Source organism: Tetrao urogallus, assembly GCF_951394365.1.
Source record: "Tetrao urogallus genome assembly, chromosome: 4".
NCBI classification, from domain to species: domain Eukaryota; kingdom Metazoa; phylum Chordata; class Aves; order Galliformes; family Phasianidae; genus Tetrao; species Tetrao urogallus.
Window position 1 is genome coordinate 56517678 of NC_136817.1, and position 72089 is coordinate 56589766.

General features: G+C 38.4%; 1 protein-coding gene across 1 annotated transcript; it reads left to right on the forward strand.

The window, feature by feature from the left end:
- Nucleotides 1-16276: 16276 nt before the first annotated feature.
- On the forward strand, nucleotides 16277-51626 carry TAPT1 (transmembrane anterior posterior transformation 1; the record flags this gene model as incomplete). Its single annotated transcript, XM_079534376.1, has 14 exons — nucleotides 16277-16514; nucleotides 21053-21183; nucleotides 23811-23929; nucleotides 34350-34512; nucleotides 38329-38464; nucleotides 39297-39394; nucleotides 39549-39618; nucleotides 40781-40861; nucleotides 41371-41480; nucleotides 42999-43058; nucleotides 44089-44157; nucleotides 45849-45925; nucleotides 48709-48869; nucleotides 51397-51626. The coding sequence occupies 14 exons, from the start codon at nucleotides 16277-16279 to the stop codon at nucleotides 51624-51626; spliced, it is 1743 nt and encodes a 580-aa protein (XP_079390502.1).
- Nucleotides 51627-72089: the final 20463 nt, after the last annotated feature.

The window sequence follows — 72089 nt, forward strand, 5'->3', positions numbered from 1 at the left end:
TATTTGCAATTCTAAATTAGAGTCAACAGCTGATAACACAGCTGTTATTTAAAGTGTAGCTGTGCACTGATAAATTCTGCCCATGTTTAGTACACCAGGAGTTAGATATAATACACAGCTGTAGTGTGGGTTGTGAGAGTCACTTGTGACCACATGGAGAGATCACTTACAGTGGGTGATGCTCACTTACAGTGGGTGATGCAAAACATACCATGCTTGTCTTTTTTAACTTGATGACATTGTTAGCAGAATAGCTGTAACACTGCTTGGAAGTGATTTATGGAAACATTGCTGCATCATCTCTGATCTACCTATGCTGCATTCAGGCAACATAATCTGTACTAGGTAAGAACAGTTACGCTGAGTTGATGAAAACATGATTGTACAGTACTACTATGTCAACTGTACTGTGCTTAATATATCAAACACTTAGTCATTTTCTCACCAGAAAAAAGTTCTTGGTCTTCACTCATGTTTATGCGTTCTGCTTCTTAATCTTAAAGTTGAGGGTATTACTTCTTTTGTTTTAATTTAAAGCTGAACAAAAGATGGGAATCTCACAAAAAGTATTTATTTGCTGACTTCCCTGAATCTGGGCAGAAGAGATAGTGTGTGATGGATTGTATGGAGTAAAAAAAATAACATCATTTGCCTCTTTCAAACTGATATGGCAAAGAGAACATAAATGCAGCAGCATTAAGGCAGCAAAGGAGAAAGGAAAGTGATAACTGACTGTAGAAATATATAGACTGGCTGTTCTTATAAAAAGTGGATGCAAGCTCTGAGCTATGAAGGAGGGAGCTGGAATGAAAAGTAAGAGAAGACTTCAGGTAAGCTTCAGGTTATCAAAGGAAGTAAGTTTTATGGAAAGGCAAATGCAAGCAGAAATGGAAACTTTCACCAGTCTTAACTCAGGAGAAGTATAAAAAGCAGCAGCCTCTTACGTTAGTGAGCCATTGGTCTGAATTGCAAGCACTGCCAACTTTCAGAACAGTTAAGAGAAAAGATAACTTTAACAAACATGTTGTGAAGTCAAGAGAATGAGAGCAGTGGGACAGAAAATACTATTTGGAAGCCAATCACAGTTCTGATTGAATTCTTTTTTCTCTTTCCAAAATGTTGTTTGTCTTAACAAAGAGTATTTCACTATTAAACATTATCACTAATGTCTGTGGTCTATAAAAACTAGAATAAGCTTAGCAACTCAGATTAACAATAGATTAGTCTGTTTTCTAACACATTAAAAATACATTACGAAAGTCTCACTTTAGATGCAACTTCATGGCTGATAATTACAGGTATGTTACTTAGCAAACAGTCCTATTTTGGTGCCCAAACTAGCTGCAAAGTCAGAGAGGCTAGGAATCAGCTCTGTGTGCTTTTACTCACTTTTGTAAAGCCAGCAGTTGACACTGAACAAGTCAAACACAGTCCAGCCTTTCCCACTCAAGCTCCAATGAAAGCACCAGAGGTAGAAGTTCCCCAGTTCTTCCGCCCAGTTCTTCCAAGATGTAGCGCATCCAGGAGCAGCCCAGCTGTGTTTTGCCAAAAATGCTGAGATTCCCAGATGCTGATGTAAAGAAATTAGAATTCTGGAGATGGCTTCAAGTTGCACATCACTCATTAGTGTAAGAGGACTCTTGAGGTATCTATTAGGTACAGACCGAAGGAGGACTGAAGAGCTCCCTGGGGAACAATACTAAAAGAAGGAGAGATTTTAAGGCCATGAGACAGGGTCTTAAAACATTAAAAGGTACTCAACCTAGCTTCCTTACCACATAGTTTTGGATTCTAATCATCAAGTACATTAAGAAATTTGGAATGCAGATGGTGTATGGGCTGTGTATTGCACCATTACTCCTCTGATAGATAGAAAAAGCAGTTATTGCAAGTAGCATTTGTCAGAGCAAACCTCGAAAAAAACAGGACCGACGATTACTATATATTCAGATTCAAGAGACTTATTTCCTATCTTTGACACAAGTCCTAAATCTCTACTCTGCTGTTTCTTTCTAAGCACCTGTAAATGGTAATGTATTTATTTTTACTTGCTACATACAGCTCAATAATTTCAAAATACCTGTTTTTGTCTGGCTTCTTTTAAGACTTTCCTCAACACTCCTTCTCTAATGCAGCCTCTATCTTCTGTGTCACTCGCTTAACTGACCTCTTTAAGCTGTCTGAAACACTTTCAAACACAAGGACATTCACTCTACAAGTGCACGCTATGTAAACAGCATGGCAGCTCTCAGATACATCATTAAATATATCATTGTATCCGCTTAGATTTATCAGATATATGCATGATGAAATAGAGATGTTACATGCATCATCTGCATACATAAACCGTGCATTCTATTCTGCAGAATGCGACACAAAAGCACTGCGTGTACTAAACAAATAGCTCCACCTAGTTTCTAAGCAATGTTATTTCTTAGATCACAGCAGTGATGTACAATTCAAATGAAGCTCAAAGGGAACAAAAATTAATATAGGAAATACTTAAAGTAATTCAATAACACAGGGATGCTTCAACAAGCCTTCTCACTTTTCCCTACACAAACTTTCAGACTAGATCTACTATGACAAATTCTTTCCGTGAGCAGTGCTTTCCTGCTGCAGGTACACTTTCCTGGGAAAGAACAAATCTGCCAGGCTTCATCAGTGTTAGAGAGAAATTTAGACACACTGAGGTGCAATGGTCCTAAGCTAACATTTGAATCTGGAGTTTCAACTCAGCAGGGATTAAGAAGAGGTCTTTGTTTTCCACTCAGATCGTCCACTTCTCTTCCATTTCCTTTCCTGATAGGAAATGAATTCCTTTCTGTGCATGAGCCCCTACATCCTCCATGCTCTCCCCCATTTCAATTCAGGCTACATCTAAGTCTCACAAGGTGTTATTTACATTACTTTGCTAAGATACTTCACTATCCATGTGTTTATGTAACTAAAACTTTTCTGAGCTTACAGAATCTGTTGTGTCTTTAACTTCAGCAAATGCTGGACTAGACTGGACACAATCTCCCAAATTCTAGCCAGCAATCTGTCTGAAAAATTCTTCTTACACTTAAACAAGTTTTCCCCTACTGCTCATCAGGTTTCCTTTGCTCTGGAGCTTGATGATCCCTGAGGTCCCTTCCAATCCAAGCCATTCTATGATTCTATGATAACCATTTCAGATTGTCATTGATTAGTGGTTTGAAACTCATCTCTAAATTCTAGGTTAATTCATTCTTGGACAGTTTATACCCCTTTGCTCTGTTGGATGATACCTGCTTAACAACTTGGTAGTTCCACTCCCAGGTGGTCAAGAATGCCTGGTAAGCAGTAGTCCTCCAGCATCCTCCAGCTTTGAAAGTTGTTTTGGTACTCCAGAAGCATTAGAAATTAATATGTACTCTATCATCTAACCATTACCATACAGGCAGCATGCCTTGGTGTGCAAAACTTCATCCTAGAAGAACCACTAAAAATGGAGGCCTTTCGGATTGGTTTTACTTTGTACTAGCAGTGCAATGCATGGTATTGCATATCTTGCTGTGCGTTCAGCAGCTACCAGCCACTCTTGCTACTAGTTCTCTCATTTACTCTTGGCTTTGAGGCTCCCCATCACCAACCTGCTGTACAAAACATAATATTCTATAACATTCACTTATATGACCTTGAATTTCACCCCCAAACTAAATGCATTTTCCCTTTGTTAAAGTGAGGAGAAGGAACTCATAGGTTGGTTATTATTTAATTTGCTTCCCGTTATTGAAAGAGAGCTAAGTCTCTTCTGTATTGATCTTTGAAGAAGGGCTACCTACCTGGTGTATCTGTTTACCCACAGGTATAAACTGATTTAATGGATCTTTACAGAAGTTTTATTCTCAGAAACTTCATGAACAATAACTTCACTGCTTTTAGTGAAGTAGACCATATCTATAAAGGCCAAACACTTCACAAATGACTGTATACATAGAAATACTGCCAAATATTTTCTCTGTTCTTTCCATTTCCCTGCTATTGACTCAGAATGTAGTAACTATGTAAGAACTGAAGGAGTTTTTCCAGAACGTCCTCACTGAACTATACGAGTCATATTTAAGCAGCTTATTCACCCTATTATGTGCCAGCAGGTCATATTTGTAGCCACAAGGTGGCAGCATAGAATAAAAAATTACTGATGCACTGGAGTTGCTGCTAATGCATGTTAGTTTAATTTCACTTTGATTCTATACCATGCATGGTGATTTTAGCGAGTGCCAAAAACATTTTACCCTTTGTGGTAAATTTATTCAGGATTTTCCAGAAGCGTACTCATCTTTTTATTCCATATTTTCCTATAGAACTTCAGGCTTTTCTTTAAAAATCTGCTTACCTTTGAACATACTTCATAGCCAATCTTTCAAAGAGAAACAGTACTTGGAAGCCAATAAGAAAAACAATTTATATTCACACTGGTATTATAGCACAAACTGCAATAATTCAGCTGCTGGCAAGGACTCTTCTCTGGCAATTATTTAGATCCAACAGAAGTCTACATTAAAAATGAAATTTATATTGAATTGAAAGACGCTTCTTAAAAATCACAAGATTATGTATAAATATTGGCTTGGGCACATCTGCACCATTGTGTAGTGAACAGGGTTCTGATCTGAAAGTCCTTGGGGCTGAAAGGACAGCTAAGAAATGTCATAATTAAAAAAGAAATGCACCATAGACATTTTAAGGCCACTGCAGCTTTGTTCAGTTCCTGCAGTATAGTGGCCTAATGTAAATGTCTGCCATAACTCATCCTGTCTGCTCACTGCTCCCCAAACGTGCAGGAGTCTTAATCTCTAATGTCAACACAGAATGCCAATTTGATATCATTATTAAAGACGTGGATTCAGTAGACCATGTCACAGAGTTTCCAAAAGACCCACATAGAGAACATATACTTGCACTTAGAGGCATTCCCTCGCCACAGAAGCCATCAGTCCCTGCATCATTCTCCTCCTTCAGAGCCCACAGAGCAAGAAGAGATGAGGGGCTGGGTGAGAGCCCCACAGCCAAACTTCACTTCCTGACAGCTGCTGCATGGAAAGCTGCCAAGGGTACATTGAATATACAAGTTCAAGCGTGACCTAACCAAACTTACCTAACTCTAACAATCCTCCACTAAATCATGTCCCTGAGCACCACATCCAAACAGGTTTTAAACAAATGCAGGGATAGTGACTCAACCACCTCCCTGGGGAGCCTATTCCAGGGCTTAACCATCTCTTTTGTAAAGAAGTGTTTCCTGATATCCAACCTAAACTCACCCTGGCACAACTTAAGACCATTTTCCCTCATCCTGTCACCTATCACCAGTGAGAAGAGACTAACTCTGCTCTCACTGTAAGCACCTTTCAGATATTGGAAGCGAGCAGTAAGGTCTCCCCTCAGCCTCCTTTTCCCCAAACTAAATAGCCCCAGTTCCTTCAGTCTCTCCTTGCAGGGCACATTCTCCAAGCCCTTCACAGGGCAACAAGGCACCAGCACCTCAATGTCCTTTCTGTATCAAGGTGCCCAAAAGTGAACACAGTACTTGCACAGCTTTGTTGGGGATCCTTTTGTGCTTAAGTGGAATACTCTTCCGGTATTTCCTTGATTAGTGGTAACCATCACTGTATGGTCCTTTAAGGATTTGTCATAGTGTAATGTAAAAAATCCATCCATGTTTTGGATAAATAGACAAGCAGCGCAACGTCTGATGAGATCACTATTTGCTGAGGCAATATTCCATCTCTAGCATCTTACCTTCAACCCCACTGATTTCTGAGGAGCAAAGAACAAGAAACCCTGCAACAGACCAGGCTGAAATAAAAAGTGTTCCCATCAGCATATTTTCCTAATGTCATCAGTTGAAATTTGATTTATGTCCAAAAGAATGGAGATTACCCTTGTCACAAAACTGAATCTTTATCAATGCAATTCAGAATATTAGATCTTCATTTTCCATTTGAAGCTATTGTGTAGCATAGTTGTATGTTGTTAAAAGAGCTTTTCTCTCTCGACTGAATATCAGTGGTGAAGATAGTCTCTGCTTTTCAGCAGGGTTTCTATTATTTTAATATTGTTACTTCTGGCAGGCATGATTACACAATTTCCAGAGGTCAAAGTGAACCATCACTAGCTTGTATCTGAGTGCTTATACAACACTGACATGAATGATCTTAGATACCACCATGCAGTTTAATTAAAATAGGAATACATGATTCTTGACAATAAATATTATGCTAGTTATCTAAATTATACAAAGAAAAATAACAAATATGATTTTCATTTTTGGTCATAGATTTTAAATCCAAGCTTTTGTTGGTAAAATGAGTATATAGTCTTCAAGAATGTAATTTTCAAGAACTGAAAATCATTGTGTTGTGGACACTAAAGGTAATCCTGCGTCTGCCTGTTGTATCAGCAACATTCACATTCATTTTGTATAGTGAGGAAGAATGCCTTGTCCTAGTAAAAGGCACCTTGCCCTTTTGGCTACTTGGGTGGACTGATAAAATACGTACGTAACAGAAACTGTTTTGTTACCTCTCACTATATTCCTATACTCCTTACTGCTTTTCTATCTACTTATTTGTCATTGTTATAACTTGATTTATTACTGCTGTAATCTCCAGCATAGACAGGAAAATTCTTTGAGCAATATCCTCTGCTTTATTTGTATGGGAGATACGATGAATTTATATGACAGTGCATCAACAACGGTTAACAATCAAGCAAATGAAATCCAGATATAAAAGTTATGATATTTGCTGCCGTTTTAGAATTTCAGAGATATTAACAGATGTTTCTGAATTAGGCTTCACAGTTCTGAAAAGATGCCATAAGTAATAAGTATCCTCATTTTATATATAGGAAAAATGTATTCTGGAAATAATTATTCTACTTTCCACAGAAGGAGCTTGTTGACTCCCCATGTTTGCATAATAAACTTTCCTACTCTCTTCATATTTTAAATGATCATTCGTAAGTCTTCCAATGCAGAAAAACTCCTTACTTAGCCCTCTGGTTGAGAAGCAGATATACTTTCCATTTGTTCCAAACAGACGACGTGGCTTTTGCTAAAATAGTTTACATTTTGTTCTGTGCATTTCATTTCTAGTTGGATTCAAATGTCAACAAATTGATCCTTGGCAAACAAAGCTTTCCACTATGTAATGATATTTCCTCATTAAACTAATTACTTCACTGTATCTGTTGAAATATTGCTTTTAAAGTAATTGGAGACTTACATATCCATGTTCTTTATGCAAATTAAAATGCATAGCTATACTTAGTAAATGGGAAAACTGCCTAAGAGTTAGACTTGTTCCCAACCTGGAAATCCATTTCCACAAGAGAAATTCAGTGGTTAAGCCGCTCCTGAATTTAAATTAAAATATTTAAGCCTGTGTGGCTAAAATTACACTCATCAACCAGGATCAAAATTTCTGAATACAAGTGACTTCATTGTAAAACAGCTTGTCATCTACAATTGCCTCTAACCCAGTAAGATTTGTCATTGCTCTCACTTTCTCAGAGCTGAATTATTTGCTCAATTAATTCCTTGAAGGTTTATAGAAATCAGACTTTGTTGCACATAACTACTGTGGTGCAGTAGTTCAGTCTATTTCATAACTTCAAAAGGCAGGAGGCTTCTGGCATCACAGCGATAGAATGGTCACTGCAAACAAATGGTAGTGTGTAACTCTCTCCCAGGAGTTCAGTTATTTTCTGGAGTTAAACATTCAACTCCTGGCTATCCCTTCAGGAGCATGATGTGGCCAATCCTGTGGCCTGCTCAACAGGGTGTATACCAGCTCACACAGGGCAGCCTAGAGGTCTGAAGGGTCAAAGCGACTATTCAGACAAAGTTTTAAAAATGTGGCTACTGAGAACATGAACCAAACACAGCCAAGAAGGTGACAACAAGATCTTCCATTGAAATACACTGTAGAAATGAAAGGTGAATTAGCACCATAAGAAAATCTTAACTCACACAGCAGCAGAAGTCAGGAACATGTTGTGACTAGGAAAGAGTTAACCAAAAGACATACTTGTTCTGTGAACATTATTCTCCTTTCTTGTTAATTCTCAGGTTTTAATTAAACAATACCTACTCTTGCTTGTATACATCATGGTTTCCAAATTAAATGTATATCGTGCTCTAAAAGTAAGGACATACTCTCTTACTGGAACTGTGAAATATTAGTACGAAACAAGGTGTGCATAGAGGGCTAAAGTATATTGCCACAAAGTGAAGTGTGCAGCATGCAGTTAAGACAACAGCTCTGCATTCGTCCAAGGGACAAAGCTCAAACATTGTGTTTTTGTTTAAAATATTAATTCTCAAGTTTCATTTTTAATAATTTCACTTACGGAAAGGGGAGAACAACTGCTATGAATTGTGAAATATAGGAGTACTAAGAGAGAACTGAATGTGCCAGCTGGGGATACACAAAGGAGAGAATGAGTCATATAACTTCTGGGTATTGCCAGTCATTTGGAAAGGGGTCGTCCTGACTGGGCAGGACTGCAATTATTAAAATTGATGTAACAAGCATTTATTCCTGGGTTGAAAGAACGAATGATCTGCTAGCAGATCATAATGATCATAAATGATCTGCCAGCAATGCTGTGTTAAAGGTTCTGTCAGCAATTATATTATAGGGATTTATAACAGAATGAAAATAGTGCATCCTGATCACTAAAATAACTCCAGAGCCAGAGTTTGTATCAAGTTATCATAACTAAGCAGCTGACTAATGCCCACAAAAATATCTGTATGCATGGGAGTCATCTTTGTGCACGTCAGTTGGATGATTGCTTGTGTAGGGTGGGTTTCTGCTTCTAAACATCTCGGTACAGTGTATAGACACCTGAGTATGAGAAAAAGCATTTCAGTGTTCAGGTACTCTAAACAAATATATGAACACCAGTGCACACCTGTGCATGTTTTTTAGGCCAAAGCAAGCCGTTAGACTGTAAAAGACTGTAAAGAAATTAATATGGTTGAGTAAGAAGTTAATCTAGCACTTCACAGTAAATCCCTGTAACAGAAATGCTGACGGTACTTTAAATGTAATAGTGTTAAGAGAAATCATTTACAAGGACATTTTCTTAGTCAGTTGCTAGCGATTCAAAATGTGCTTTTGTAAGATTTTCCAAAAATGAATATATTTCACTTGGTTAGATTAAAATTTTGGATTCTTTGACCAGTTTATGGTTTCACCAAGGCCTATGCACTGGTATCTTCAGTGTGATCTAAGTGGATGACAGACAGATTTTCAGGTTTTACTCATCGTGTCCTTCTCTGTGTTCTGTCAACTATTAAGCCAGCTTAATATAGGTGCATATCATTTTTTGTAAATTAAAAAATCTCACAAAAATAATAATTTTAAAATGGAAGGGAAAAACATGTTTAGTTAATGTTTTGCTTGTTGATGCAAAGGTAGGGCAGGTAGGGTTACTTTGCAGGAATATCAATCATTTTCAGTATGACTGCCTACATTTATTATCTGCCAGGGCTGAGAGAGCAATCCCAAACACATTCCAGTGCATCTTGTTACTCATCAAGGTAGAGCAATACTCCTGGAGTTTCAAGTGGTGATTGGATTTGTACAGAGCTTGCCAAATTAAAATTGCCTACTTTAAAATAATAATAAAAAAAAAACCTTGAAAAAAAAGGGACAGAAAATTTAGAGTTCCAATTGACAGTGTACTCTTATCTCACCACGCTATCACAGAGGGTCTTGGAGAAAATAAGTGACAAAAGAAATCACTCCCTCAATGCCGTGACTCTAATATTGATAGACACAATTTCATATATTGCTAGATATCGATATAAATATAGATATAATGGTTTGTGAATACATCAAAAACCCATGGCTGAACACAAATATAGAAAAGATCATACAAACTATGCTGGCATTAGTGGAATGAATTCAGAGTTGAACCTGATCCAAACACCGCTGTCACATTTGAAAACTGAATTGTAGGAGTTAATAACTAAAGTGATAACTAAAGCAAATACCAGTCTCAAGGGAAGGCAATTATTCAAAAGCGTAGCACTGAACACTTGCCTGAATGAGACTGGCTAAGTGTTAAAACAACACTTAGATCCTGAACTTGATTCTGATTTCAGTATTCTGTTGCCATACATGTAAATATATGTGTTTATATCTATTAAAACATTATCTGCCTGTGTGAAGAGCAGTTCTGAATAAGGTTCTTTACCTTCGCAGTTTTGTTCACATTGGAATAGATAATCTGCATGTGTTATAGCACCACTGATTCAATTAAACAAAAAAAATTTTTTCTTTCAGACATCAAATAATTCAAAACCAGTCCCAAACTCATGACAATTGTATGAGTCCACTTGTAAAGCATGACTTAATTTTGACTTACAATTGCTAAAGGTTTGGACTCAGAGCTGCTAGGTATATATTTGTAAGCAATACATATCTTCTATGTATGTTATGGAAAGTGTATTTTCATGCGTAACTATAATTGCAAAATGGGCCACAATTTTCTGAAGTAACCTAAACTGGGAATCCCAGAACCACTTAGCTGATATATCCAGTCCTCCAGGAGGCTAAACATTTTTGAAGAACACATTGCTAGTGACTAAAATCAGGAAAGCCCTTGCCCTTATGTTTAAATCTAACACGTCTGAATTCTCTCCTGAGTACAGATGCTTTCCAGAAGTGAGAGACTTAAGATCCTATGTAGGGATCTAGCATGCTAATTGTAGGCATAAAACTTTATCTATCTACCTATCTGCATACTTCATCACAACAGATATTTTCCTGCTGTGCTGAGATTTTGAGCTTATTAAAATCAACAGCACTGTTTACAGCAACTCTGATTACTAAATACACCTATAACATGGATTTCCATCTCTCTTTGGGTTTGGCATGACTGAGAACTCATCCTTTAAGTCAAGGCACATAACTCAGATCATTTTGAGTTTCGGTTTTCATCTCTGCTCCTTGGACCTGAAAAAAATATGAAGAAACGGTAGACATAAACTCCTACATTAGGAAACCAGTATTGACAATTAACTTACCTTATGAAACCTGAGAAAAACAAGCAAACAACAAACACTGCAAACAAACACTGCCCATTATGAGAATTTCACTTTTAGGTACATGAAACTCATGTTTTAGAGCTGAGACTAATGCTATTCTCTTCCCATTTCATGATTTTTGAAACCCTCATACCCTTTCTTTTTTTTTCCATCTGCATTTTGTCTACTGATTTACACCCACCTATTCCCCTCACACCTCAACTCTGGCTTAGGTCTCCTAAGGCAGTAGTGAAAAGTAGCTTCACTTCTATAAGATTTAAAAACACCTTGCCATCTTTAAATGCTATACAATATAACTACATTTATGTAACAACAAATAAAGGGGAAATAGGTGTTTCTTCCATCACTTCAGGATGAAGATTGGGACAAAATAACTTGAAATCTAAGAGATTCTGGAATGTCTCTGTTATTTGCTTCCAAGTGTGTGAACCTTGATGGGAAATGCCCCATATATCATATAGGTGAGTTATGTTTGGGTTAAAAAGACCAATTGCTGCCTCTTCTCTGAGGTCTTTTTATAAGGGTAGTGAAGCAGTAGAACAGGTTGCCCACGAAGGCAGTGGATGCCCCATCCCTGAACACATTCCAGGCCAGGCTCGATCAATTTCTGAGCAACCTGATAGAGCTGTAGATCTTTCTGCTCATTGCATGGGAGTTGGACTAGATGCCCTTCCCTTCCAACTCAAACAATTCCATGATTCTATAAGGCAGCTGTGGGGTTTTGCTCAAGATACAAAACCGAAAGAAATCTCTACACCAAGAAATCAGATCACAGGCAAGAAAAGACTGATCCAGAGAGTCACAGAAAGGCATTTTCTTGAACAAAATACTTGAGATGTCATACAGGGAAAGAGCTATAGAAATATTAAACTAGGGATCTTGTGTAAGTCTGAACAAAAGCAATGACAAAAAGTATATTATGATAAAATAATGTTTTTATTGATCCTGATGATGTTCGTTGATCCTGAACTAAATTTCTGTACCTCTGCACTCCACTCTTTGAACTTAACTGGGGTCTCAAGACAGGTGCTGCATAGAAATATCTCAAAAGAATGATTTCTTCTAAATATTAGACAGGTGGCAGGAATGGAAAATTATGCTGTTACTGGAAAGTACCATTGATTTTGACTATGGAACACCTCCTTTGCTTTACAATAGCGTATTTGCAGCAAACAAATAATGGAAATGTACCAGCGAGAAGTCAAACCTGACTTTCAGGTAGCGTTGTATTGCATAACACAATTTGTACTTGCATTATTCAAGGACATGCTGAAACTGAGTAATGTCCTTAGCTTACCTAAGAGTAAACCTAATATTTGCTGAGAATACAACTCAGAAAAAAAATATGATCAACTGTACATTTTATAGTGAGAAAAGAAAATAAAATATGTATTTGAAAAATGTTCAGTGCTAGGTCGTGTTTATAGGCTTTTATTTCTTACACAGATTGTTTTTCACATACGAAGATTATCCCACAGAAAAATTCTTCTACTGCTTAGATGTTGAACATAAAATGGAGGAGAGAATCTCTGCAAGATTTTTCTCTTGTGGGCGTAAACAGATATTTTTAACTTCAGATATGAAACAGAACCAACTGAGATAGAATTAGATCACATTTCCAACCAATACTTTTGTACCTTGCAAATATATGACAGCTGTGATTTGGAAAGATTTAGAACAAAGTTTGTTAATATTGGTTGTTGCTAAGAGATGCATTGCCTTTAGTAGAAGAATGAATATGCACCCACACCGAGAGGATCGATTAACTACAAGTCACAAATCTAATACATTTTGCTTATGTTATGAAAAGGTCTGAAAATATTTTCTTGTGGAAAAAATATCATTATTGGACTTCGGGTTCATGAGTTTTCTTGACTTGCCTCCTCACAGAAGGTGCACCTGGTGATGTCATTTTTTAAAATGAAAAATGTTCAAAGATCACACAGAAGCCTGTAAAGTTACCAGATGTTATCAGATGTTTTTGTATAGTTACATTTGTTGCATTACTATTATCACCATTTTCTCAATAATACTTTACTGCTAACTTAGGTATTCTCCAGTTTCACTTACCTCTGTTTTGTACAGTACACTGAGTTTCCACCCTCTTCTCAAGACTTCTTTCACATTTCTTAACCTATGGCAATAATTTACTTCTTTTATTACTTACCACTTTGTTGACAGGTTTTTGTGACGTTTGTATTGCTCTCCAAAATAAACTCTTATTTAATCTTTTTAATCTCTTTTTTAGCACATTTCACTGATTAACTATCCATGTTAATAGGGGATATCTGACTTTGTAGGGGTAAATGACAGATGCCAAAGTCTGGAAAGACAACTGAATTCTGCCAGCAAAAAGCTCTGCAAAGAAAGGTTACCCATTATCTGGGTCTTCTTCACAACACTTTGTTGAGTCTTTTGGACAAAAAAGAATCTCAAAGGAAGATTGTAATACGCATAAAAATGCTAATTACACTATCTTCATCAGGAGACGGAATAGTTGCAATCAGCAACTAACAGCAATCAGTACTCAGGAACTAAAACTGAGCTGGACATATTATGAAAGTTTTAAAACTTCTAAGTGTCAGAAGAAATCTCCTGATATCATATCAGCAATATTCCTTCCATTGTGCTTATGTATCAGGTACATTATAGGTAGATAATTGTTATTTCAGAATACATATGGGCAATCTAAAGTTTAAAAAAAAAAAAAAAAAAAAAAAAGAGGTGACCTTCACAAGCTCCAAAAATCAGCAGTACTCATTTTTCTAATAAAATGCAGGTAGTTCTTTATTCTCAGTCTGTATGTACTCTATGAGTATCCAAATGGTTTCAACTGTTACATGAATGAAGCCGCATTTTCTCCTTGGGGCGAGTCATTAGTTTGAAACACCTCCCCTGCAAACCGTCTCTCCTGGAAAAAAGAACTCCATCTGTGGGAATATATACAGGATAGTGTCTTGTTCCACGAAAAATTGATTTGGGAAAAAGATTTGTGAATGGTTATGAAACTGCAGTGTGGATTCTGACCCTTTGCACAGTCACTCAGTAATATGCCCCTTAGCAGATAAGCTATGGAAAGCAAGAAAACACAGCTTGAAGTGCCCAAACAACAGATGGCCCCAGATAACTCCTCGCAGCAAAGCCACTACTTCCTATACCAACACCACTGTAATTTTTTACTAAACAACTTTTCCTTTCTGAATTTGCTAGTTCAAAGACCTTGAGACTGGATCTTGCTGCTGTTGAGTGACTTTTTTGAAGTGGCCAACTTGCAAAAATGCCACATGTAATAGCTGACGCACACATACCTCTGCACATGCAAATGAGCACACAAAAATTCTGGCCAGCGATGGGTTACAAACTGCATGTAAAACTCAGGAAAAAGAAATGCAGGGACTCAGTGTGTATTATCTCGAGACTATCTGCTCAATGTACTTTTGAGGTGTCAAAAACAAAAGTGAATTCTTAGCTGAAAAGTACTGCAGTCATACTATTACCATGCCTTCAGCCAAACTATTACAAATGCAAAACTGGAAGATACTGTAAACTAAGCAAGGTTATCTTGGGTCAGCCCAAGACATACGAAATTCACAACTAATGCAGATAATTCATTTCATAGCTTCTCAACGGGCCTCAAGAAAGAAGACACAGCTGGTTGTTAGATGATGCTTGATGCTGCAGACGCCTTCGTTCGGATACAATTGATAACAAGGTTGTTACAATTTGTTGTCCTTAAAGACTGTGAGAGGCATCTCACAGACGGATATAGCCATTATGCACAATTGGAAGGAGAGAAGCAGTCTCTCAGGGTGTCATGCCACTTTGCACGCACTGCAGCTTTTTTCCTGCTGAGAGGAAGTTATCAGGTATTTTTAAGTAGTTTCTGTTCTGCATCCTAATTTTCAACTGCTTTTTAAACCCACACAGAAAAGAAGGCAGAAGCCAAAACTGTGGATGTATTGCAGCTATCACTGTTAGCACTCTGATACTATTACATATTTTAAGTCTCTGTTAAAAGCACTCCTTTGCCTGAAATGCTTGAAGACCTGGATTAATCCTACCTGATGTGGGGCATTCAGAACCACTAATGGCAGTGGAAATGGGTACTTCTAGACTATCCAAGGCCTGAAATGTTCTGAGACAACCCTCTCTTCAATTAACTCAGAGTTATAGGGGAAAACTATATACACTGTGCAAGAATAAAGCATTCTTTGTTTTTTGCAGGATAAGTAGCTAAATATTAAGCTGAACAAATCTGGCCTCTGAAAGCATGATAAGAACAGGAGAAATGAACGTGAAGGAGATCTTGTACTTGAATTTCAGGCCAGGTGTTTTGTCCTCGTGCTCATGTGAACTCTGCCTTCACACAAGTACTCTGTCATTCCCTTGAGCAGCTCTTTGTGTGCTTTGTTCTAAAAGCTGCAAACATTTTTGAGAATGGAACAATTGCTTTTCATAAATACGGCCAGCAGTGGCACACTGCAACTAACTAAACACGTTTCCAGCCTCAGCAAGACCGAGCTGCAAGACTTCAGGGGTGGCTGGGGTCAGGCTGGGGGTGCTGGCCTTAGTGGCCACTTGGAGCAGTGGTGGCCTGCAGGTGTGCAGGTGGATCATACAGCTTGGCTCCTGGGCCACAGCAACGTTCAGCTGCACAGAGACAGCGCTGTGCCAACCTCAGATCTGTACCGCATGTCATTGAAATCCCGTTGGCATTACAGTTAATAATTCACCTCTCGCACTCCTGACCACAGCCTTATTTGCGTGGTGCGCTGCAGGTTAACAGCGTGCGCTATTTACACTTGCTTTGAACTCCAGCTCCAGACCCCGTGTGACCTTTACACGCACGCTCCTCAGGCCAACAGCAGCGGACCCGCCAGCTCCGTTCCCTCAGACAAACATCTTTATTTGCACGTCGCTATAGCTACAAAACCACGGTAAGCGCAAGGGCCCCGCGGGACGCAGGGAGACTCCGCGATGCGGCAGGCCGGGCGCCGGGCGGCCGGCACACAAGCGGTTAACGCCGCGCAAGATGGCGCCGCACCGCCTTCTGCCCCGCCCCGCGCTCAGTGCTGGAGCGGCAGCCGGGCCGAGCTGCGCCGCCGTCGCGCGGTGATGAGTCACAGCCAGGGGCGCGGTGCGGCGCGCGGCTCGGGGGCGGCGGGCGCGGAGCGGGCGGCGAACATGGCCGGCGTTAGCGACGCCGCCGCGCCGGGCGGCGGCGCAGAAGGGCGGCGCGGCGGCGGCGGCCCGGAGCAGCTGCAGCAGGACGGCTGTCGCGGGGAACCGAAAAGTCTGTGGGGCAGCAGCGAGCTGCGGCCGCCTCCCACCGGCCCGGGGCAGCCGTCGCCGCAGCAGCGAACGGAGACGCTGGGGTTCTACGAGAGCGACCGGGGCAGGAAGAAGAAGCGGGGCCTCTCGGGTGAGGAGCGCGGCTGGGCGGGCGGAGGGACCCCGGGTTGAACCGACCCCTGCCGGGCGTGCTCCGGAGCGGGTGTGAGGCCGGGCCGTGCCTGCGGGACGAGCGGCTGCGAGCGGAGCGGCCTGGGCTGCCGGGTCGAGGCGGCGGCCGAGGAACTTGAGCGAGGGGGAGACTTCAAAAAGTGCGCCGGGAACCGCGGCGGGACGGCTCTGCTCCCGACCCTGCGCACGGAGCTCCGCGCTCGGCGGGCTGAGTGTCCGCTTTTGGCGCGTTGGGAAGCGGACGGAGAGCGGTGAAGTGTGATACAGCGCGCTGGTAGCTGCGGGGCTGATTGTGAGCGGTGTGGGTATCTGCGGTGGTGCTGCGCTTTGAGGTTTAAAGGCAGGCGGTTAAAGCCGCTAGCTGCTAAAGAAGGGCTGTGGGAGGTGGGTGTTTGCACCTGTGCTCTGAGCTCCGCTGGGCGCTGTAACTTTCTGCCTCCTGTACCAGAGCCGCTCCGTGGCTGAGCGTTTGCACCATGAGTGTGACGCCTCTTGCCTCCGCTGCTGAAAGGAGCGGTGTTCCCAAAGCCGCGTGTGGAGTTGTGTGGAGTTTAGAACTCATTCGCTACGTGTAGCTTACCAACTAAGAATTTTATAAGGAAGAATAACAAAAGAAAGCGTGATGGGTTTTGCTATCATCTGTAGCTTTGTTGAAGTTCACAGGGCAGCATTTCAGGAGTCCACTGAGTCAACTTGGAAATCCAGTCCACAAACATTAAAAACTGCCACATAATGTGGTATGGTTAATTTAGTCTCGGCAAGTTCATCAAGAACTTTATTAGCGCTGTAGTTTCAGTTGTGCTTTGCTGAAAATGTGGAAGGGGCTCAAGTTTTCAGGCTGATTGCCGCAGTGTTGGCTTGAATGTGATGCTATGGGTTGTTCCTGACAGAAAAGGGAAAAAACAATTAAAACGTTTACTAACAACAGAACACTTTCTCTCTAAGCTTGACGAGTGTTATGTCATTGATTTCCTAAGACTTGCAGCATCACTGATGGCATCGCTATTGTGGTGTTACTGAAACTGCTGCAGTTTCCATAGTTGTAAGGAATTGATAACAATGCTATGAATTGCTTTGTGATGGGACAAAAACAGTTGAATACACATCTCTGTGCCTGAAAGATAGCTGAATGGGGAATTTCTTAAAGCAAAGAAATCGGTATGGGGGACAGGGGGGGAGCTGTCTTCCAGCAATTGATAGAAAATGGGGAAGAAAAAAAAAAGTCGAAAGTCATCAGTGCTCTCTCTTTCTTTGAGAAAACATTATAGAAAAATGAGTTTCTTGGTAGAGCAGCTAAAAATTGTAACTTGTCTTTGCTGGTAGCAATATGTCTCATAGTGTGTAGAAGCAGGGTGGTGAAACAGCACAAGTACTGTACGGAGAATTTGTCTGGAGTAGAAGAAAATAATTAATTTAACTATATATCATGCTGCTTTAATTTTGAGTGGCATGCATGTTTATGGAAGAATTGTGTGTTTCAAAGTGAGTACCCGAAACTGTTATGCTTAGGATGAATGTTCTGATTGTTTCTCAACAGAAAGTTTTTGAGCTACAGAGGATTTTGCGTTTGCACAAGTTTTCCTGTCCATTTCTGGTTAATGGTTATCCTTTGTGTTGCTATGCATTGAAGTATAACCTGGGTAAATCATTATCTTTGCACCTTGAGGAAGTAACTATGGGCTTTAATGTTTTGAAGATCCTTGTGCTTTCTGTCCTGAGGTGGGGTGGTGAATGAGAATACTTCAAGCATTAAGACTGTGCTACCTATTAAACTTAAGCTGTGATCTGTAACTTTTTTTTCTTTAACAGAGAGGAAAAAATTAAGGAATTTGAAGGAGGAGTTGGAACATTTCATTCATTTTAAAAGAAATGGTGTTTCGGTAGCAGAATTAAGCCATTTTTTCAGGTGCTTAGTTGCTCTGGGCTGCTTTGGTATCTCATCCTGTTCACTTGCTTGCTGTGTGTTTCCTACAGGGTCAGCTGCTGATCCGTTTCACAGCTTTGTTGGCACAGAAGCAGGGCTGAAGCTGGGTGCTCAGGAAGGAGGTTGCTGTGACTGTAGCTCAGTGTGCCCCACTGCTGGAGGGGTTGTTTACCAGGCATAGTCTAGAATGCTTGTATTGATAACTGCAGGCACGAGAAGTTCCTGGGGTGCGGCCAGGTGGAGGAAGGCTAAAATCATTTGGTTTTCAACAATGGGGCTGTCAACCAGTTCATGTGAGGTGATGGGAAGTGGGAACTAACAGTTCCAGATACTCTATGATGGCTGCCTATGTGCAAATACTTTGTAGGAAGCTTCAGTTATTTGAGATGCATTATCTTTAAGTTACAGAAGGTTGGTTACCTGTGGCGTGAGAAAATGTACCTTGGCACTTACCAGAGTAGTTAAGCTTAGGTAAGAATATACAAATTAAATTTTGTGAACATTCTGGGTTTGTCTCCCAATTTTTGTTTAGAAGTTTCAAATGGTAATATTACAGAGGAGAGCTTGAGAGAACAAGTTTGCAAGAGATCTGAGCCTCCATTTAGTGGTTTGAACTTCTGCCGTTATTTTTCTGGAATGAACTTTGATTGAAACTTTAAATGTCAATATTAGTTTTCACTACTCATTAAACTGCATGGTGTTTGGTTATTTTAAAATAAACACCTTGAGGGTTACAGCGGCTATAGTCTACTAGAAGTGGATCAGTTATACACAAATTGTAAGGACCTGTTTAGATAGTGTTTTTGACAGGGGAAAGCAGTTAGGTTCACATAGGTGAAAACAAATCCTGGTTGAAATGATCTCTAAAGAATATTCGTTTATGTTAAGATACCACTACAAGCTTCAGAATGTTTGTAATCCTCAGCAGTTCTAATCCCATGCAGATACATGCACTCACCACCCAAGGCAGTGTAGGACACAAGCCAACCTGCATTTTGCAGCTGCTCTTATTCCTCTCAAAACTCTTTGTAATTTTTTGGATAGTGTTTCATCCAGCTGATGGTTGTCATATTCAGTGAAATCCATTTTGGGAAGCTGCTGTCTGACAGTTTGGGGTGAACTGTTCACATGCACTGTCTCTACTTGTATTCCCACCTCAGCAACTGTTGTTATCAAGGCTATTTTACTAAAGATGAAGGCAGCCTGATCCCTTCACCATCCTTCCGCAAGTGTGGGGCACTGTACTGCGCAAGGCTTCCCCAGTTGTTACTGAAACTCACTGAGATCTGGATCTTCTACTAAAGAGCATGTTTTTGTCCCGTGGTGAATGCACTGTAGCTTCTTGCCTGTCTGTCTACATAGGTGATTTGTATCTTTTGCATGTTGTGTGATTGCTGGGAGCATCTATTTTTAAGCGTCAGTAATAACCAGACATACTGAACTGTACTGAGCGTGCTGTCGCTTCTGAAGTGTTTCAGAGGGGAGGTGATGATCACAGACCTTGTCGGTGAGCACAGACTCACAAGCTCAACTTCTTTGTGCTGATAGCTTCAGTTCTCATGTTTATGCTGTATATTTCCTTTGAAAAACTATTCTGCACAAAGGCTCTTCTAAGGCCACATGGCTTGACTGAAAACTTAAGTCAGACTTCAGCGTATCTATCCAGATCTGTTGAAGTGTCGAAGACCTGTACATCATAGAATCACAGAATAGTTTGGGTTGGAAGAGATCTTAAGGCCTGTCCTGTTCCACACTCTTGCCATGGGCAGGGCTGCCACCCAGCAGCTCAGGCTGCCCAGGGCCCCGACCAGCCTTCTACAGGAATGGGGCTCTCGCAGCTTCTCTGGGTGTCCTGCTTCAGTGGCCTCATTATGCTCTGAGTAAAGAATTTTTTCTAACATCTGACCTGAAATTCCCTTTCTTTTAGTTTTAAATCTCTCCTGCTTGTTCTATCGCTATCTGCCTGTGTAAAAAGTTACTCTCTCTCCTATTTATAAACTGCCTTCAAGTACTGGAAGGCTGCAGTGAGGTCTCCCCTTTTGGAGCCTTTTCTCTAGGCTGAACAAGCTCAACTCCCTCAACTTTTCTTCATAGGTGAGTTACTCCAGCCCTCTGATCATCTTAGTGGCCTCATCCAGCAGCTCTGCATCTTTCTTGTGCTGGGGGCCCCAGGCCTGGGCGCAGTACTCCAGCTGGGGCCTCACAAGGGCAGTGTAGAGGGAGATTTAATAAATCTAGGAGGACTCTTAGAATGGTAAGGATTAAATCCATTAGCATTCAGCATAACTTTATTTTAGTCATCTTTTGGAGAAATAGGATGTCTGATGAAAATGATTGGTTGGGAGAAGTAGTTTATTTTTCTTGTTGAGAGGTGATGGGGGAGTGGGAAACAGAACTCAAATCCTGTATAGCTCCTTCCTTACAAAGTCACTTGACCTTCTGGTTGCTACTAGCAGAAAAGTACTGTGTTAGATACAATGGAACTGAAACATATAGCAAGTAACAAAAACATAGCAGTTTTATCATTCTTAGTGCCTGAAGTGTTTTCTGCTTGTTTGTGTCTCTGAATGTAGATCTTTCATTGCTGAGATTCATCAGTGCTGAGCTAACCAGAGGTTACTTCCTTGAACACAATGAAGCAAAGTACACAGAGCGGAGAGAGAGAGTATACACATGCATGCGGATACCAAAAGAACTGGAAAAGGTGAAGTACTTTTAAATAGTTCTTTAAATTTAAAGATTAAATCTACTGCATTACATTATTAAAAGGAATGTTTATTTTTGAACATTTTTCACTCAAAAAAAAAAAAATCTGCGATGATTAACTTTCTGTGTTTTTAATTGAGAGCAACTCATTGTTGTTAACAGAAATGCACATAACTAGCTTTCAAGTCCAGATGATGGTATTTGGGTTAATTCAAATACAAAGATGTCACTTCAAGGAATGGTCAATCAAATTAAAAAATTTACTGTAAAATGTAATTATTCACTAAAATACAACACAATTGTTTTAGCTAATTTTTCAGTCTGAAGATACGGTGATGGTTGAATTTGTCTTAGGTTTTTGACTTTCACAGCCATCTGTTTTGCTTCTGGCCACTCTTTACCTCACCTTCCTTTCCTTCCCGTTTTCCAAGTGCTGTAGTCATTCCCATAGATGCCTTCCTGCCACTTCTTTTCTGTATGCCTAAATGTAATTCTGACCCTGCAGAAGTTCAGTATTCTGATGTAGAAGAGAATTTCGTTCTCACCCATTTTGAAACCCTCTAGGAGAGGATGTCAGATTTGAGAGACAGCCAGAATATGCTCAGTGTAAGCAACATTGGTAATAAAGCCATCTAGGCTGCATTATAACTGTATTGTACTCCATTATTAACTGTATTACTGAAGAGTAATGCTGTTAAATTTCTCAAAATCTCTAGGTGCAAAGTTGTATGGTAAACCTAATCTAATTAACAGTAAGCTATATTGAAGTAGGAGACCGGCTCCATGACTCTTCCCACCTCCCTCCCTCATCTTAAACACACAATTTATTTTTCATGAACTTTAGTGGCTGTTGAACCATTCTGAGATTTAAATTAGCTTGTAATCTGGCAGTGAATGCTTCATGTTTCTTGCTAAGATAGCATGTGGTGAACTGCTTAGCCTTTGTTCTCACTAATTCAGAGCCCATGTGGAGATGGGAGGGTAGCTGAGTAGAATAGCTTGAAGTAGGAGTAGAAAGTTCACAGAGCAGCAGAGGAAAAGTCTGGCTCCTGTTGTCCATGCCTTGCATAGCCCTCGAGTATCATTAAATTTATCCTTGGTCTGTGATGAGACCTGGTTTTACAGAATTAAATCCATCTCCACTGTAATTATGGAGGCTATTATGTGCAGTCCCTAAGCCACAGAAATTATTCTGAAGGATCATCACCATATGTTTCCAATAAATTTTTTTAACTTGTAAGAACAAGCAAAGACCAACAGTCTTGTATAAATAAGGTTGATGTTCTAAGTAGTGAAATTCATGAGATTTTTGCACGGTAAATTAGACTTTATTGTCTGTTTTGAATGTCAATGGAAGAGTATGAAACTGAGCAATAAACAGATAGATTTAAAAAGTGATGGATGTCTTTTTACAGCGAGAGATTATGAAATAAATTTGTTCTTTGCTTGGGCTTAATCCAAGTTAGCTCACATTCTAGCTATAACAAATTGAATAATACTGAAAAAAAAGAAAAAGTATGCTGCCAAGCACCTGGAAAGCAAATTAAATGGTGTGTAGACCAGCTATTGTACGAATCACTCAACTGATGTGAAAGTCTGCTTAATTTAGAGAAAGCATGTGAGACAGTAGGAAAGGAATGGAGGAATTATCTTAATGACTTGTATTGTTTACTACCTGGCAATGTAATTGCAGAGTAATAATGTAAATCATAATCAGCTAGAATGAGAATAAACTGGAATAAAATGTATCCTCTGATATTAGGTGAATACTTGATATTCTTTAATGTGATTTTATTAGATATGGTTTTTTTTGTTGTTTTTTTTTTTTAACATATGCTTCTAATGCCAACACACTAGGACTTAATATTTAGGTAGAATTGGGGTGCTCAGAGTCCCATTCAGGAGATTAGACTTAGATTCACAAAGTGGAGGGGAAAAAAAAAAAAGAGGAAGGAACATCCAGGGAGAATCAGTTATATAACAGCTTTTTAATTACAGAATTTAGGTCTAGTTTAATTATCACAGAGTAGGTTGACCTATGCCCACAATTAAATGGCTTTAACTGCTTTGATAAACTGAGGAAGCATTTTAACTGAGGGCAAGTATGTAAATTTACCTCTTCATATTTCATATTCCTCTTCGTATGAAAGAAGGATGCGTAGTCCCCAAAGGGAAGTATCATAGCTGTAATTAGGTGTGTAATAGAAAACCAGCAAGGTAAAATCTGCTTTTTTTAGAGGGAGGAAAGGACATATTAAAAGACATACACATGGCAAATGGTTTTACACATGTATACAGCTTTAGAGGTTTGTTGGTTGTTTTTGTTTTTGTTTTTTTTTTCCCTGAGGTTAAAACATTAACTTCTGTAAACTTCGAAGGAAGTCACTGTTGGAAAACAAGCTGCAGTAACATCTAAATGCAATTAGTGAATTGTGGTTATCTGTATAGGACTTTGTTTGGGCCTCGTGGAGCACAATTTTTGATGAAAGTCTTCCGAGCATATATAGTGTTGTGCTTATTTGGTTAATTGAAGTAATATGTATTTTTCATACACAATATAATTCTGAATAAAATTCTTGTAACTCTGTATAACCTACTAACATCTGTTTTATTTTTATAATTTAGTTGATGTTTTTTGGAATCTTTCTGTGCCTGGATGCTTTTCTGTATATATTCACCCTGCTTCCTTTGAGAGTTTTTCTGGCAATGTTCCGATTCATCACTTTGCCTTGCTATGGATTACGGTAAGTTGTTTCAAGAGAAAGATGTTGATACACGTAAATAACGTTTCTGTTTATCTGAGTGGTTAACTTTATGTGCCTTTCAGTGCTGTTTAAAGTACTAATGATTTCTTCCACTCTGAAGTAAATTAACAGTAAATTAATGTCTCTTAAACAAATTTAGGTTAATAAAGAACATACCCCTTGTAGTTTTGTTCTTCTAATATCTGTTTGAACAGTATTTTAGCAATTGTTTGATTTTTGGAGTTGATGACTTGACCATTGTCTTTAACAGACTGATATTGAAAGAAAAGTTTTGATTTTTACGAGAGTTTTTCTTCTTTCCGCGGTCACCTTTTCCCAAGGGGTCCATGTATAAAATGGCTTTCTTTTTTTCCTTAAGAATCTTGGAGAGCAAGTGGGATGGGACTAGCTAGATAGAATATGTTAAACTTTAGGAGTTTTGACCTCTTGTGGTTTTTTTTTGTTGTTTTTTTTTTTTTTTTTTTTTTTTGCTTAGGTCAATGGTAAGGAAGTTGCTAATTTGTAGAATTTCTATTTTACCTTCTTGGAACAGGAATAATAATTTACAAAAAAATGGGACAGAATTAATTTCCATGGTAAAAGTTGGTACTTTAAAGTATACTTTATGACAAAAATCTTAAAGTGTAACCTAAAAGTAAAGGAATTTTTATATTGATGTTATAATTTTTCCTTGAATAAATCAGGGCTTCATAGTTTTCATTGTGGATTTCCCCACGCTATAATTTGGTTTATGGCTGCCAATTCTTTATTTTGATCAAATTGATTCCATTTCTGTTATTGATAGTCCTTCATGTGTGAAGTGCTTTTAGATGCACAGTTTAGAATGTATCTTCTGATTAGAAAGAAATTGCTTCTTATTGCATTAAAAAATACTAGTTTTTTTGTTCTGAGTTGAAATGTTCTTGGGTACTGCTTAAAACAGGCACTAGGTGGCAGTCCCTGATATTGTGTTCTGCTGTTAATTTTGAGCTGAATCTTATATTAAAATTGTCAAGATTTTCCTAGCAGTGTAAAGAACCATCTGGCTGCTGTTCAGTTTCAAATCAAATTATGTGCCTACTTGTGTATTTCTGTATGCTATTGCCAAAATACTAAAATTCTTGTAAATGTAATGGATTTTAACATACTATTTGTTTTTTTTTCTTATTACTTTTTAAAACTTAGTAGTTCTCATTTATAAATTTAGTTTGCTTTTGACAAATGAATTTTCTGCTTTTCTGAAATGCTAATTAAAAAATTGAAAGACCATTTGCTGGCTTGGACAGTGTCAGTGTCCTGACAAAGCAATGATCAGAAGACCAGAGACCTACAATGTTAAAATTTAGTCTGCTTGCCTAACTATATTCTTAGTGCGAATGGCAGGATAGGATGCAGTTTGATCAGTTCAACTTGAATGTGTTAACTTAAAACATGTGTCAGGTAAGATTCAGTGAGACTGAATGAAGGTTTGATTATGGTAGGAATTCCTGAAAAATTTTCTTTTGTGTCAGTTTCTTCAAATGTTTATGGAATTTCTTTCTTTAGAATCTCTTTTGTCTAAGTCATTAATATATTAAAAATGTTTTTTATTGAATAGTTCACGCTTGATTTAAAGTATGTATTGGAACCTTCAGATACTAGAATGATTAATTTCCAAATACTCAGAGTATGCACTTTTTTTTTTGTTTTTCTTTCTACTCATTCTGATTTGATTTTGTTAATGTTAAAACTAAGATTGTATCTTTTGCTTTTCTAGCTCAGGAATTTTTTGCGTGTGTAAATTGAGTTCAGTAGGAAGAATGCACCTATAATTACAAAAGGTACTTGAAGCAGGTGGCTGGTTATCTTCTAACATGTTCATCCTCACAAATGTGTGTGATTAGTTGTTTTTGAACCTGCCACATCATATTCCATTCTGTGTAGTAAATAAAAGTGCTCCTCCCTTCATCTTGACTATTTTCTCAACATCGTAGTGAAGTGACTGAGCAGTGAGTGTTGTCAGCCTTCCTCTTTTACTCTTCAACTTTTCTGTTTCCTCATAACAGTGTAGATGAAGATTATATTACCCTTCACTTCTTTACAACAATGAAAATACGTTCAAGTTAAGGTGTGTTAATTCCTGTCTATAGAGTTGTCTACAGAACTGAAGTGTAGGGGGAGTGTTCTATAGCTTCCTATGCATTTTAATCTTCTATCAAAGAAAGCTGAGAGAACAGAGTAAATGAATCTTGTAGTTTCTCCTTTTTTTGCCTGGACCCTGCAAGTTGGTTCCATTTGACTGCTAAATCATCCCTTGGTCTTTCGAGTAGATTTAGCTTCGTGTATTTTCAGAGCTATAGTGTTGCTAGCATAGCTGTTTTAAAGACTCAAAAAATCTGAAAAATTCAATGACAAGAATCCAAGATTCTGTCATAAATTTAGCTATAAGCTGCTGGTTAAATCATTGTAGTCTAACTGGCAGTGGCTAAGTCATCAGATTGAGGTGGTTTTGGTAGGTGGAACTTCATTTCTCTTAAGCTCCCTATATGATGGCATGATCTTTAAAAAATTAACATCTAACAAAAAATAAATTGCAAGAGCAGTATTTTTAAACTACAAAATAAAAGCTCTTGATACTTTCTTCCAAGTAGTGGAAAAATTCTCAATCTATGCTTTTTGAATCTTAAAAGCTAATTTCATTTGATTGAAATACTTTCTGGAAACTTAAAAGTATGTGCTTTGTTGGAACAACGGATCTAAGACAGAGTGGACTGGTGTTCTTTTCAGATTCAGTCCTCACTAGGCTTCTAAAATCACTGTACCTGTGGTTGAAAGGTGTGGTTTCTTCTTACAATTCAGACTTTTTAACACCTCACACCTAGGTATTCTGAGCAGATTGATGTCTTTGCTCATTTTGAAGCACCTCAGTAGAGCTTACTTTTCTGTTGTTTTTCTTTTTAAACGCGTTGCATGTCAGAAAAACCTTCTTTGGGAAGATGGGAGCACTCTTCTGTGCTGTATGAAAAATACTCTGATAGGAAGGCCAAGTTTAGTAAAAACTGATAAAACTCCCGATAAGTTACACAAAGATGCTTTTACATCTTACCCATAAAATAAGTAAAGACTTTTGCTAAAAAGGTGAGATTTACTGGAATTTCTGGCTTTCTGAAGAAAATACAGAAGTTACATATGATTCTTCTTACACGAAGAATGATTGGGAAGATCTTTACTTGTCTTCCATATTGAAGTGGAGTTGTAGGTCATAAATACACATTCTGTTTTCTTTTACTGTTCTCCCTTCTCCCAGAAAGGATTGAATTTAGATTCAGTTGGCAATCATATTGTTATACTGCATGTACCTCTTCATTTCCCACTGCGCTCCTGTGAAACCACAGATGTACGCTTTTCAGTAGGAAATAAATGAAGGCATCATTACTTCCAGAAAGAAATTGCAGGAAGAAAACATCTTAGGAAAACAAAAACCACACTGGTATTCTCATTATAGAAATAGTTCATAAAGAAATGTAACCTGTGTTACACCGTCCTAAGCCTGATGTTTTTTTTTTAAGGGCTAGATTTAGCTGTTAGATACCTAAAATTCTTACTGTCTGCTTAAGCTCATGTTGAAGTAACGCACCTTTCCACCAATATCTGTGACTTTTTACCAACCAAAATGGGCTGGTGCAGTCAGTATTTTCTGTAGTAATCTATCAGATCAAATATTCCTTTCTCCTTTCCATAACAGTGCATAGTGTAGCAACATTACAACCTTCTCTTTCTTTCTTTCTTGTAAATCAGACCGAAGGAAAGAGCACTTTCACTTCCTTTATAGGATGGAATGTGATGTCACAGGGATTCCTCTTTGGTGAGTAAATTCTGATTTTCTTTTTCCTTTTATGCTGTCGGCCAATTCACACATCAGCATGTAATCAGTAAAAATACTGGTTACAAATGGATAGGGTAGCTAAGTTAACTAGCATACTTCAAAGGAGGCACCAACAGTTGTTATTCAGTACTCGGTAAATGAAATTGATTTGGTGCTATTTGCGGTATTATATTTTTGTGTATAGCTTCACTACTGTGTGGAAATTGGCTGTAATCACAATCGGTCTAACACTCTGTTTATACAGAGTGCCTGTGTTCCAGTTCGGCCCAATTTAAAATAGCCCCTGCTGTACTTCATTTACAGTGCCTTAAGCTTTTTATGTTTATTCGAAGTAACAGTTCAGTCATGCTTTTAGCTGTATTTTACCTGAGTTTCAAGCAGTTGAGTTGATTTGGGTTTTTTTTTTTTTTTTTTTTTTATAGCACTTCAGAGATTTTGGAGAGGGTTCTGAAAGTTTCTTGCCAGCTATCTCAGTAGTATTAGACTTCAAATTAATTGCCTGTTGACTAAAATACAGTGCTTTATTTTATGTTCTTATACCGACTTCACTTACAGTTTCATTTTTAATAACAGAATCAAAGCTTAATGAAAGCTAATTTTAGTTGTCACTTATATGAAACCTCTGTGTTTTTTTTTTCTAATTTGTTTTGAGGCAGCTCTCATCGGGGCCTAACAGAAAGGTTGGTTTTGTTTCATTCTTAGCATGGTTTTGTGCTGTGTTGTGTGCATGTAGAGGATTTCTGTTGTTTGAGAGATGAAATATCTCAAATTTAATTTAGTCTTGGCCAACTTAGCACTCTGTATATTCAAATCTTCAACTGGAACATAGTTTTTTGTCAGCCCTGAGTCTGTATATCTCAACAGTCTTATGACAGTGAAGTCCTGCATACTGCAAACTGCATCTTTTTTTTTTTTTTTAATCTTCAAACTAAGTATTAGAATTGATCAGCTTAGTTGTTGCTTTTTTTCTGATACCAAGCTTAATTCCAAACATAAGCACAGTTGTAGGAAAATAGTTGCAATATTTCACTTTGCTCATTTTGCAAATTTTTTGGGGTGTGCAAGTATATCCTTCAGACAGACGTGCTTGGGTTTTCTTTCCCCTGGCGTCTTCACTGCTTCATGTCAATCAGTTCAATTCTTGTCAACTTCCAATATCACCGTTCATCCTTAAACAACACACTGAAGAATTAAGACTTTGGTGTCTAAATATATGTGTACTAATACATACCTCAATGGTTGTCTGAGTTTGAAAAATGAAGTTGTTATTGAATAAAAGATAAAGTTAGAAAAGATTTGCTCTAAAATACTCATTTAAGCTTGTAACCGCAGTGCTGAAACAGTGTTTCATTAGCCAAACAAGCCAATTCAAGTGACAGGTTTTTTAAGTTGTGTGAAATAGAATAATGTGTCTAGGAATAAATATTATTGTAGTGTTACTAATATATTCATGTGCAGGTGATTACATTCATGATTTTTTTTTTAAGAACCTGTAAGATGTAATAATCCATCTAAAGCATTGTTGCAGCTGTCGTGTAGTCACACGTTTACATTCCTGTATTTGTGACATCAGTTTTGGCAATTGTATCCAATTAAGGTGTAGTTGTTTAGGGCATCACAAATTACATCGGTGATGCTTTAGTAAAGGAACCAATTAAAAATGTAGTCATTCTGTTGGACATCTTCACACTGTAAAGTTGAATGGGATAAACTTACTGATTTTTAAAAAAACAAGTCTCTGAAAGGTGACTAGTAAAACATAAGCACTTGTGCTGGTGAAGGATGGGGGGTACCAGTGGTCATGAAATGCAAGAGTAAATAAGTCATAGGATATAATAATATACAATTCTGCAGTGTTACATTTGAAATAATGTCTGCAGAGTGCTTGTGCATCGCATGCTGAAGTAATCAATCACATAGACAAGTATACTTGTCTGCAGATTACTCTATAAACATATGGTTGACATCATAGTGAGAAAGTTCACTTTGTGTTGTCAGTTGTTGAAAGCAGTTGTTGAAGATGCTACAGACAACTGTAACAAGATTCTCAGTCGGTGTTTTCTATATAGTAAGAAAAACTTCCTGATTTTCCTAGGGTATACTTCTATGTTCCAAATGGTTTAACCACTTTAAATAGGGTACAAATGCACTGAAAGCCTGAAGGTATTTCACTTATTTAATAACCTGAAAGAAAAATACTGTGAAATCCGAATTAGAGGTTGTGGATGCCCCATACTTGGAGGTGTTCAAGGCCAGAGCCTGGGCAGCCTGGTCTAGTTTTAAATGTGGAAGTTGGCAGCCCTGCCTGCAGCAGGAGGGTTGGATCTTGATGATCCTTGAGGTCCATTCCAACCCAAGCCAGTCTGTGGTCAGTTGAAACAGGCACAGCCACTACATTACCACTACATATGGGTAACTTCTCTCCATAACAAACAGTCATTTTGATGCTATGATTGAACCTTATTTTTTCCAACCAGTAGATGGAGACAACTGGTGTATAGTATCAGATAGGCAGACCTTGAAAAAGGCAGTCAGTTTGATTTTCACTGGTCTGAGCGAATTGTGTCACAACAGACTTCCACACCACACTTTTCTTCACTGGGTTTTACGTATATCAGGAAATAGTCTTGACCTTTTGGATTTTCTAACACGTGAAACAAATGTAAATTTCTGTTTCTAAACTTTACAGGGAAAAAAAAAAAAAAAACAACCAAACCTGTGTAGCAATGAAATTTAGTTGTATTCTAATTTGATTTTAGTTTTTCCTATGCAATGACAAAGTAACCTGTCCTGAGTATTTGTAAAGGAAGCTGCTTTATCGTGGTTTCACTTCCAGTTGTCTCAGATACAGTGTGTTCACTCTGTCTGGAAACAGAGCCTGCTGTGGTGAAGGAGAGGCAGGGAACGTTTGCATGCCACATCCTTATATTAAAGTTAGTAACAGGAGTGTATATCCCAAAAGTGTGCATTAGTGCAGTTATATTATTTGGGAACCTAAGTGTTGTTTCAGCTGAGATTTTTTTTTTTTTTTTTTGGTCATTTACTGGGCGTAATAGTAACAGTAGCCGATAGGCTGAGGAATTTGAACATGTTAAGTACTTGCTGTGGAATGGTAAGTGCCTGTGTGTGTCTTTCTGTGTAGTCTTGGTTTGTGGGAGAAAGTTTATCTGCAGGTTTCGTTGTGAAGGAATGCTTGGATTTTCAGCTGCAATTCATGGAGTTTGAAGGATCACCTCATGTTCAAACAATTCCATGTATCCAGTTTTGCTAGTGAAACAATGTAAAATTTTGTGTTACGGCTAATGGAAAGAATGGATAAGCTTTACTCTTTTTTATAAAGGGACTTTGATATCTGAAGATGTTTAAATTAAAAATGTGATGATTCCTCAGTCTGGTCTGTACTGCTAAACATGAGAACTTGAGGTTTAGCCTAATGAAGCTGTGAAATTGAAGAGCATGAGTTACAGCAAAAAGTATTAGAAGTAATAATGGGATAATAGTAGGAAATAAATGAATGAGAGGACAGATGTATCTTATCAAGGCACTTTTGAAGGACAGTCCTAATGCTCTGAAACTGTGTGTTTACTGGTTTATAAGGTGTGAAATATTCACCTCTGTAATTAGCCGAATTATAAAGCAGCTCTCACGTGACGTTGTTTCTGGAATCAAATAAGATGAACTACATCTCAGACAAACAGACTCTCATGATATTATCTTTGAAGGGCTAAGTTGACTGAAGCAGGGACTGTGTTTATTTAATTCCCTTCTGGGATACTGATTTCTGTAGAACGATTCTGTTGTTTGCTGTTCAGTAACCAGAATGATTGAATATGAAATGGGATCGTTGTCATGCTCTTCTTTATCCATTGTTCTCCTCATTCATGAGAAAAAACACCCATAACAAATTTTCATGCAAAATCTTTCCATCTGTATTCTGTTACCATCACACACAACTGTAAAAATGTAAATGGTCGAAATGAGTTAGGCAGTTTAAGCTGTTCAGTGTTTTCTAGAATTCCATACTCCCGCAGCGTTGCCTAGTTCTTACCTCTTTGTTATCTACTTTGACTTGAGAATTTGAAAGCATCAAGGACTGTGTTGTGTATACCTTGTTCATTTTTTGACGTTTATGACTTACAGTTTGTATTGCTTAGTGTTTGAGATGGCTCCAAAAGTATTTTCCAGTATTGGTACTGAGTGTGAGCAGTGTTAATGAGTTATTGGAGACACTACATATAGACATATATGGAGGGAAAAAAAATGCAGAAAATGCTGTATGTAATGGTTGACCTAAGACTTTTTAACAGTAGATTTGAAATCGCATCAACCTGTGTGTGTTGCATTTAACATAAAGGATAGGAATGATTTGCCGTGAGTACAGATGGAACCAATCTGAACTTGATCGTATACTGAAACTGTAAGGTTCATTTCTCACTGAATACTGACTACATCATTTCATAATTGCAGGCTTTGCATTATTTCTGTATATGTGCCAAAAAGGTGTCAAATCTATTATATTTAATCCATTTACTTGATTTCCCTGTCTCTGTAGGAAATAATTACTCCCATTCTGTATTATGTTCAGAGCACACATGAAGATCCTTTTGTAAATGTCATTAGCCAGACCGGAAATTCTGCTGCTGTAGAAGTGCCTTTGTAGACTTGTACAATAGTCATGGTTAATCTCTCTCAATTAGAAACATGTTAGCTGTAGGCTCTAGGTTGCTTGCCCAGACAATATAAAGGGGTCTTTTCAGTGCATAATGAAAGAACGTTGGAACAGATTTTAAATGCTGGGACTTTCCTACGCTATTTGCTTTCTGGACAGTAGTTTTCTGTAGTCAGCCTGTGCAGTAGTTTCTTGTACTGAACTGGGTTAGAAATGCTGAGAGGCTCTTCTGTCATCAAGCTGATTAAGTTGAAATTCTGCAGATATTTTTGTGTGTTTCTCTAAATATCTGCTTTGAAAAAGCAGTGTCAGTGCTGCTTCTCTTGAATGAGAAGTACAGGTTACTACACAACTTCAAACAGAAGATGGAGTATGTTTTATGTTAAAACTTCAGAACTGTTGATGGATTGTTACTGGAATGGTTTTTAGGTACTTGCCTATTACAGCAAGTGAGAAACTAAGTCTAAGTTACAGTGAAGTCTGAAAAGTGAAATTCTATGACAATGTTATTTGAATGCACTCTGTCCTAAAAAGCTTACTTCCTGCAAATCACAGCAGTCAAGTGTAGTTCATTTGACCCTTTGGGCAGCTTTTTTCTAAAACGGTGGTGGTATATATTCAAGTGTACCATACAAAGCATATTTTCAAAATGTCTTCATCTTTAGAGTTCAAGTTGTGTGCAGTTTTGGCTGCACTTTCGTAAGGTATTATTCTCTTGATTTAATTTTCAGAAGGATATCACTTCTCCAAGTGTAATTGTACTCTTGACTACGTTTGTAGTTTGTCTTCCCCGTGATGGTAGCTGTGTGTATTTGCATCAGTTTCTCATGAGATTGCTTTGATGGTTGGAAGTCATACGTAACTGTTTGGATCTTTTTTGAAAGCAGCATTATATTTGTTAATGTATTCAAACTGTTTAGAAAGAAGTGACAGAGCATTATCTGATCTAAGATAAGCTGATGGCTGAAAAATGCAGAAAAGGAAAATTCGTAGCTCAAGGCTAACTGGTTCCAACTTCTATGAAATGTGAACTTCAGTGAGTTTGTGTATCTAAAAATACATGCATTTAACAAATTAAGTCTCTTGGTACATGATTGTCACCCTTCTGATTTAATTTGAAGATTTTTCTAAAACACGTTACATCCCGTTAGTACTAACCAAAGTAAGTAGACAAGTAAATACCACCTTGCAATTTCATTATGCAAATGGCTGGCATTGTGGCACTTGAGGTAGATACCTGTTCTTACTGAAGTTCTAACTTACAGCATGAAATTGTATAGTGATTCATTTAGGTTTCTGGATTGCTGTGGGAATGTAGGTGGTAAACTTCTGAATTCGGTAAGGATTCACCTCGAGCTATGATGGAAAATTGTTTGGTGTCTGCTGCAGACCTTATGTCTAAAAGAAGGAATGGAATTGCAGATAAAAACTGTTCTTCAGCACCTGTTTACTATGTTGAAGTTGAAGATACCTACTTGATTTATTTTTCTTTGGGTTATGGCAAATATAATTTGTATAACTGAGGAAGTCAAAATGATAAGTACAATAAGTACAACAAATATCAAGTACAATTGGCTGAAAGCAGACCAGTGAATTAAAGCCAAAGGTCATTCAGGCAGAAAGTAATTAACATGTCGGGACTCTTGGCCGAGGACGATAATATTCTGAGTAAATGGACGTGACAGATTAGGCAATCCTGTTCAGGAGTATGATGCATAAGTGTTTATCATGATGATGGTGTTCTGTATGCGTTGGGAGTGGAATAGACTACATTGAGATGCATCCTTACTAAATGGCTTTGGTAGATTCATACTGACTTGCTATCATTTGTATATTATGGGTGTATATGTGACCCTTAGTGAAACTTCTTGCCCTTTGTATTTCAGCGATAGACGTTTGCTGCAACCTGCTCAGGTGTGCGACATTCTCAAAGGAGTGATATTGGTCATCTGCTACTTCATGATGCACTATGTTGACTACTCTATGATGTATCATCTTATAAGGGGGCAGTCTGTCATAAAGCTCTACATCATCTATAACATGCTTGAGGTAAGAATTTGAGCATCAGAATATCAAGCATGTTTTCAGAATGCTTAAAAAATACTGGTGTTATGATATTTGTATGTAGAGTATGGCACGTTTCATCCTCCCAAATGCACAAATGCTTCTTATATACAACCTAAATGTAGTGGAACAGAATAGTTCATGGAAAAATAAATTTTCTAGATGATGTTTCGTATTACCTAGATCCTGGAGCTTATGGAGATGTTTAGATAAATGAGAATTGAGAACTCTGGTAGAAGGACAGAAAATCAAAAAGCAGAATGTACAACATTTTGAGCTTGTTGATAGAATTAAAGACATGATTTGAATTAGTGGTAAGATTGTGAGAGAGAACAGAGAAGAAAGATGTAGGAAAACAGAAAATCTGTTTTTTATTTCTTGATTATAGAAGTATAGCTTTCATTATATGTAGTAACACATGTTGCTGCTTAACCTATCTCAGTACTGACTGACAGACAAAAATTGGAGGATGCATGGGTAAGTTGAATGAATCTAGAGAGAAAAAAAAAAAATCTGGTTTGGGACAATAAAATGAGGCATAAAGAGAAACCCTGAGGGGGGAAAAAAGAATCTGTTCTGATGTTAATGTAAAGCATGAGATTTTAATTGCGATTCGGTGATCAGTGATTCACCAAGTAAACAGTGCCTTTATAGCTGAAATCTTATCTCCAATCTGCAAACATAGCGCATGCTAGAGCCCTATGTAGTGATACAACCTCTTAGGAGGATTGTTCAGCTTTGTACATGAGGTGCTTTACGAAGGTTCTGGGCTCTCTGAATAGCATATTAATCTTTTTTTAATATCTCTTGTACCTTGGATTAGTTGGGACTACGTGCAAAATCTGTATATTTTATCTAAAATTATTTGTTCTCATCTCAAAATATGGAAAGTACTGCATGAAGAACAAATTTCTAAGTCAGCTAACCATCATACAGGCCACTTAAGATGCTTATTCATAGGGTTGTTTTTTCTTTTGATTTTAGATTTGATGACAATCATGCAAAAATCAGTAATTTGATGACAGTTTAGTGTCTGGATTGTAGTTGTGCTGGGAATATTCATCCGTAAATAGTTCTGTAACCTGTGAGAGATGATCACTTAATAGTCTTTGAGAAGCCTTTGAGTCACTTTGCTTAATGCCAGGAAGTTCAACACCAAGTGCTTACCAAGTAGTCTGAACGGAGACTGCAGTGTTTCCTGTGAGTTGGGAACTGTGTATTGTGTCCTCTTGAATTAAGAGTTGAGTTTCTTTGTTACATTTGGCAGAATCCAAAGATTCTGTCTCAAGAAGCAGCCTGGTGGTGCCCGAATTTCCTTTTCCTGTCATGGGGGCAGAAAGGAGGAAATGTTGCAGTGCATTGTCGCTATAATTATTAGAAAACTTAAACCAAACTTTGAAATTGGAAATGGTGTTTAATTTCCTTGATGTCTCATGATGCCCCCGTGTCAATACAGAGGACGTGTTTTTTGAGGAGCTTTTTTACAGCAGTAGGTTGCAGCTATAGAATCAGCAAAAAACAAACAAACAAAAAAAAATCCATGAAATCCTTTGAAAGACTTTGTTGGTTGTCAACTTTCAACAGGTTATTTATTTAGTCTACTTGAGTGAATTTCATTATGAGTCTGTTACACGAGAAACAAGCTGTTTTTAGGAGCTGTAAAATATGTGCTCAAGATAAACCTTACATAATTAAATAAAATACACATATAACAAACTTTACATCTTCACGAACTTATAAAATTAGAACGTCTTTTTAATTTAGTTAAATCACTGAGCAGTGGAGATGTTTACAATGTCTTAATGTTTTCGGCTGTTAGCGTGTCCTGGGAATATCCTCCTGGACACAAGGAGTGCCACATCTTCAAAGTATGTGCTGAATGCTCCAAGTAGGCAGCCAAAGGGGAGCATTCAGCACAATTAAATGACACTTTTCTTTTTTAGATTCAGACCCACCGGCTCCTGCTCCTTGTGAAGCCCCAGTGTGCGTTATGCTGGTGACAGCGCTCACCATGGAATTCTGCTGGAGCCTGGAGCCGGCATGTAGGGTTTAGGTAAGTCCCATTTGGAAAAGCAGACAACAATATTGTGTGATGGGTTTTAATATTTTCTACCTATAAGATAAGGAACGAGACTTCTGTAAGTAAAAAGGAAAGCAGAGTCACCATTTTGTCTGTTAAAACCCTCACAATATTGTGACAAAATCTTATGAGATTCTAAGCATTCTGTAGTGGATGTAGTCACCCAGTGGGTCATCACAATGAGCAGGAACCAAATAAGGCAGACCATCTAGACTTACGAGTTTAAAAGCCGAAAACAGTGCCGCTGTAAATATCTCTCAAACTGATGTTTTTCTTTGAACTTCAGGTTTATGATAATCCATCAGCTCAGGGTTCACTTTGTTTCTATAGGTGACAAAGAGTAGCAGTCAAGTAAATTAAAAGATGGAAGATGAAAGTCCAGCTCATTTGATACTTATTGTCAATTGTTCTTATTTAGCTATCATGTATCAGGAAATTTGAAGGAATATTGGCTTGAATAAGTTAAAACGTATAATTTCTGTTCCTTCAGTATATTTGCTGTTAGAACTCTGTTAATTAACCAAGCCTGGAAATCATGTGAAATCAACGTTGTGCCTGCAATTTATTTTTTTAGTTAAGAGGATATGGTTCAATATTTACAGGTTCTGTTCTGTATTGGTGCTTGCTGTTTTAACATGTCCAAAATTATCATCCTCCAGAAAGACAGTAAGAATTATCAATTTTGTTTATTAAGTAGAGGTGATTAGCTTTTCCTATTTTTTGCTTGATTAGTGCTAAGAGGTAAGTTCTAATTTAGCCATATATGACTTGTACTACCCAGTGCAATTTTTAAAGTGATCTTTCTTTTTTCTTGTGCAGCTTAATTTAAAAATTACTAAACTTCAGCGTATAGGCAGGAAAGAAAGTATTTCCTTGTAATGATCTTCACTTCTATCTGCTTGCTGATCAGGAAGTGTTGAAAATTGGTAGGATTCTGTGACCTTTTTTGCTGTGATACTGAATAACAAGCTCAGTTTGCTGCCCATGTTTTTCCTGTCTATTCTAATAATGCTGTCTAGAGTTTTTTTGTAGTTGTTTTTACATATTCTTTGGATTAAACTTCAGATGATTGTAGGTTTGGGGTTGTGAGGGTTTTTAGTTTCTGCCGTTTTGGGTTTTTTTTTTTTTGTGGTTTTTTTTTTTTTTTTGGCAGACTGTCTAGTTCCTCTTAATCTCTTGGTATTACATTCTAATATTTTTTTTTATTTTTATTTCTGCTTTATGCAGAAATCTGTATTGAGTATGTACCTTCTTGGAAGAAGGTACTTGCCTTGGTGGAAGAAATTATACAGCCAAACCTAATTGAAGTTCTGTTTATACTTGGGAGCTGATATTCCCTGTCATGCATTTGGCATTCACTTTTCTTTTTTTTAAGTGCAGGGGATAGAGAAAAAATGGGATGATTCTAACAACATGCATAGTTCTTTATCAGAGGACAAAGTCTGAACTGTACTTGGATTTCTTCCAAGGAAGCATTTAAGATAATACCACATGATTTCATATCATGAATACTGTTGGGAAGGTAAATTTGAGAGAGATGAGTTGCTGTATATACAAAAAGACCCATGTAACTACAAGATCAACTGGACTGATGTGTAAAAGAGGTGAAAACTCACAAATAAGTGAAAAGCTTTTTGGTTTGAGGTGTATTCACACTGGCGTAACCACGTGTTGTAGAGAATATTATTGCTGTAAGGCAGTAAAAAGTTCTTCTTGTTTAGGTGGCTGATCGTTTGTTTTCTTCATTTGGACAAGATATTTTGGATGCTCTTTATTGGACTGCTACAGAACCTAAGGAAAGAAAAAGAGCCCATATAGGTGTGATTCCTCACTTCTTCATGGCAGTGCTGTATGTCTGTATCCTTTTTTCTTCAGTAAATTGCAGAATTTTATAAATTAAATTTTGCAGGAACTACTTGGAATTATTTTTAGAATATATTTGAAAATTTAGTTCTATTCCTATATAAGAATTTATTTACTTTCAAAGTAAGGTTGTCAGTACTACATTTTAAAAACAAAGTGAAAAAGCTTCTAACTTAATCTTAAAAAAAAAAAAAAAAAAAAAAAAAAAAAGACTTTGTAGTGGTATTCCACCTGAAGTAGTGGCAGCTTTTTTAATACCTGATGACTAGTAAGATGACAAAAGTGGTATCTGCGTACTTCATGGGTATGTTGATTTGTGTTTTGTGATTATTTTGGGTCATGGGGCATTGAAGACAGTGATTTTGTTGTTTAGTGAGATGTTACAAATATGGAGCTAGAAAATATTTCATTAAATAAAGAGAAATGCATGCATACATGAAGTAATGTTACAATGAACTGCTGGAATTATAGATGATGATAAATTCTTTCAGCTTCCCACTTCCTGTGGTATCTTTAGGCTAAGTCAAATGAGTCTTCCTGGGTTGTTTGTTTTATTGTTATTTTTTCTAGATAATGTTGCTATTTCTTCTGTCTGATTGAAGTATTTCAGGAGGGAAAAAGAACCCACAAAATTGCTACATGCTGTAAAGCAGTTACATAGATTTAAGATACTGTCCTCCTGCAAAAAGGCAGAGGTTGACAGAGGTGGAAACTTTTTTGTGTTTATCTTTGGAAGCAAAATTGGAAAACAAATTTTGATGCTGTTCAGTGCTGTTGTGCAGAAAAATTATTTCCAAATCTGTTTCCTTAACCCTGCTATCTGCAGTCCTGCATGCTATTCTTATAATGGTTCAAGCAACAACCCTTAACGTGGCCTTCAACTCTCACAATAAATCACTACTTACCATCATGATGTCCAATAACGTGAGTATATAATTTTGTTCTGTAGCTATCCTAAATCTTTTCAGCAGCCTTCATTCTAGTGCACCACATTGTCTATTTTCATGTTGATTGTCTGATTTGTTTACACCAGTTTGTCATAAATAAAAAACTAAATAACTGCTTTTAAAAATTGCAGTTCGTTGAAATAAAAGGAAGTGTTTTCAAGAAGTTTGAGAAGAACAATCTTTTTCAAATGTCAAATAGTGGTATGTATGGCTGTGCTAATCGGGGAAAATGTGAAATAAGATGCAGATTATTATTTAATATTAATGTTAGAACTGCTTTGTTTCAATAAATGTGAGCACTCTGACTTGAATTCTAGGTCTTCAATTTTACTGTTTGGCTCAGTGGGATGAAAATGGAATTCCACTTCTAAGAACACAATAGCATTCTTGAGGGAAAAATATTTCCTTAAGTGGCTGGCTTTTGCTTGAGATACTGAACCAAGCTTAGTGTACAGCCAATAGCTGGTTACATACAAATTTAAAACTTAAGTTATGCTATTGAGATATCCAAACTTCTAAATCCCTGAGGCCTTTTGCATTTTCAAGAAGTTAACTTGTAGTATGCTGTGCTGACAGCGGTCCCAGAATGCACACAGTTTGACAGTGATGGAGGTGCTTCAGAAATACCTTATTAAAAATAAACAATAATGTAAAGATGACATGAAATTGTTGGCTGAAGAATGAAAGTCTTACCAAAATTACATGTGCAAGAAGAAAAAAGTGAAGCAAGCTGTATGGATCATTTTTAGAATTAGGCTACTAAATGAGAAAAAGTCCCTGCCTAGTCTGGCTGGTCACATCATAAGACTCTTTCTCAGGTCTCCCTGCTTTTCTGGTAGCATTCTTACAGTTCTAATAACTGAGTTGATAGCATCCAGCCCTGCCAAGGTGGCAGTAAAAAAAAAAACTCAGAAGAAATTTCCTAAATAAGGCTCTGTAGTTGGCTTGAAAGCCTTTTTTCTAATCCTGGATCAAGTTTATAGCATAGCTGGGTGTTTTGTCTCTGTTTCTGCACCAGGAGGTGCTCATTCTTTTTGGACTAAACAAGGAAGGCACAGAAGTTATCAAGAAAGATAACTGTATTTTAACTTGCGAACAGATGTGGTAGCAAGTTGCAAAATCTTATGTCTCTTTGGATGCTGAGAAATCTGAGTTGAGGCAGTATATTGGGGGGGGGTTGATGCAGAAGTTCTGTCTGTGGTGAAGTTTCCAGCATCCCCCTCTCAAATTTGATCAAAGAGTTTGTGGAAAAGATTGTCTAATCTAAAATGTGGTAAATAAAACCACAGAATGAATGCATATCCATTTATGTAAATAAATGTTAGTTTGTGATTGACATCTTTTTTTTTTTCTTTTAAACTAGATATAAAAGAGAGGTTCACCAATTATGTGCTGCTACTAATTGTATGTCTAAGAAATATGGAACAGTTCTCATGGAATCCAGGTAAGTAAACTAGTGGAAAAATAAAATGGAAAGCAATAAATTCCTACGCTGTTAATAATATAATGAAATTCATAATTAAATATTAAATATTAACATTGACTAGAATATAGGTTTTAATAAAACTGTTACATTTTTTTATGCTGTTGAGCCTGGATCTTTGTGGTGTATTTTGCTTGAGTGTTACTTATTTACCCAAATGTTCACTTACAAGTTTCAAACTGCAAGTACTATCCAGTATGCATAAAGGCATACTAGTCAAGATAAAGCTTTATAATGTCAGGGCTTTAGAAACTGATCCTGGCTGTGGCATTAATTGTATAGCATGATAAGTTTCCAGAAGAGCGATGAAATTCAAGGGAATTGCACACTACAGCTAAGTGGTAATGTAAATTACAGACACTGCTTTGGGCACTTGAGGATTTCTGGCAGTTGATCAAAAGTCTTGTGATTGTCATTTTGTATACTGGAGTCAAATTAAATAGTCTAACTTATTTCTTTTCAATCTTCAGATCATCTTTGGGTGTTATTCCCAGATGTTTGCATGGTGGTTGCTTCAGAAATTGCGGTGGATATTGTGAAACATGCCTTTATTACAAAATTCAATGACATCACAGCAGATGTAGGTATCATGTTTGGAATGTTGAATGCTATTTTAAGTTTACTTTGCTATTTTTTTAATATTAAAATTGATTCCAGTACAGAAAATGTAACAATTGCTATTTCCATACATTGGTATAATTTGGGAAAGCTTGGTAACGTTTTGATCTTTAAAAGTTCTTCAGAAGTTTTTTGTGTGCAAGAAACACATCTACTTCTAAAGCAGCAGGTTCAGATCCATGAACTTTTTGAAAGTATTGTGTAGCAGTTCACATAATAACCACAGTTCATATAACTGGCAGGTAACTTTGTGAAGTGGTCACTGGTTGAGTTGGGGGAAAAACAAACAAAAAAAAAAAACAAACAGATTTTGTAAGACTGCTGAATTTCTGTTCTTACATGTATGTTAAAGGTGGGATCTGAAATCAGAAGCATTTTCCACTGTCCCTGCAGCACAAAAATGAAACAGATTATCTATTAGCTTTCCAATCCTATAATTTCGTAGAACATATATTACGTAGTCCTTCCTTTGAGGTAGTAGATGAGATTAGTTTTTGTGTAGTGTGGCATGATGGTTCAGGTCGTTTGTCCTGAGCATTGTGTGAATTCAAATGTGCTTGATAAATTAGTGAAAAGATGTTAGCATTTCTTCACTGTTAAAACCACTTTTCAGGAAATGAGGTCAAAACTTGAAGTGCTATTATTTTCAGCATCCCTAAACTAGCTACGTTGTATGGTGTGGAAACAAGTTTAATAGGTGTACTTGATAAACTCCCTTATGGCAGAGGCATTTATGGATGTCCTGCTTTCATATAGAAAATTTAGAGAAGAGAAATAATGAAGTCATTGTAGCCACAAATGTAGTATGCTTCAGTGTGCTGACACAGCTTGGGATGTGGAGGACAGTAGGTAACACTTTTACAAGGCTTATTTAATGAACCTGGCAGTTCTTCTGTATGAAGATATAACGGCTTGTGTTTGCTAGATCAGACTTTGTCAGAAGTTTTGAGCACCTGCTGCGTGTTGCACTGCAAGTTATCCTTAAAATCAGTGCCTTTCTGTCTTAATGCATAGGACTGTTGTAAAAAGAGAAAGCTTCCTTCATCTTTCTGATATATATTTCTGATTTTCATGGGATCACTTGCTCAGTACATATGTAAGCTTGCTCATTTGTTTAATTTGATCCCACTGCTATCTTTCATGTACTTCAAAACAATCATGAATTCTAAGGAGTAAAGTAAACGTGATTCCTCATTCTTTGTGGTGCTGATTGTCTTCAAATTCAGTACATGCTTTATAAAGTCTCACTCAATTCTTAAAACATTGCGTCTTATTTGTTATATATATGCATAAGTTACTTTACTACAGAAATGCAGGCTTATCTGTTGAAGGGCGCAGCGAAATCTCAGAATAGTGTTTGACTCCTTCTGTCTGTACATAAATGTTTGTAATTTTACAGAAATGTTATTAATAATTCTGTTGCTTCTGTAGAGTATGCTGATGCATTAAGCACACATCTGATGTGCTGGATTTTTTCCAGGTCTACAGTGAGTACAGAGCCAGTCTTGCATTTGACCTTGTTAGCAGTCGACAGAAAAATGTAAGCCTGAAAATGAAGGCATTTTTTTTTCTTTTATTAACTATTTTAATTGATATAATGAGATATTGGAATGTATACTTAGGTGTACCTAATCAGCTTGCACAGGTAGCTAGTATGTGGATATTTGTATCATGTGTGTTAGTGCTGCTGTATGGGTTTTTACAGAACACAGACTGTTCGTGTTTTTCATGAGAACTGTTTCTGGTGTGCTGTTTACAGCACATGTTTCTTGAATGAGTCTCTATCTATTCATGAGTGCTCTGGATGGATGCTTTATTTGTTAACTTGATTGTTTGTGGTAATTCAGGTTGTTTTACTGGTAGGCTCAATTGCTGTTGTTAGGAATGTATTAGGTATAGCTAATACAGAAGTTAGATACCATGCGAACAATTAATTGTCAATAACATTGATAGGAAAAGTGTTTTTTAGTTCTGAATACTTTATTCCTTCTCTGGATGATCTTCTGTGCAAAATGAGTGCCTATGTGATGCAATTTGACTTCAGCATGGCTTTCAATCCTGCATTAAAGATTTCATGCAGAGTAGTTGTGCTTTGAGAGTGCAAATGTAACCATTTTTAAAGAGTTTTAAGGCAGTTATCCCCAGTTAATTATAGATATTTTAGAATGCTTTAAAACTAATGGTATGGTAGTGGCTTTTTATCCCTAATATGGGTTTTTCTTTATAATACTTGAAGATCATAGCCAAATTAGTACAAAGAGGTCTCTAAGCTTGATGTACAAGTGAGATATTGCAGTGTGTTAGGTTCACTGTCCTAATTGTTGTAGAGACTTGTATTATCAGTAGCAAGTGGAATATTTAGATTGCTAAGCTGATCTCACCGGTCGTGATAGAATTACTTTTCTTTTGTCTGTGAGCACAGATATCTGCGTTTGCTTTTCAAAATGTAAATCTGTACACTTTATCAACATTGATTCTTATGTAGAGGATGTACCAAGCTAAAACGAGATCAGTCGTTTGCATACGTAGTTTCTTATTCTTCCTCTTTTTCTTTTTTCTTCTTTTTCTAGGCTTATACAGATTATAGTGACTCAGTTTCCAGACGAATGGGTTTTATTCCTCTTCCACTGGCTGTTTTAGTAAGTTGTACCTTTCCTATCAGTTTTCTGTAAGATCTGTGTTGAGAATATGCTTGTGAGATGGCTAGCTCATTTTGATGTTTTGAGGACAGAACAATTTCCTTCAGTAACTGAAGTGATACTACAAGATTTAGTTAGTATTCAGTATAACCTGTACTGCATAGTGGTTAGAGCTTCACGAATGTGATAGTCAGTATCAGCCTTTCATAAAAAGTTGAATACATATTAAATTTGTAGAACTCATCAGCACTTGGATTGCTGCAGTGGAGTTAAAGTACATCTGTGGTTATTAAACATCTATTCCTTTTGGCAAGTATCCTCTTCATTCATTCAGAAAAGTCAAAGCAGCTGGTTGCCAGAAGGTTGGCAGTAATGTGCTGGGCTTTTTAGGTTCTTACAGGGGTCCTTGTTGTTGTTGTTGTCCCTGTAATGGTATGTTCAGTGGCTGTTTTCTTTTCTTGGGGGCACTTTACTTCTGAGCTGTTCTTGAGTATGTGGCTCTGAAGGAGCTGACCTCATCACACATAACATGAAACACTTTGTTATTGCAATTGCATGCACGTGCTGTCTGTGCTGAATTAACTATTACGCAATGTTTTCTGTAAATAGCTGCTGTGACATTACCCTGTGCACATGTAGACAAGCAGCAGTTATGATAGTGGGAGTACGTACTTTGCAAGCAAATATGTTAATTTATGATTTCTCTTGAAGACTGTCTGTGTGAATTAATTTTAAATGTAATGTTTTTCTGTAGAGATGGTGGAGGGGAAATACTATTTACAAGCTTTGCCTGTTTCTTATCCAGGATTTAAAATATATATATAATATATATAATCATAAAAATTAATAAAGCATATCCAGAGAGAATTGAAATGCCTTTTTCAAGTTAATTCAGTGTTATCCTTGATAGTAACAGCTTTTAATACAAACTGGAGTATTTGTTGTTAAGTTGGAGCTCTAACTGTGAAATACTGACATTAAAAAGAGAATTCAGGATCTTCTGTCATTCTAACATGGAATTCACATCCCTAGTCCACAAAACAAGTTTGTTTTCATAATATTCATATATTTTGAAACGCTGTAATTATTTTACCACATTAGCACTTCTTGATTATTAAGTCACTTTCTGGTTCTTGATTTTTTTTTTTTTTTTTTTTTTTTTTTTTTTTTTTTTTAGGGATGCTTTTTGATTTGTTATCTTACTAGAAATCATTGCTAGTGCTAGTAAGCACCCATCATAGAATGGTTTGGGTAGGAAGGGACCCTTACGACTATCTTGCTTCAACTCTCCTGTTGAATGCCTCCCACTAGACCAGGTTTCTCAAAGCCCCATCCAGCCTGGCCTGGAATGCTTCCAAGGAGAGGGCATCCACAACCTCTCTGGGCAAGCTGTTCCAGTGTCTCACCTCCTTCACAGTAAAGAATTTTTTCCTAATATGTAGTCTAACTCTATCCTCTTCCCTTTATAGGGAGCTCTGCTAAAGCAGAATTGTATCTAGATGCTGGTATAGTGTTTATTTAAACCAAATTATTGAGTAGTCAGCACTGTCAAGGGGAACGTAGAAAAAAAAATTCTTTTTTTTCTATTTTTCTGTTTTTTGTCTTGTGTTTACCCAATATGCAGTTTGTTAGAATATTCTGTTAATTGTATGCTGCGTGCTATAACTGTTTAACTTTTATCCTTAAAACAGCTCATGAGGGTCGTAACAAGCTCAATAAAAGTACATGGAGTCTTAGCCTATGTCTGTGTTGTGCTCTTCTACTGTGGGTAAGTAAATACACACAATCAGAAGGTACTTAGCATTATGTAATCAGATGTGGTTAAAAAAAAAACTGCTGTTGATACATCTGGCTATACATATAAACACCATTTATATTGAATAGAGGAATATGTAAAATGTTTCTGCTAACAAGCTGAGTTTGAAAAAGATTAGTCCCTAAGTAAATGTATTTGAGAATTTTGGCCTTCAATAAGCAATTTAATAGTGAAAATAATGAATGGAAAGATAAAGGAAGGAATTTTATGCAGTGGGGTGGCATTTGTTTCTTGTCGTAAAAGGAGAAATTGAATTTGAAGGGATGAAACTTCTTGAAAAAAGAACTGGAGATGCAATACGCCCAGCAGTTTAAGCACTCAAAGCAGACCCTGAATTCTGGTTTCTGGTTGTTAAATGCTTGTTATGTAGTTGCTATACATGTAAGCACAAGAATTGAGGCATATCTTTCTAGGAGGGTTGGAGCCAGTAAGTAATCTTGGCTAAGGAATATTCTGTCCTGTCATAATTAGAATTTTTGTATAAAATTGCTGACCTACATTTATCCCTTCACTGTCTCGTCAGTTTACACTTGTGTTATCCTTAAATGCTCACTGCTCTGCACATAATTCTGAGATGCATTTAGTTATACTTTAAATCCAGTCCATTCTGTTTGTCTTAAGGTACGTGCTGTACAGACTGTGGTGGTGGCCAGTTTCTAGGAAAGCTGAACTGTGTGAGCGTTTGTTGTCTCCCAGTACTGACTGACTTTGGAACAGTCAGCTCCTCCTAATTGACCATGAAGAAGTGATTCACATTCCTGCAGTGCAGAGAAGTTCTGGATGTCCTGTAGTAACACAAATGATAATTCACAGCACAGCTGTTCATATTTACCAGTAGCATTGTGGGAATACCTGTTCCAGTGTTCCACCTAGTTGTGTTTGTTACTAAAGGAAGAAAGACTTCTAGATCTGGGGCAGAAGTTCTTCAGGGATACTTTGGAACAGCAGGTTTCTGTTTTACAGCTCCTTATGAAAAAAATGGAGTGACTTCACATTTTTTTTTATCTAGGTAGACTCTTAGATCTACTGTAACCTCAATAGCCAATAGAAATAGAACTCAGTCTGTGTCCAGGGCACATCAGTGTAGTGACCCTGCTTTTTAATGTAGGATAGCTAGGAAGTTTTCAAGCATCATACTTGAAGTTTTTCCCCAGAATACATTATATTCCCCCTAAAGCACTAGCCCCTGATCATCACATTCATGCTGTGATGTACTAAGCTCAGCACCTTTATACTGCAGAATGTTGTTTTTTTTTCCTACCGTTCCACTGCTCCTGTCCTGGAATTTTGTCTGTCTTTGTAGCTAGGAAGATGGAGGAAAGAAAAAAGTACAGTGATTAACATACAGGATAAAACACTGTTCTTTGAAGGCATAGTTGCTAGTTGCATAGTTGCTGTGGGGAAGCTGTAGTATGCAGTCAAGGACAAGTACATTTGGTTGAACAAGGGAGAATTGTAGAATGGGGAAAGAGGCAACAATGAGGGTTTTCTTTAGAGTTTTGGACCGTTACCATTTTGTTGGGCTGCATTCAAGCCTATAATTAGAAACTTAAACTTCTACTCCACAAGAATAAGTAAATACGAGGTTTATTTTTTCCTTATTGTAAAGTGAGAACACATTCTAGTTTCCATCATTACTTCAAAACATGGTATAAACACCTACTGCCTCTGGACATAAGCATACATTAGATTTTAAAAAAAAACAAATGTAGGACTAAACTTTTGTTAAGTTTTAAACTCGATAGCATAGATTAAAAAAATAGGAGAACTTCTCAACTATTTCTACAAAATCTGCTCTGATAACCAACTAAAATTATAGAGTCATATTATTCAGCTTGTATAAGATAATTGTGGTTGCTTGGATACTAAAATGTTTCTTCTCCATACTGAAATGATCTACACTCTTCTTTAATTTCTATAAATTTCTTCTAAAAAGAAATGCATTACATAAAACTTCCTTAATGTGAGGTACTTCATTTTCTGTATTTGACAAACTGTGTTTACATTTATGCAGTCAGAGATGCTGATGATGCTGCTTAAGTGTGCTTGGCTACTTAATCATTAAGCAGTCAAACCACTCTGTGGATTTTTCACCTGTGAACGTTCACTTATTCTCACATCTTCCTTTTAGTCTGTTAGCAATGCTCATAATAAACAGATTCTCAGATCTGTACTGAAATCCATGCTACAAGTCATTGATAACAGAAAAGGAATCTGCCATCAACTGCTCTGTACTGCCATGAATGTGATGCTGCCCCTTGGTTTTGCAGAAATTTGAGCTGTCTTTTGTCATACCAAAAAGGAGTTTGGAGGATTAATCTGTAATTTATGGATGCTGGATATTTGTCATCTTGTTTCCCAGTCTGCTTCCAGTCCTTGTCTGAGCACACTTAAGGTTACAGACTTACCCGTAACGCAGTTATCTTGGACTTGCTCTGCTGAGAGCCCTTGTTAATTCTTTGTCAAAATATTTGATGCACTAAATGGCTTAGCCTTTCCTGTCACTCTATAGAACTTGATGTTTTCTTCTAGATGTCTTCAGAGGGGGAGAAGTTATTTTTATGCGCTGAACCTGAAACAAAATATTAAGAAAAGCAAATTAACTTTTGATCTTACTATGTAAGGATTTAATTTCTCACCTAATTGTTCCAAGATAGCAGTAATGATATGCAGTTATTTTAATATATTAGTACTTGATAAAGCATGTATTTAAATAAATCCTTTTATTTATGCAGGTTAATATCCCTAAAAGTCCTCAACAGTATTGTACTGCTGGGGAAATCATGTCAGTATGTAAAGGAAGCAAAAATGGAGGAGAAATTATTCAATCCTGTCCCGAGTGCCTCTGCAGGGAAGCCAGCTGGCAAACCACAAAGCATGTTTAAATCTACCCATGGTAAGCTTGAATGTCTCATTCTGTTTTCAGCTGTAATGAAAATAATTTTCAAACTAAATCCAATAATAAACCAGATGTGTGCTGCTGTTTGCCACACCCTCTGTTGCTGGATCACTTAATTGTACAGTATCACAGGTGTAAGCATGTCTGCAAATAGAATGTGTTACCTTTAGTTCATGCATCATCCTTTGCTTGTAAATACTTTCAGTTCTAATTAAAAAAAAAAAATCCTACCCTGATACAATGGAGGTGATAAAAAATGTCAGTGCTACACAAGTAAATATTTACATGCAATCTCTGGTAGTGCTGAAGCTTAAAGAAACATTCCATTTATTATGGAAATTAATGTAAAGCGTGGTACAGCATAGACATAACTACTTATAATTCTAATGAACACATGAATGAAAAGCTTTATGAAATCTAAACAGGAATTTCAGCTTGTCTTTACCTACCTTGTTTTAAGCATGTGCAGCGTTGCTTCCACATATAGGTCCTTAGCATTAGTGGTTGATAAGTAATTGGTCTGAGGCATTGCATTGTATTCCTGTGACAAGTTATAGAAGAAAACAGGAATTCTCATTGTTTCAGCCAGCAGAGTTGGACTGATATATCTTATCAGATGTATCAGATCAGTGTGTAGAGTTCAATGAGAGCCCTAGAGATCTTAATAGTCAGGTGTTTATTGTGTTCACTCTTTTGCTTGCCAAAGACTTGAACAGCTTGAAATGTAAGTCATGAGAGTATCTTGCCAGCAATAGCAGAGTTAATAATCTGTCAGTGCTTCAGTTACGATTCCCTTTATCTCAGCTGCATCAAGTGACATCAGGCTGAGACATGGTGCAGAGATTTCCAAATAGCTTAAATTCATAGAGCTGCTTTAGTTTCAGTGTAAAAGAATGTGATAGGAATTGGTCTGAATGCCTTTTGCCTTTCATTAGAGAACTGTATCATACTGATGCTAGTGTTTTAATTAAACACTGTAAGACTGCACTTGGATGTGAGGTTTAATAAACTGTGCTTGGAGTGACCCTTGAACTTGCAGTAAATCAATCCTGAAGAGTATTTTTAACTGAAACAGCAGGAATTTTACCAGGTCAGTCAGCAGAGATGCTTATTTCCTCAAATTTATAATTAAAAGTAGCAACCAAAAAACTTCAGTTTGTTTTATTTGGATTTTCTTAACTTCCATCAGTAATGGGGATGCCCAATTTTCAGTCATTCTTCAGTGTTTCATATCCTCTTGCAGCTCTATATGTTTAGAAACCTCAATTACATTCAAGAACGATTTCACCTTCCTCAGCTTGTGTGTCTGTGTTATTACTGCTGAACTCTGCAATATTGATTAATCCTTGTGCCTTGCTTACCAAGTCTTTTCCATATATTCTCTCTACTCATTTCTTACTAGAATAAGTGTAAGGTAATGAATAAATTAACTGAATCTAATTTCTATCCGTCTATAATGTAAGTCAGCTTTTCTCCAGAAGCTTCTTGGGCAGAAAATAACTTTGTAACAAAGATCTACCATTGGAACCACTTCTCCCCTTTTTTGAGGCAAGCTTAGTACCTTTGACTAGCATAATGCTGTGAGGGGTGATCCTTCAAACAGTAGATAGGATACTGTGTAGAGCTATACAGAATAAAGTTTTTGTAGTAATTATTTTGAGTGAATGATTTGCACAGCGCTGCCATTCTGTCAAATAACTTTTCATTGGATCATTTTGCAGCACTCCCAGCATCAGTCAGATTTCTTCAGATTCCTTTAGATACTCAGTTATGAGGGGCAAGTGAATAAGGAAGTTCGACTTCATTGTTACTTGTGTTTGCATTTTAATGGTTTATGTTTAACAAAAGGTGGAAATAGTACACAGCTATTTACTCATTAAGCATCTTAAGTTGTTAGGACCAGTGATCAATTCCACTGAAGTAAGAGGCAGGAATAAAAGTAGCTCTAATAGTACTGCTTTAAGATCCTTTGCTATTGAAGTCTGTAGCTCTGCATGAGTCACTTAATAATAATCCCAAGAGAAACCAGGTTTACTGTACATATGTAGAGGATTAGGCACATCTAATTCATTCCACAGAGATTCCTTTTATTTATCTCAGTAGAGAGTAATCGTGTGACTCATGCATTGACTGTCAGAAATCTTCTTGTTGAAGCAAACAAAAATAGACTGCATGAGGATGCAGAATCAGACTTCTGGCTACTTACTGCAACATACAAAAGGGTTCAGTAAAACATCTGCTTATGCTCTTACTCCTTATCTAAACTTCCTTAGAATTCAGTTTTTATCCTTTACCATATTAGAAGAGCAAACATTTTTTTTGTTCATCACTCTACTTGTGTTAAAACTAAAGAGAGATAGTGGCTTAGTGGTTACCTGACTTCCACAAAACATTTTTCTGTTGTATCTGCTTCTTAGATCGTGCTTTTTCAGGACAGCTTTGGATGAACTTCAGTTTTAAAGGTGTATCAGTATATCTGTGCTAAATTCATGATTATCTTTGTAATTGTCTTCTCTTCCAACAGGGTTTTCCACAGATGAAAATGGATCTACATCAATTACCAGTCAGCCTGTGCATCAGAAAGACAGTCTGCCGTCTTTACTTGTAACAAGCAATTCTGATCAATTCCTGACAACTCCTGATGGAGAAGAAAAAGATATAAGCCAAGACAGTTCAGAATTAAAACATAGGTCTTCAAAGAAAGACTTGTTGGAGATAGACAGGTTTACTATTTGTGGAAACAGAATTGACTAAGTTTTTTCTAATCAATGTGCTGAGGATACTGAGCTGTTGGACAGAAGATGCTACCAGAATGGACAGTTGCCCAAAAAGGCACATAAATATTTATTTAAAAACTTAAATTATTAATGGGGAAAAAAAATACTAATTTCTCTCTACAGGTATCCTGGCTTGGCATCAGGTCAGGTTAACTTGCCTCTTGGAAAACGTGGTGGATCATGAGTCTGTAGCCTGGTGGCAGAGCTGCAGTATCACTTTTCTGGAAAATAGACTGGGGAAAAAGCATATTCCTGTTCTGCATTATGAAACCATGCTTCCAGAACATACTACTTTTTGTGAAGGTTCTTCCAGTGTAAAGATACTCCTGGAAGTGTATGACAGCATGAGAGGAAGCTTGCCTTTCCAGTTATCTTGTTTTATTAAACATCTGCAAACAGAATTCAATACTTGTGCTTATTTCAACATTCAGCATTGGCACATAAAGCATTAAGTCAGGATAGCTATCCTTATCAACAGAAAAAATCTTTTCAAGGTATATCTGAACTAATCAGAATAAAAATTTGCTGTTAAATAAAAGATTTACTGCATACTATTTTATTTAAATACTAAGCACCCAGGAAAGATCTCAGATACAAAATACAATGAAGGTCCTGCTTAACTGGGCAAATATGAAGTATAATCATTTGTTGTGTTCAGCTGTGTGTCCTGCAAGACAAATTATTTATAAAAGTATTTTTAAAAGCTCAGGATTTTTTTCTTGCTGTAGGAGAAAAAAAAAAAAAAAGGGGGAGTACATGTATATGTTGAGGAATGACTGTTATTTGGGATTGTATGAATGGCACTGATGCATCAGAGAAGAATATTACACTGCTTTTTTGTTTTGTTTTGTTTAACTACTAAGGATGACATCTGTATATTAACTTGCCTAGGAATGTGCTTGTAAAAGCACATACTGACAATCAGATCAGAATTACCCATTTTAAAGGATTGGTTTTAGGCAAACTCACATTGATGAACTTACTCTATAAAGTGCATTTAAGGTTCACAGTGCATCCTACTTTCTGGTGTGACAAGCAGTTGTGGGAGAGTTGGTGAAAGACAGTTTGGAAACCTGAAACCAAGAATGAAATGCATTTCCTATCAAAACTTATGCCTCAGAAGAGACCCTGTGGTTAATGGTAAATTCTTCACACTGTTGTTAAAACACAGCATTAACTTCAAATGCCTTTCAGGTATTTAAGTAAGCACCGGTTTGCTTTCCAAGGAGAAGTATCGTACAAATACTTCAGTGCTGAACAAATAATCACAGCATTTACCTTTCGCTGTTTCACAGTTTGTCGTAGAAAAGCTGGAGGTTATTTGATTGATGAATATAAAATGTGAGTATAATGTAGATGCTAATCCCTGAAACTTGCAGGACTACCGTCGTTTAGCAGAATGGAGATAACAGTGCAGAACTGTGAGGTATCTGAGCAGACCTGGGAATGAGGCAGCTTTGCCATGCAGGTTAGTGTGGTCTGCTCTGTTGGAAACTTCTTGCTGCAGTGTCAACCTCTCCACTCCTATCGAGAGTGGATGGTGCAGTGGCCAAAGTCTGGTGACTGTTCAGGGAAGGGGAAAAAAAAAAATTTGTTCTGGAAAAACATGTGAAATCCATAATTTTTGATGTATTTTATACTAATTGGAGATGTTCGCATATTGAAATTCAGATCATCTGTCAATTTGGTGTATCTTATTTCTGAATTATTTAGCAGTTGCTAAAGGAAGCTTGGAATTGTTTTCATTTTTTTCTGTTGAATGACATTCTGTATCAATTTTATAAGTGCATCTTGTGTGAAACTCAATAAATTCAATTTTGTAATATTTGTTTAAAAAAGGAAAAGTACAGTGTCAATATTTCTTTGTTGGTGTTCGTAGTTGGTAAATTTGCAGAGTATTTACTGTACAGTGATAGGATAACAGTTAACAGCTCTAAGGCCAAGGTGGCCCAGATCCACACGTTGGGAGCTTTTGTTGCTTTGTTTTTACAATTCTGTTGTAATGCCTAATGCAGAAGAGCTGGGCTTTTGAACATGGGAATTATATCTGCCTTTGGTGTGTGTGCACAATGCTGATGCTGTTTGCTTAGAAATCAAAATAATTCAGAGGTAATACCTCTGAGGTATTGGAGTAAAGGATATTGCAAATGCAGCACTTCATGTTCCGCTCTCCAGAAGTGGTGGGGGCCCAACTGGGTGTGACTCTTCATAGTTTTCACTTGCTCCAAACTCTCTGATTGTTCTTGTGTTCCTGGGATTAACCCCAGGAATATCCAGCACAATGTATTTAATGGCAGGTTGCAGCTCCATCCCTGACCCTGACTGGTCCTCTCAGGGCTGCCAATGGTTTGTTGGGGGGTGAGGGAGGCAAAATGTGAAGACTGAATTTCTGGTCAATAACATAGTTCTTCATTTCTGTAACTTTTCTTGAAAAGCTCTATCTTCATAGTGGAATAAGAGCACCAGAGGATGAGCAGTGAATAAATGGAGATCTTCAATTCATAAATCCCTCCGCAGTTAGACAGTTCTGATGCAAGCAGTGATATTTCAGATGAAGTCACGGTTGCCAAATTAATTCCAAATACGGACACTGAATGCAGCATATATTCATAATGAGGATTATTAATTATATGAGTATTAAGTAACAACTGTGTTTTCTATAGAGTTATTTAATTACTCTTCTGAAGCCATTCAGATGTTCATCAGCAGATGAACAAGCAGAACTTTCTCTCAAGCAGAGAAGCTTTACAGTCACAAGTACGCTGTTTTCACAAGTGTTTGTATCTTAACTGCAAGAGCCTGACACTTTTGCACTTTGCCTTGTTTGAGTTGTTGTTTTTTGGTTTTGTTTTTTTTTGTAGTGCACAATTTTCTATATTCTAAATATCTATTTAAACAGGTTCTGTACGTCATACAACGCCATTGTTGACTTTGCTTGTGGCTGCTATTGCAGCTTAGCTGAGATCTTGGTACAACTCTGAAGCTAGTTGATGTGGTAAGCAAGAATTGCTGCAACTCAAGTGTAGTACAAATGCAGCCAAACTGTGAAACTGTGTGAATCTTAGCAATGTTTTGTCTTACAGACCAGACTATTGTGAGTAAAATAGGAATTGTACCAACTGTGGAAGTCTTGGGTAATCATGGGTTTGGGAACGCTCTTCATAATTACGAAACAGTTTTTGCATAAAACTTGAGATGAATTGCTTTTTCTTAGGAATTTGGGCTGTGTTAATTTTGCTGCCTCTAAGGAAGTTCTGCTTACTAGGCAGCTAACGAGGGAGGCTGAAACAAGCACTGAAAGCAGTGCTTTCTCCTTTATCACAAGGAAATTTTCCTCTATATAGTGGCACAAGATGCTTAGACTATGATCTCAAAAATACCTCGTGTATCATTTCTATCTTTTTCTCTCAATTAGACCAGTATTTTTACCTGTTAAGCTTGAGCTTAGCTAGACTTCTGGGGAGGTTCAGTGTCTGTTGTATTGTGATTTAAAATAAGCACTGACAGTTTTAAGGTGGATCATGGATTTGTAATACCAAAGCATGCTCTTTGGTGCACAAACAACTCTAATGAGCACAAAGATGTCAAACTGTTACAGCTTCTTAAAATATTTCTCTTTTGGCAAGAACATTACTTTGAATACACTTACGATGAATGTATTTTATAGTCTGTCTTCATGCAAAATGCTCTTTCTACCTTTGTTCCACAGCTACCATTTAAAGCTATGCAGACTGTCAGTTCTCCCATTCACCACTTTGTGGTACAGTGGTGGTGTCAAACAAAGCCAAGGCTGCACTCTTAGAATCATAGAATCCTTAGAGTCGGAAGGGATCTTCAAATGTCATCTAATGCAACTCCCCTGCAATGAACAGGGATGTGCACAGCTAAATCGGGTCGCCCAGGGCCTTATCCAGCCTCTCCTTGAAAGACTTCAAGGACAGGGCATCAACCACACCACTGGGCAGCCTGTTCCAGTGCCTCACCACCCTCACTGTAAAAGGCTTCTTCCTTATGTCCAACCTGAATCTACGCTCTTTAAGCTTGAAGCCGTTTCCCCTTGTTAATTAGAGGCAGCTCTGTCTTCCAACCTGACAGCGGGTCATTGTGCATACAGGGCTCAGAGAGGAGTTCATTTTGGGGGAGTGCCAAGATCTGGGTTGCAGCAGCAATATCTGGGGTTCTAATTTTTTAGAGTTCCATTTTACTATAAGTTAGCTTCATTAAATAAATCCTGTATTACTGAATAGACAAGCACTGAATTATAGTGCATTTATTACTTGCATGTTTTTTTTATCACAGATGTTCCATCTCAGATTAGTGATATGAGAGGAGTGCTGCAGGAAAAGTGCATTTTAATAGAGCAACTCTTGGAGTTCGAGGAAGAAGCAGGTTTTATGTTGGAGTTGCTGATTCCTGTCCATGTTCAGTGTCTTACACGAAGAAAGTGATGAAGTTAGTACGCACGTTGACTTTGAATATCTGAAAGCATCTATTATAGTGATGTCCAGTCCTGACATGCTTACATCCTCTACTGCATTTGAGAACAAGCATTCGGGTAGCTGAGGAGTCACTTGGTGCTATTTGATGCTGACAGTATAAAATTTAAAACAGGTAATATACAGGTTTTGAAGTGCGTAATCTTGGGAAGTGATGCCTAACTTATGAAAAATGTAAAATGCTGGACATCACATTCTTCAGCTCAGTATGCAAGATCAGAACAGAAAGGAGCCTTAATTGGTACTGGTGTAGTCCTGGTGTCTGGACTGAGTGTCAGACCAGAATTTTCATGGAGAATTGATTTGAGCTTGACATTCTTGCTAAAGGCAGCACATAGCCATCAGCCAACTTCTTCCTATAACCAAGGCAGCAGGAGCTATGCTAAACTACTCTCTTCTGGAAATAGTTCTTGAAGTATCCTCAAAGGATAGCTAACCTTGAAGCTATGAGGCCTTGTTTTCAGGTCAGTTAACATTGCTCTTTGGACTCCTGCAAGGCAGATCTCTAATGAAAATGGAGCTTACACTGAGGTTTGGCACTAGCTACTGTTTGGAGACAATCCCCTTTCAAGTTGTCCTGGGTCACTTAAGTTGCCTGTAAAGGTGAACAGGGAGAGCTGCTTCTGCTTCAGCTGTGGCAGTGCTTTCTGGTGCTGTTCTGTAGTTGAGTGATCATATGCTGTATTGCTTCCATACAGGCATGAATATGTTCTGTAGCCAGTGTTCCTGCTACATCTGTTTCTTAAATAGAAGAAAGATCTGGAGTCTATATAATCAGTGATTCTTTGCAGGTGTTCTGCTAATGGTATCAGGCATTTTGTGAAACTGATTTATCTGTTTGTAGGTCTCATATTCAAAAAGGCAAAGTGCATGAGGTAAGTTTCAGCTTTTGGTCATTTATTTGTGTTTAATCTGACAGATTTAGTTTATGAATGATTAAAATTCCTGCAGTCTTCAATATTGTGGATTTTTGCCTGGAGTTGCCTGAGGACAGACCCCTGATATACTGCAAGAAAACTACAAACTAACAAATAAAAATAAGCCACATGGTCTCAGCTAACTGCTGCAAGGAGCAAAGTAGCCTCTGGTTTATCACTGGAGTGAGCAGTCCGTGAGTAGGAAGCCAGGCTAACGAGCTCCACTATTAAGAGACAAAACACAGTTTTCAAAGTTTGCAGGACTTACACTGTCCCTCTGAATTCTCCCTGCAGTTCAAACACCAAGGGAAGGAGTTAGGTCTTCAGTCTGCTCCCCTCTCTGTCACTTTGGATACATCAGTTTTTTATTGGTTATTCTGATGTTCTTCTGGTGTTCGTTCCAGCTGTATTCTGTAGCTTTAAAAAACAAAACAAACAAACAAAAAAACAACTGATTTGGTCTCTGGAAGAAAATACGTTCCCTGAAATTAAACTGTAAAGGGACGGACTTTTTAAAGATTGGTTGTCTTGTTTTTATAGGAATTGTCTTTTCTTCCTATAAGCACAATTACTGGTGCTGAGTTTGCCGTAGAATTCCAAGGAGCCGTCAGTAGCCTGCAGTGAGTAGTGAGGTAAGTATCACATTATCTGCATTACAAATTCACTTCTGGGTAATACGGGTACAGGGACACCTGGTAGTCTTCAAATACAATCCTGCAAAGGCTATAAACCAGAACTCCCTAATTAATGGGGAGCTGCAGCCTAAAAGCTACTTGAAACCTTTAAATCTGTTTAACATCTCATGGAGCATTTGAAAGCCTCTCTGGTGTCTTGAAGAGAAATCACTCAGGGTAATGTTTTTACGCAGAGAAATCGTCAGTGACTGATTTTCTCCTGCCCAACTTGAGGCAATGATAGGCAGACTGAGGTTTCTGAAGCTCATGTCATTTGCATGGCTGCTGATGCACTCTACAAGGAACACGTTTATAATTTATAAAACAATTTAGGCTGATAAGTAACTTTGACCACTGGAAAACAGGAATGCTTGAAAGTAGCTTCTCCAGTTGCAGGGCTTGGCTGTGAGGTGTGACTATTGTAATAACATGCATTTCGGTGCATGTTCCAGAGATACGTTTGTGTATATTGATGACAAGGACAAAGTAGGGTCAGCCTGTTTGTTGTGTCTGCACGCTCACAAGCCATGCTACTTCTTCCACTTCTCTGAAAAAGAGAGACTGTCAGCCTAGCTCATTAAAATCGCCCAAATGGTGCCTGAACAGAATTCAGATGTAATGTGGCTTGCTGAGTGCATTCATTCCCCAGGCTGAGCTTCAAAGTATGCCTTTGGGAAAGCGTATGCCCAGGTGAAAGTCATCCTCTGAGCAGCACTTCTCTGATACCAGGTAAGAAGCTCTCACAGAACACAATTCAGCACAGAGGCAAGCACAAGCCCTCTTGTTTGCAGGTCAGTCTAATCCTCAGCTGGTGGAGCTTGGGGACTGGGAGGGCCTGGGGTTAAGTACTTAGCAAAACAGCATTTCCTCCGCTTTGTCACACTGCTCAGGAATTTGGCCAGGTGATGTTATTACTCATAGAGAATATCAGAGTATCTTTCTACTATCTGACTTAAATTTTCCTGAAATTGAAATCATAGAATTGTTTGAGTTGGAGGGGCCCTTTAAATGCCATCTAGTCCGACTACCTGGCACTGAACAGGGAACATACAGCTGGATCGGGTTGCTCAGAGCCCCGTACATCCTGACCTTGAACATCATCAGGAATCGGGCAGCCACCACCTGTCTGGGCAATCTGTGCCAGTGCTTCACTTACCCTAATCATATATTTTTTTCCTTATATTCAACCTAAATCTCACCTCTTTTGGTTTGAGATTGTTTCCCCTTGTCCTATCACAACAGATCCTGCTGGAGAGTCTGTCCCCTTTTTTCTTACAGCCTGCCTTCAGAAACTGAAATGCCACTATGAGGTTTTCCAGAGCCTTCTCTTCTCCAGGCTGAACTGCCCCAGCTCTCTCAGCCTGTCCTCGTAGGAGAGGTGTTCCATCCCTTGGAGCACTTTTTTAGCCCTCTGTTGGACGTGCACCAACAACTCCATGTCTGTCCTGTACTGAGGACTCCACATCTGGACACTGTCCTCCAGGTGAGGCCTCACCAGTGCAGAGTAGAGGGAAGGATCACCCCCCTCACCCTGCTGGCCACAATTCTTTTGATGCAGCCCAGGATACAGTTGGCTTTCTGGGCTGCACATTGCTGGCTCATGTCCTATACCACAGGTATCCCCATGTCCTTTTCAGTAGAGCTGTGCTCTATCCTTTCATCCTCCAGCCTGTGCTGATAGTGAGAAATGCCACAACCCAGACATGAGATGTTGCACTTGGATTTGTTGAACCTCGTGAGGTTTTCCTGAGTCCACTGCTCAGCCTCTCTAGGTCTCTCTGGATGGCATCCTGTTCCTCAGGCACTCCACACTCCACAAATTGGTGTCATAGGCAAACTTGCTGAGCGTGCACTCAATCCCACTGTTGATGAAGATATTAAAGAGCACTGGTCCCAATACAGACCGTACTTTTTGTCCATCTTGGGCATGGAAAGAAATGTAATCTCTCTCTCTCATTTCCTCTTACATCCTTGGCAGCTGAGACTGTTTCATGTTTCCCTTCAGGCTCCTTTGCTAAACAACCCAAATGAGTTCAGCTTCTCTGTGGACTGCTCATCCCATGCTCATCCCGAGGCACAAATTGGGCACAGAATTCCAGCTGGTGCCTTCTCACAGAGCTGAGCCAAACCAGAGGATTACATCAGGCAGCTTTTAGTTATCACATCCTTGTATAGGATTTACTTCTTAAAAACAGCATGCTGCTTTGGACCTAGGACAGTCTGAAAGCACTGCTAGATCTATATCCTTTCTATGAAACTCCTTAGTTGTTCTTAAACATAGACTTACATTATTCTGTAACGATGTAAAAATCTAAAGGCCTGTATTAGAACTGCAACAGTTTAATTTCTTTTCTACCATCTCTTTCTGTGGTTTTCTTTCTGTGGTTTGAAGTGATTTGACAAATTTATGTTGGCTTTCATTCACTGTCACGTTATTTTTCAAGTACTAAAAAGAACAAAACTTTAATCTGATTATTTGCCCTGGAAAAATGCTGTGAGACTACAGCTGGTTTGATCTTTTCATCCTGGAAAGCTGGCAGGCAAAGAAGCTTTCCTCATAAGCAGAAGTCCAGCCTTTCCCTACAGCTTCCCAACACTGCCCCATAGAAAGCCCCATGAGAAAGCCATCATGGAAGAAGCACCATATGCATGTTTGACTCTGGGATTCAGTTGGCCCTTCCTGACCTTTGAGCAGAAGAATTAGCATTCATAAGTACAAAGCACCACCACTGAAAGGGTCCTGTTTGACCCTTTCACAAGACAATCCTATTTAAACATCCAGGATCATGTGGTGAGCAATTCTTTGGGGCCATCCACCAGCAGTTGTGACAAAAGGATGAACCATATCCTGAGTAGGATCCATCCTGTCATGCCCAGCTGAAATTCACCAATTCCTACTGTTTTTCCCAGCACTACTACTGTGAAACTTGGTTTCAAGTGGGTCACCTGTCATTTCCAGCAACAAGGAGTGAATTGTTACTTGCTGGCACGATACTGGAGCATCAGCTTAAACTGTCTTTCATCTGATGGCTTCCTGTTAAGAGCCAGAGCAGAGGAACCTTGCAACACACTCATTTCCTTTCTACTAACCCCGGGAGATAAGGAGCACAATGAATCACTTTCTTCATAGCAACGTTTTTAGTGGAAGGATGGTATCACTTGTTCTTGATCATCTTTATCTAAAGAAGCCTAATGTTCTCTCCTCTGGATTCTATAATTTCTGTGCGTTTTGAAATGTCATACCCAAAGTGGAGGCAGTTCTCCTCTCAAGGCTTTACTGCTAACAAAAACAAAGAATAATTACTTTCTTTCCATTAGATGCTCCTGTTGACATGCCTTATGGCTGACAAAGCAGATCTTTCATGAAGTTGCTTTGATCAGTGTAGACTTTGGACACTTCCCATTGTAACAGCGTGGCCAGCTGCACTGAGCCTGAACGAGACTTCAGAAGGATTTAGGTGTGAATGGATTTTATTTAGGCACCAGAATATTCAAAAGAAACTGATTTGTGATGTCTATGGAAATCACCACTTTTGTTTATTAAGGTGCTAATAGCCATAAATACCACTTGGTGATTTTGTTTTAGGTATGACTCTGAGGCCTTCATTTTAGACAATAAGTCAGGTTGGTATTTTTTTTTCTATGACCCAAAGCAGTCAATTAAGCTTTGATATCAGCTCCAATTACAAAATCACCATCCTGACATAAAATCCTAGATGTAGAGCTGTGAAGGAGGGATGAACAGTGCAAGATTTTCTTGATTTCCTTTGCACTTCAGTAATATTTACATTTGCACATCCAGTGAGGTGTCGAAGATTTTGATATTTTCAGTTGAGCACTGAAGTAAAATACTCCAGGCAAAAAGGTTCCAAAACTTCCTCTCAGTGGAATACTGTCAGAGCGTGAAGAATAAGAAAAATTATTTCACCCTGACAGGTTTCCTGTACAATGTATGTCTTGTATATTGTGCTACTAATTTAGAGTAAAGGCCATTATTGCCAATAATGGGAAATAAAAAGTTTAACACCTATTAAAAACAAACAAAGAAACCCCATCATATTTTAAGGCAAATGATAGCAATTTCAAGAGCTCTACAATCTACAAGAATCTTTAAAGGGATGTGGAACAGCTCCTCAGTCCTAGCTGACTTTCCCTAATTAAAACAAATTAAATTAGTAACTCTTAGGTTTCAAGTTGAAAGCATGAATATAACTTGCCCTTCAATGCATTAGGATTTAAAGATACCTTTAATCTGAAGTAATTAATTAGGAAATATACTGTAGCTCCCCCTAGGCAATTCTTTTAGCAAACAACTGGTTCTTCTTAAAAGCTTTAGTGCGCCTGAAGGTGATAGGCATATTAAAATGTATGCCTCAAAATCTATAGTAGCTTTCTCTTGAGCCACAATCCTTTCTGCTTTTTGAAATGTGCAAGAAATCCCTGTGAAAATACAATACCATGCTTTCACATTTCAGACAACAATCTCAAAAACAATAAATCTCAATTAAGCTTCACAGCAGCGCTCTTTCCCACAGTGGGACATAGAAGACTGTTTCTACTTAAGAAATTCATGAAACAAAGGACAGGGAATCTAAGTCCCTGATCCAAAATCTGCCCTATAGTAAGAAACAAATCCAGGAAGACCACTAGAGCTGGAGCTTGCTAAAGAAAAGCAATTCCTGTCTCTTTTGGCTTGGCATGAGGAAACAATTGGCTTTCCTGACATTGTGCTTGGATTAATCAGGGATAGGTGCAAGTGTGTTTCAAGCAGAAGGCATTACTATTACCCACCCTGCAGTCTATCTCTAGTGTCCAGAATTTCCAAGAAAGTTCTTTCTCCTGAAGCAGTGTGATCAATATGTGTCATGGGACTTAAACATGAACACACACAACTTTTGGATTCCATTCCCTTTTCTCAGTCCTCTTGGACACAGTCTTTTTTCTTAATATACTTCTGGAAGTTTTTGTCTGTAACCTGAAAGCTAGAGTCTTATTCTCTAAAATAAAATGTAGATTTTTCATACAGTCAGAAGACTCCAGGAGTTCAAGCCTTAGGAAATAAAAGAAGTGGTTGAGAGAGAGGTTGTGGATGCCCCGTCCTTGGAGGTGTTCAAGTCCAGGTTAGATGGGGCCCTGGGCAGCCTGGTTTAACATTAAACATGGAGGTTGGTGGTCCCGCACGTGGCAGGGGGGTTGGAGATTCATGCTCCTTGAGGTCCCTTCCAACCCTGGCCATTCTGTGATTCTGTGAAGTGCAAGTGTTGTGAGGTTGGCATGACTGTGGTGCAGAAATGAGGCTTGCCTCCTTAACTATATGTTTTCTCCCAGGGTTAAATCTCCCTCTGTTGCAGGGAACTCACAGAAGTAGTTTTGCACACTATTACCATATAATTATATAAGCTTATTAAGAGCAATCATACTGAGAACTGAACAACTCCCAACTCCTATCTCCATCATGACCATGCTGGTTAGTGTTGCCTCATCTACGCTTGGAGCTTTATTTTGAGGCAACAACAACCTTTTATAAATAAAGCTGTTGCTTGCAGAACAATTTATTTTGACTGAAAAGTTGTCAGAAGTTCAGTTTCCAGCTGTGTACAACCCTCTGCCACTAGTAATGCTGAGAGGATGGTGGGCATGGAACAGGGTCCCCAGGGCAGTGGTCCCGACACAGAGCTGATGGAGTTCAAGGAGCTTTCAGTCAATGATCTCAGACAAAGGATTTGGGTTTGGAGTGGTCCCATGTGGAGCCAGGACTTGGACTCTATGATCCTTATGAGCCTTTTCCAACTTGGGATATTCTATGATTCTATGAAAAGGTAGAGATAAACATGGCTTGTGTTTGTGCTTAGAGTCATCAAGAACTTTTTTTTTTCTAGAGCACCTGCCACTGATCCTAACAATCTCTTTCTCTGTGATCTATCCATTTTTTGATGCTTATTTTCCACCCATGCAGTTAGTGTGATTTGGTATACCCTTTTATGGCCACCATATGTTGAAAAGCCGAACTCTGCAGGGAGACCAGCCGGTGCTGCTCAAGCTGTTGTAGTGTTTGAATGAAGCTGCTGGAGCTCTGCCAGGGGAGATGGCTTTGAACCCACCCTTCTGTGTTTTTCTGTGCTTGTTTCCCAGATGCTGAAATATTCCTTATAGGTCTAAGGATGAGGGAGGACAGTTACATGCACACGAGAACATGGCAGTTCATGTAATCCCCACAGACTATCAGCAATAGAGTTATGGAGCTGAGATTTGACTGTTCATGGAAAAAAAAAAAAAAAAGACTCTAGGGAGGAAAATTCTAGGGTTATGTGCTGCTCTATCCAGTCATTGTTTGATGTCCAGTGCAAAAATACAGAGCAGTTACGTTACTAGAAATTTCCTTGAGGAGTATCCGAGGAATATTTCTGGCAGCACTTACTCTGTGGATTCTGTTTTTAAAAGAGGTTGGGTGCAGATGAATAAAGGGCAGTGTCGCAGACCAGTAGTGGTGGAGGCACTGCTTCTTCCAGTGAGCTTTGCTTAGAGATATCATTATTTCTGTTTTAGCTATTAGCACAAGTATGCTTGGTGAGTTATTGTTATAATCAAGTGGATATATATTAAAATATCTAGATAAATTATTAGAATCGGAATCATGGAATCGTTAAGGTTGAAAAAGATCTCTAAGATCATCTAAACCAACCATTCTCCTGCCACCAATGCTGCCCACTAAACCACGTCCCTCAGTGCCACATCTCCACATTTCTCCAATACCTCCAGAGGCAGTAACTATACCATCTTTGTGGGCAGCCTGTGCTGGTGCCTTACTTTCTGAAAAGTAGTTTTTCCTAATATCCCACCTGAATATCATTCCATAGACCTGAGGCTCTGTGCCAATCACCTTTGTGATAGGAGAACACAAGACCATGGATTCAATAAGTAGAAGCTCTCCTTGACTAATAAATGGCATAAGGAAGGTGTTATTCACACTGTATAGGTAATAGAGGGATTTTGAGTGATAAGGGCATGTATGATATGGACTATTATATTGAACAGACGTATGAGTGCAAATAAAACTCAAATCTTTCCAGTGAGCTGCACTAGATAGAAAGAAACAGACAAACAAGATGAGGCGCCTAATATTTCAAATAATTTTTTTTCACAGCATAATGTGACTGTGTGCACCTAGAAAATACTGAAAATGCTCCAGGTTGATCAAAAATATCTCTATTTTGTGCAACAGGAAATTAAAAGAACTTATATTTTACATGCCTTGAGGTTGCACATTGCTCCAAAGCACTCATTGGAAGAGAGGGGATGTCACCTTCCCCATAAGCCGGGTACAGACAGGACTGTGAACATGATGAGCACAATCCAGCTGGCAGCCTGAGGATGGACGTTTTCTTTCTCCTTGTTCCTCTAGGTAACGAGAGAGACTCCACTACTGACATTTTCTTGGGAAAGAAGAAATTGTTCCCACACAGGATGAATTCTTAGGGAATTGCATGGGTGAGGTTTATCTTCTTTTTTTTTTTTTTTTTTTCTTTTAAAGATTGCCATTCCTGTGAATTTAAGCTGCTTTGTACTGTGAATTGCATCTATTTTGAGTACTACAGATTAGCTTTTGTATTAATATTATGAATATCAGTTATGGAACCTGAAGCTTTATCAGTAAGACTCAAATCCCATTAGTATTTCATTTTGCATAAAGTATTCAGAATGAATTATATCTATTTTCAAAGAAAAAGGAGGAGTATAGTAGTAAACGGGGGAAGAAAAATTAATGTAGGGAAGTGTGGCCTGAAGTGTGCATCTGAGACATGGGAAGTTAGACATAATGAATAGGAAAATGTGCAGTTAAATTTGATATTTTTTGTAGGTGAATGATGGAAATTGCATAGAAGTGATGTGTAAGTAATGCACATAAAATTAGTTACTATGGCTTACTGCTTCTGAAACAGAGGAGAATGTACCAGTAGGTGCCTGACAATAGCTCCCCAAACAAGTCTCTAAGCTGCATAAACACTCACAGGTCCCAGCAGCCACCAAGAAGGCAGACTGACAATTTGGGGATTTTATTTTGATGATTCCTCTTTCCCTCCTGCCCTCACTCATCACGAGGGCTTTTCTGTGGCTATACGGATGGGAGCTCCCGATGCATGATGTTTAAATAGTGAACTTCAGTTTCTGGAGGGTAAATTCACATAAAATGCATTTCCTCTCTGTGTACTACTGAAAACAAGTATATACACGGTCTAATTTGTTTATACAATCTCAGAGATGGACATGTGTTGTACATGAAACTAAAAGAACAGCTGGCTCAAGCTAGATCCTCTAGATTGGAAACACTAATTAATGTTTTTCTAAAGGCTGTATCTCGTATTGCAAGTCATCCAGGACTAAGGAGGAAAGATATTCACAGCAAGAAACCCAGCATTTTAATATTTGTATGCTACCGAAATCTCCATTCTAAAGCAGCACAAATTTACCCTGATTTTTTTTTTATCTCTTTCTGTATTCCTAAATGGCTTTGCAATAGTTAGGATTTAGCATAAAATTATTACAAAGACAGAAGGCACTGGGCAACTAGTTTTTCTCTATTCCAGTATCCTTATCTACTTTTTTATCTACCTTTCTACTCCGGTAATGGCAGTGGTCTAGCCAGTGGAGGAAGTCTTGGATAACCATTGCCTGGTAGGAGCATGAAGAGCTGGTGCTTCTCAAAGCAGAGCCACACATTTGGGACTCTTCCCTCAGCCTTCTCCCTGCAATGTTTATGTAAGTCTTGTGAAATCCTGAGAAAGTCAATCCCCTGAATATTGTTCCAGTTGCAGATGACAAGAAAGCACCATTTGCCTTGTCTGTGAGCTCCACAGGTTAGCCTGGGGTTCTTATTAGTGGGCTTGGGTCTTCTTTCCATTGACATCAGTGTTCAGGTCTTTATTTCGGCCTCCTTGCTTCCTGCCATGCTGGCAAAACTCTCCCAGGTAAAATTAACACGATGGCTTTGGTGGCCTCCTATTAGGCTGTGCATTGCCTTGCTGGCAGAGGCTGTCCCTCTCTATCTTCCTGCCAGATTTACTGTCTATCAAGAGAGCTTCAAGAGACTTTTCAAACTGCATGTTTGAAATACAGAAGATCTTTCCATGCTCCATGGAAAGAGCAGAAGACAAAGTTTTGTTCCTTTCTGGAAAGCATCTAGCTGAACTGACATGAGTTAACTCTTCCAGCAACCATCTCAGGTAAATACAATATTCATGTTTGGAGATGAGGAACATTAGGGTAGCTGTTGTACCGAGTGATGTGGTTTAGTGGTATGGTGGTGATGAGTCAAAGGTTGGACTAGATATCTTAGTGATCTTTCCAACCTCAAGGATTCTATGATGCTATGAACATTTTGCTCTGGATATGGAAAACTAGGTCCTGTCCAGCACGTTCAGAACGGATAAACAAGCTGTCAGACATCACTTTAATGGTGAAAATAACTTTGTGTGGATGACAGAATGAGGATAAATGCGTTTAATATGAAATCTTGTTATAGGTGGATGCATAAACTGTGCATCTCATACACAGTAGCATAATTAATAAAGCATTTTTAAGGTTCTTATAGCACGAACTGTGTGTGGAAACTTCTTCCTTTCCATTAGTATCTTAATACATGGGCAAAACAGGCAGCTGTTGAAGCTAGTCTGAGAGGAAAAGCAAAAGCCTAACAAGAGGTTTTGTGTACAGACTCGGGCACTGCTGCTTTAGGAAGGGTTTTGGCTACATGAGGAGAGAGCAGCTTTGCAGCAGCTCTGCCCCATCCTTCAGTAGGATGTCAACTGTACCCAAGCAATGCTTACAGCTGGAGAGTGGATGCTCCAATTGGGCTGCCAGTTGGGTTAAGACCTGCTCTATCCTTGCCCCCTCTTAGCCTGTGTGAAGTTGAACCTCTCTGTGTTTGTATCCATGACACTGATTGCAGTATGCCTCTCTGCTGTTGCAGAGCAGTAGTTTGAGGTGTGAATCAGTGGCTGCTCTCTGCTGGTAGTCTTCTGCCCTGATTCTGATAGCAATGATAGCTATGTGGTGCCCTTTGTCTCAATCAGAGCGCAGCAAAAGGGAAAAGCTCTCAGTGATGCAAATGCTGCAGTTTCATTTCTAATGTTATTTTACTGTCTGGAAAAAAAAACTTAGCACTGCCTGAGGGCTTCTGCACTTGTTGTGCCTTGTGACTAATGCAAAAAAGTGCTTAAGTGAAACTCTTCCTTTGTAACTGGACTCATTGTGTATTTACCTAAGCCATTCTCTTTTGGGGACAGCTAGATTTAGTCATGCATGCTTGAATCACAGTTTGGTGCTCCTCAATTTAGTACTGGCCATCCAATATTTTTATCTCTGTACTAAGGTCAGAACAGAGAAAGAATCACGTGAGATTCAGCAAGGCTTTATGTGTCATACAGAGTACAGATGCTAATCTTCTACAGGCAAAGCCACTTCCCACCAAATGTAGCTGATAGAAATACAGAGGAGTCAAATTCTCCATATATATAGACAGATATTTCCTTGAGAATTCAGTGAAACTGCTGTGCAGGGTCAATAATAAACATAAAGCAGTCTTCATGCAAAAGCAAAGAGTTCCAAGGTGAGAATAGAGGTGTTCAAGTTGATGGCCAGGACAGAGGCACAGGCTTAGTGCAGGGTATGTTTGTTAGGGTTTCACAGCACAAGGTCTGTTAATGCATTAAGAGGGGTTACATTGGTGGAAATATCTGTGCTACACAAAGGCCTGAAGAAGACACATGTGGCTCAATCATTTTGGAAATCTTAATCTATTTATCCTCTTTAGTATCCATCTTGTTAAACATGTAGAGCACTAAATAAATTGGTGCAACTTAAATATTTATCAGATATCTATCTCCCTGCATGTTTAAGTAGCAAGCAGGCAGCCAGTCAGAAACATTTCCTTTTCTCCCCATCTCTCCAGGATCATCTGCATTTCTCCTCTTCTCTTCAAAGGCTCAGCAGTGGGGTCACTGCAATGTGGATGGGATCTCAGGCTGTGTCTCCATGGCCAGGTGGCTCGCACAGGATGCTGGAGCAGAGCCCATCAGGGACAAAAGGCACAGCCCTGGCTGTGGGGTCAGCTCTTGGTATGACAGTTTCATGCTGTTTCTCAGCTTTGGTCACAGCTATGAGCAGGTGTTTCAGCACATTTTTATTTGGAACAAGTTTTGTTTACCTCTGTGCTTCCAAATCTTTCTGGAACATCAAGGTGTTCTGTTGTTATAACATTTGCTGCAAATAAAAACTTCTGCATGTTCACTAAAAAGTTCAAAAGGAAAAAAAATCAATTATTGTAATGTACTACAAAAACACAGAAGCCATTAACACAGCCTCATCCCATATTCTGTTTCTACTGGTGACCATGGTATGTTTTAATGGTCCAAACACTTGTGCCAGGTGCACACAGAGCAGTGTAATTAGAATTCATTTCCAACCACTTCACACTGTGCTGATGCCATTGGAACACAAACACACTCCCTGCTGCCTGCAGTGAGGAGGGGAAACAGCAACGAGGGGTCCTGGCCCAAGGACAGTGTGCTGCAAAGCTGGGTTTGGTCACCACAGGCATCAGTCCTGCAGCAGCTCCACTGGACCTGGAAATGTTTGGTTTTGAGCTCCCTGCTTCCAACCTGCATAAATGGTGATAGGGCTGATACAGCATTTCTATTTTGCACTTCAATAGCATCTTCCCCCTTGGAGCCATGCACTTCACAAACATTTCCATTTGCTTTTTACCAGCAAGGAAATAAATGAAAAGAGAGATTGTAATACTTTTCTGTCACATGCATTACAAATTGGTCACAAAATCAACAAAAAAAAATCAAAACTCTCTGACTCCTAGTTTTGTGCTATTGCAATTCTGCTCTGCATGCAGCCAAGAAGGCTGGTGGGTATGTAAGTATCTTCACTGCACTCAGCATGGCAGCTAGGTATCAGCTGTTCAGTGATGATCTCTGAAGAATTTCAGGTTGTGTCTTTATGGACCCGGCTCTGTGCCTCCCAACACCTTCCAATGACACATTCTTGCCCCATAAATGGAGGCATTCAAAACCAGGTTGGATGGAGCCCTGGGCAGCCTGACCTAGTAGATGACAGCCCTGTCCACAGCAGGGGGGATGGAACTGGATGATCGAGGTCCCTTCCAACCTAAGCCATTCTGTTCTATGATCCTGTGACGCAAGGTGTGGAGTGTTCCTTATAAATTATGCAGGTGATACTATTTTGAGAGACACAAGCATTTTGGAGACATTCTTTTGCAAAACATACTTGATAAATGAGTAAATTCCTAATCAAATATACGAAGTTAAGGAAATGGAAGTGCTAAAGAGGGAAGAATCAAATGTAATAAAAAATAGTATTAATTAAAAGCAACATAAAGACCACCAGCGAACAATAGCCTGGATAACAGAAGATTCTGGAATTTGCAAAGACACATATACCAATTATGCACCAAAGATGGAGTGCTCTTTCCAAAAAGGCAAATTCAGCAGTGCACCAAGAGGAACACTCTTGGCACAACCAGAGAAGCCATCAGCTTGCTTCCTTCAGGAAGGTGGTACAATCACCCACTGGCACAAGGGAATGGAGTTTCTTAAGGATACACACAAATTATGGAGATGTTGGAAGAGATAAATGAAAACCTGACTGTTAGGATAACTTTGAAGGGGCTGGGTTTTGATCCAGAAAACAGAAGAACAGAGGAAGGACATGGTAACATGCTCCAGTGCATGTTCCAGTATTTGGACAGTGCTATAAAAACAGAGACAATCAATTATTCTCCATGTCCACTGGGGGTAGGATAAGAAGAACTGAACCCAGTTTGCAGAAAAGAGTATTTAGGTTAGATACTAGGAAATGTTATTAATTATGAGCATAATTAAACTTTGGACCAGGCCTCCTAAGGGACACAGGGCATCTGCTCTTGTTCCAGACAGTGCTGGACAATGCCTAGGGGGGCTCTGGACGTTGCAGATGGGAAATGGGGCCGAACCCCCTCCCTACTCAGTGTCTGTGATGCATTTCTGGAGCTCTGAGATGCAGTGCCCAAATGAAACAATATTCTTGCTGCTGCTCTCTGTCCTAGCAACTGTCTGTTCTCTGTAGCAACTTCTAGACAGAAAGCAAGGGGCTAAGCTAAAAAGTTAGCTCCACCTGGTTGAACAACTCAATGTAAGGCTGAATAGAAGTGCTCCAGAGTTATGTTTTATTTTGGTCGCAAATGAGTTCAAAATGACTTCATAGTACGATCAAAGCACTGCTAAATCTGGGCTAAACCTTTTCCTGCCCACTGAGAAGAAATGACATTCCGCAGATTTGAAATACAGCAACTGAGGCTGCCTGGATACAAAGGTTAACCTAGACAGATTAATATGAGCCCGCATAAATCTCTTAATGCTATTCCAAATGCTAATAGTGACTGACATTATAGGGTTTCCTGGAACTAATTTAGGAAGACGAGAACAGTTTGCAATAAAAAAATTGTTTATCTAATAAGAAGAGCAAAATTCTTTAATTACCAGGCAATTTAACCAATTATGATCTCATTTAATACAGAAATCATTTCTAAACACAGAATACTTCTGTCTGATTTCCCAGACGCTGCACTATCCTGCGCAGTGCTTTCCAAGCAGAGATTCAGATGTGTTGACAAAACCCTGGGAGAAAGGCAACTCTAATTACAACCATTTTTCTCTACGTTAGGGAGGAGGGGGCAGACAGATGCACAGGAGAGCTTTTAGCTTTGCTACGGCTGTCCCCCCGTCTTTTGTTTCAAACCTTGAAACAGACAGCCCTGCTTCAGAGGAAATGAAACTCTTCTCCTCAGCATACAGGTGTTCCATGGAGATGCGCTTGAAGCTTTTTGCCCATGCACACTCTTCCTTTTTATTTCTTTTATAGAAATGACAAATGTGAGACTATTGTGGATCTGGCAGAGGCATAGTTCAAGTTGTAAGAGCCTTGGGGAGCTGAGCCATTTGACTGTGAGTAATCCTAGCTCCCAAACAGAATGTCAGAGCCTGGTAGTATTGCAAATCCTGCTTCAGCAGCAAGGAACACTGTGGAAGATTTTCTCCCTCCCTAAAATTGGTGAGAAAATGTATACTGAAAATCTTTAGGCACCCAATTATAAAATATACTAGCTTGCTCCTCCATCACAGAACTTCAGTGTTAAAAACGAAATTTGGTTTCGCTGTCAAAATCAAAAGACAACGTATTCAGCCTACTGTCTTTCAGAAGCAGCAAAAAGGCTGCAAAAAATGAGTACTGAAGTGGTTATATTATACACAGTCTTATGCTGGAAATTCAACTGGGAGGTTTTTTCAAG